The sequence below is a fragment of the Camelus dromedarius genome, chromosome 28 (assembly GCF_036321535.1).
Source record: "Camelus dromedarius isolate mCamDro1 chromosome 28, mCamDro1.pat, whole genome shotgun sequence".
In the NCBI taxonomy this organism is placed as follows: Eukaryota; Metazoa; Chordata; class Mammalia; order Artiodactyla; family Camelidae; genus Camelus; species Camelus dromedarius.
Window position 1 is genome coordinate 24,124,068 of NC_087463.1, and position 72,089 is coordinate 24,196,156.

A 72,089-nucleotide genomic window follows, 5' to 3' on the forward strand; every position below is an offset into this window, starting at 1 on the left:
ACATCATCATTAATGTGGGGGAAATAACACTAATAGTAATGTTTTGTCTTTGGTGTCACCATAAAATTGTCCAAAGAAAACAGGTGGCATAGAAATTATTGTTCCACTTCTTTTATTTTCATTTTGGCAAAAACAGGAAGACTCTGGTGATTCCAAAGTATATTCCTCTATTACCAAATTTTATTTACATTGACATCATCAGAACATTTATTGGCTACAAAAGCACTAGTTTCCTTGAAAATGTAAGCAGCAAATGCAACATGATACCTCTTGGTGCTGTCTGCATCTTAAAGGAGAGGCTGGAAGGGGTTGCAGTCCGTACTGGGGAGGAGTCCCACGTGCACCGAGTCCTCAAGCAGAAGGAGGAGCTCAGGTGCAGGGGCGAGAGGGGAGAAAGGCGCACTTGGGCTATCTTCCCATTCCTACCCGAGCCAGTCTTTCTGTGGCTGTTGGGCTGCGTGTGTAGACGGCAAGGTGAGTTCTCGGCACCATGGTGCTCCGTGAGAGAGCAAACCCATCTGAAGCAAGCGCTGGATGGAGAGGCCCACTGAAACCACGTTAGTGGGGCGACCCCGCGCCCTCACGACATTCCTAGGGCAGTCTGAAGACTTCACCCCACTTTGTCAGAGCTTTACGTGGTTCTGCGGTGGGTAGCCAGCAAAGTTCTCAGAATTTGTATCATATGAGCCTGTTGAGCAGGTCTTGTGAACAACAGAACTGAGAAAAATAAAGAATTTTTAAGAAATAAAGATGTGGGTTACAAAATGGATCACCCGCAATGTTCTTTCTGAGATATGAATACAATACTGTGACTCCTCTTCTTAATACTTCAGGTTTCTGGAGTGTGTGTGTGTGTGTGTGTGTGTGTGTGTGTGTTTGTGCGCGCGCATGCATGTGGGTTAATGGAATTCTTGAAGACACGGGGCCAATGGTCCCAAGTATATATTAGAGTTACATCTGAAAGTGACATCCCTGCAACATCAAAGGCTCTTGTTTAGACGCTACAGAGCAGCCAGAACTAGAGAAAGAAAATAAAAGCTAGGGCACTTCGATTTTGTTTTCCTAAAGCCTGAAGAACCTAACATAAGACCCTAAAATGTTATTTTCTATAGGAAAGATAATGAGTATAATTTTCACTCATTAGTCTTTAAGGTGTGTGAGTTTTAAAAATACATTTTCTAACTAATATCTGTCTAATATAATTAATGAAATACACATTTTCTACATTTAAGTTGTATTAGTTTGAATGTGTTAATAAAGACAGCCTTACTGTTAGAAAATGTAGATATATACTGCTACAAATCTAACTGCGGATAGAAAAAAGCTTAAACAAAGATAGTTATTTGGTCATAAAGACATTTCTTAGTTTCTCACCATTGGCTGTCAGTGCTAACATCCTCTGAGACGTGCCACGCTTAAACTATTGCAGCAATTTTTAAAGTGCAAACAAACAGGACTTTAGTTAAAGAAAATGAGTAGACGTTTTACCAAAGAAGATTTACAAATGGCCAACAAATATGGGAAAAGGTGTTCAACATCGCTAACCACCTGGAAAATGCAAATCAAAACCAAAACGAGGTATCAGCTCAGACCTCTTAGAATGGATATCGTCAAAAAGACACAAGATAACAAGTGTCAGTGAGGATGTGGAGAAAAGGGAACCCTTGTACACTGTTGGTGGGAATGTAAATTGGTGCAGCCACTATGGACACAGCATGGAGGTTCCCAAAAAAACTAAAAACAGAACTACCATATGATCCGGCAATCCCACTTTGGGGGAGACCTTCCAAGGACATGATGAAATCAAGATCTTGAAGAGCTATCTGCACACTCATGTTCATTGCAGCTTTAGTCACAATAGCCAAGACACGAAAGCAAGCTAAATCTTTACTGATAGATGGCTAGATAAAGAAAATGTGATACACAATGTAAATACTGGGAAAATAATGGAATATTATTCAGCCTTTTAAAAAGAAGGAAATCCTGCCATTTGTAACAACATTAAGTGAATCTGGAGGGCCTGAAGTCAAGTGAAGTAAGCCAGACAGAGAAAGACAAAGGATGCATGATCTCATTTATATAGGGGTCTAAAAATAGATTCATAGAAGCTGAGAGTAGAATGGTGGTTGCCAGGGGCGGGGGGTGGGAAGAATGGGGAGATGTTGGTCAAAGGGTACACAATTTCAGTTGTGCAGGATAAATGAATTCTGGTGATCTTGTATACATCATGATAACAATACTGTATTGTATTCTTGAGATTTACTTAAAAGGCTGGATCTGAAGTGTTCTCACAAGAAAGAAAGGAAGAAATAGAAAGGAAGGAAGGAAGGGAGAAAGAGAGGAAGAAAAGAAAAGAAAAGAAGAAAGGAAAGGAAAGAAAAGAAAAGGAAGAAAGGAAGAAAGAAATGGAGAAGAAAAGGAAAGCAAAAGGAAAAAAAGAAAAGAAAAGAAAGGGCGGGAGAAAGGAGGGTGGGAGGGAAACGGTAAGTAACTCCTTGCAGGGATGGGTGTGTTAATTAGCTTTACGGTGGTAATTACCTCACAAGGCATACATATTTCAAAACATCATGTTGCACACCTTAAATATATACAACTTTTATTTGTCAATTACAACTCAATAAAGCTGGAAAAAAAGATAAATGTTCTGAGTTTTGAGGATCTATTTGCATTTAAATAGATTCAATAATATCAAATGTTGGGATGAGAGCAGTTTGTCAGAAACGTATTACTAGGTATGAAACTATATCTTGTTAATTTGTTACATAAAATATAAGACGTACGTAATCAGTTGTCACCTTGTCTATTCTAATTAGACTGTAGAACTACACAGAACAGGACACTGAGTGCACTTCTGTGTTCACAGGGAGATATTTATAGCAGTTATTTAATCTTTGGATAATTATTCCTTCCACTTTTGAAGTAACTAATTAGGTAAATTTTTAGTAACATATCACTTTTCACTTTACAGGCAAACAATTATGGGTTCCAACTGAGAATATCCTTTGAAAATAAATTATATCTACAAGACACTGGAATCCACCTTATATGAGGTAGAGAATCTTCAGCAGTGTATTTATGGGAAAATAATTATGGCACATCCACAGATAGACACATCCATAGTTATTCTTTTATTTAAAAAATGCTCTTTATGTTTTAAAAAAAAAACTAGCTAATGAGAGATGAATATTTCTTTACAAAGAAGTATAATTTTTAAAATATTATAAAAATAGGGGATGTTAACGTCATATCTAGTGGAAAAGTCAATGTGGAAGTTGCAGGACTTTGCCCTTTTGCATAAGAAATAGAGCAGCAAGGATATTTCCTCCAGAAACCACAGATTTTATTCAGAGCATCAAGTTCAGGGATATTTGAGCCTTCTGCAAATGAAAAATGTACAGCAAGTCTCAAAAGTGAGAATCTTTTGGTTAACAATCATTCATGCTGAATTTCTGTCTGCTTCCTATTTTTAAAGTAGAGTGGTATTGTCTTTTTTCCCCATTTCCATCCCACCCTGACCCATTTATTACTAGATTATTTCTGAGAAACTCAATTTCCCTTTTTTACCATCTTATCACAGCCTTGGTTAGTAGGATTAAATAAAAACTGCTCCTTTTTTTTCCTATTCCCCCAGCAAAGGGCTCTGCGTTAGTAGATCATGTGGTAACTGACAACTCATGTCACTGGGGAGGACTTCACTCCACTACAGCAGTATTTTGTAATAAACTTTACAGGAAAAAAATGCGTCTCTAAGTATAGTACAGTAACCTCTTGACTGCTTTTTTTTTTTTTTTACTTATTTCAGTATATTTTTGTTTTTAATTAAAGAGAATTATATATGACTACATAATCTGAGAAAAAAATCATCCAAAAACAGATAAGATTTTGAAAAAATTATTGAAAAATTCTAAATATACGTTGGGTTTAGCAGGAAATATTTCATAACAGTTTGTCACATTTTAAATGATTTTTAGAGCATCTGCTGAAAGCGAACATCCCAAATTGAAAACTGAACATGATTGCATTTCTAATCCTCCATTACATCTTCTATTCTCTAAGACTCTACAAGTATTATGTGCAGCATTTCAGTGCAGTCAACCACCAGTTTGCTACTTAGCTAGGATTTCATAACCAACGTAACTCTATTAAAGATAAAGCAGGGTACCCCTCATCAGACAGTGGCGGAAAGGGGGCTGTAAGACAGCAAACTCAGGAGGGTGGTGTTGGCTCCGATGCCTGGGCTGAGGCTGTAATTCAGAAACAGTTTTATCCAAATGCACATCAAACGCATAGATTTAATTAGGGGTTTTCAGCCCTGCACAATGTCTGTCACACAACAGAGAGTTAGTAACTATAAATGATGAATGAATAATTGAATAAACATGACAAACTATTAATACCTGTATGTTTTGCATGTAAAATTCAGGGATCATGTTAATGCATTCATTAAATTAACTTGTGTTGAATTCTGACTTTGAACAAATCATAGTCCTTGGCAGCAAAACATTTATATTATATTAAGTCAAATACATTGCTTCCGAAACTGTGTGTTATCTGGGAACTGTGGCCCCCAGCTCACTTTTTTTGTTTCAATTCGCATATTTTAGCATAGATTAGCCAAACTGTTGATAAGTGAGATTAAATGATTTTCCTTTGAGTGGCACGCAATTGCTGACTGTTTCCCTTTTTCTCAGGCCTTGCTAATTGGGCACCACTAGTATAAAGATCAGAGAATGTGTTTGACTGGATGAGGCTGAAATCAGAAGTTCTGGGCAGAAACAGCCGTTCTTCCCTCCCCTGGACCCCTCAGCTGATTTTATAGAGGCGGAGGGAGTAATGAATTCGCCATCGGGTGGGGACGTTACATGTGTTTTGTGCATCCTCTGCAGGCCCCTCAGTACTGCCACAAGGCACCATAACCCATGAAGGCCTCTTGGCCCCCAGATTATACTTACCATGTGTATTTACGAGATTAAAACCATCATCATTATTTTTCCAATAAAATTGAGTTTAAACCTGGACAGAATAGTTATTTAAAACATACACTATACTAATAATGACTTTTCAATAATAGTTAGAAACAATGGTTATGCTTATTTACATAACTATTGAGGTTGTGTTTTAATAGTTGGCAATTATGCCATAATTTATGCTTTACTTTATTCATAATAATGTCACCTTAATTCTGAACCTCACGAATCCCAATGTCTAGTTTAATGAAGTGTGAAATGCATTTTTATCTTTGAGATGGTTATAGAAAAGAAGAAATGGGTATGTGAAACAAAGTTGTTTGAAAAGTCAAAAATAAAATTCACAATTTAATATAACAAGTGATCTAAGCTCTTCAGCTAACTAGATCTAAATTTATGTCCACGGTGAGATGGATATTATAGTAGATATTTTAAGCTCTGACCTGGGGTGCTCACCGCTACATGGCTCAGCTATCGCTCAGGTGAGTCTGTGGAAGGGACGTGCAAGGGGGAGCTACTGGGCAGCCGATAAACTCAGGAAAAGTGTGGCTCATTGGGATAAATGTGATTTATTTTAAGTCAAAATACACTTTAGTTTCAAGGAGATGGATTTTGTCTGTGTCATTCTTATATTTACCTTAATTTTTTCGTGTATTCTAATCCATATAGAACACAAAATTCTCATCCTAAAGTTTGTCAACTCTATTCTTAAGATTCATGGATTTGGAACATGGCGATGTTCAACATCATTTATCTGGCGTTTGGCTCTTCCAAATACATAGCCTTGAGGCTGTTTCCTCCAAGGACCGACAGAGACAGAGCATCTCTCTGACCTTAATAGTAAGAAGTCATAATCTTTCTTGATTCTATCAGAAAGCTGAGTTAGAGCAACCATGTGAGCTGCACGTCAGGAGACGAGAGCTCCCAGAGAGGAGAGGTGGGACTCGTGAACCAGATCGCGTGTGCACCCGGGCCTGGGCGAAGAGGAGAGGACCACACGAGTGTGAATTACACACCTGAATCTGCATGGACTGGTACAGGCTGCGTGCAGGTAAAGTAACGCGGAGAAACCACGGGGACCCCCGATACGAGGGCGAAGCACACCCCTTGAGCCTCCGTGGAGCACACGGGGGGGTGTCCCGGGCAGGGCGGCCGGCTGTACAGGGCCTCCCGGGTCAGTGCAGGCCTGGAGGTGCTGATGGCGACAGAACAGAGCCTCGGCTCCCGGCTCCCGAACGAGATGAGCAGCAGCTGAGAAGGGGAGAGAGGGCCGGTGCAGGGCCTGACCACTTTCAACCTTCTCTTCTTTAAGTCAGAGTGTGAGGGGGCCACAGAGCCCCTTTCCTGGCGATCCCAGGGTCCTCCTGGGGAGGAGCCGGAAACGACCTTGGCGCTGGGGTAAGGGACAAACGAAACAAAGCACAGCAAACCCCCTCCCCTGCAGGAGGATCGGGTACACTGAGGTGCCCGGGAGTCCACTTCAGGGCAGCAGGGAGTGAGCGACCATGGGGAGGGGGAAGCTCTGCCCCAGAAAGAGACCCAGCAGAGACACACACAGTCTGGCCGCCAAAGCAAGAGGGGCAGGCAAGGGGAGAAAACCACAGACAGGACCCCGGCTGCAGCGGGGTCAGGCCCACAGCCAGCTCCATCACGTCCCCGCGCCAGCCCAGAAGTCTGCAGACGCGAGCACTGGAGACGGAGACGGGGAAGACCATGGAGAAAAGAAGCCCCTCCTTCTAGGCATGCGGAAGACGCCAGAGGCTGCGGGAGGAGCAGAGACCCTCAGATTCTCAGGCACCACAGCCGCTAAAAAGGAAATAACAGCAACTCACGAGGAGAGGAATTTGAAGATTCGGATGCATTGAGCATCACCGAGCAACTCTGAACCCTAAATCTGGCTCAGAGTCTGACCACTTTCAATGCCAATGGCCTTAAGAAAGGAGGCACACGCATCTCTAGGCATACAAACTGTTTACCTCAGTCTCTGATGTTCTTTGCATGATATTCAGTATTCAGCCAAAAATTACGAGACGTCGAAAAAGCAAGGAAAAGCAGCCCATCATCAAAACAAAGCGCTGAGCAGACCCCGATGCAGAAACGGCCCAGATGTTGAAACTATCAGACTGAGAAGTTAAAATTAATATGGTAAACATGTGACTTAACCTAGTGGAATGGAGGGTCGTCGTACAGGAGCAGATGATGGATGTCAGCAGAGACGCAGACGTGAGAAAAAGCGGAGTGCAAACGTCAGAGATGGCAGATTTCTCCGACAGCTTCATCAGCAGGCTTGACCTGGCTGAGGTGAGTCAGTGAAGTGAGCTTGCAACCAAATCGATAAAAATACCCAAACTAAGACCCAAAGAGGGAAAAAAAAAAAAAGCACAGCAAAGAAAAGACAAGCCAGGGTGGGGGGACGATATCCAAAGGTCTAATATGTGCGTAAGTTTAGGTTCCAAAATGAGAGGAGAGAGAGAATGGGCAGGAAAAAAGATAGTGAAAAGATAATGGCAGAGAAATTTCAAATTAATGAAACATGTCAAGCCACAAATCAAAAGGAGCTCAGAAACCTGCTCAAGCAGGAGAAATAGCACACAGATAAACAAAAACTAAGAACCAAAGCTAAAAAGCAATGAAGAAAAAAATCTTCTGATTCTGTTTCTCTGGAGAACTTTGATAATATAACACTTAAATCAGAAACAACTCAAGTCTCAAAGCACATGTTTTGGAACAATTAGAAAATGTCAAATATACACCATGGTCTGGGTATTTCTGCATTCGATTTCTGAATTAATATATAGGAAGTGGCATTCATCTCAGTTTGTGAGCGGGAGACTATCACGGTCGATAGATACACAGGCCCTAAAACAGCTTTACTGCATTTAAATCGCAGCTCCAAAATGTCCAGCTGTGTGTCCACAAGTGAGTTATGTGATTTATCTGTACCTTGTTTTCTTCTTCTGTAAAATGGGATAATATGAAAATCACCCCATATGGTTGTTACATTAAATGAGCTAAGATATAAAGTCCTTCAAATAGTACACACATAGAAAACACTAGAAATCGTTAGCTAGATATTAATTATTATCACAAAGTGTCATATGTGTTTAGCAGGGACCATTAAATTGCCTTTTCCTTTATTTAAATACATTTACCTAACATAGCCTCTTTCAGGGAATTATTATATAGTGTTTGATCAATACGGTCCAGTACATTAAAAACAGCGATGCTCCAGTTTATAGCAGCTTCTAAGATGGGGGGAAAACACGTCTCTAGATGACAAATCCCCTGTAAGAGTATTTATATCTTCCTACAGATAGTTTACTAATGTAAACTTGAGCATAAAGTAATAAAGTTGACTCTTTTTGCTTTTTAACTTCAGAAGTAATTACTTTCAACAATTACTCTGATTTGATCCCATCTCACTAAAAATTTTCAGGGTCGTTTTAAAATTGTGGATAATTCCAATTTTACAGAGTTTTACAGTGTGCTGAGAAATGGACTTCATCTTAAGAAGTCACCGTGTTCTTTAAAGGGTGCCCAGTTACAACTGTAAATCTACCGTGCAAAGCAAATCTTCAAAGAATAACTCTGCTGGCATTTTGAGGCATGGGATGATGCCCTAGATAAAACAGGAGACTACTTCCAGATACCGATGTCTGTGCCTGGATCTCACACATCGAGCTACCTGTCCTTCAATGAGAAATTCTCTTTAATCCCACATTCTAATATATAAAATGACCTTGCTAATTTTTGCTAACTTCTTCTTTACAGCATTGTGATGAGCCAAAGCACTTAAGGGCATTTTGTAACTTATAAACCGTGATTCAAAGACAACCTCTTCTTTTGAATCACTCCATAAAACAAAGAAGCATTTATTTCTGATGTGGTTTAAGCTTATGGGATGACGGAAAATTCCAGATTGCAAAGCCCCCTGAAGGCAGAGTACTGAGTTTTAGCTTTAAAGCTTCAGAGAATTTCAAGCTTGGACATTATTTCATTAAAGCAGAAGTTCTAGGCGTGCCAGTTCTGAAGTTCTTACTTTGTCTTTGTGAAGAAAACTGATCGGTTTAGCCCCAGTTGTAACATGAAAAGTCCTAAATTCATTCATTTTTACCAAGTGAGTGGTAGTTTCATTTAAAGTGGTTTACAGTCGTCAGTCTTGTGCTGGGCACACTCTCTGACTTAGGTCCCCGCCCGCATTTGTTCTGTGGTGGGTAATAGACTGGGAGAGAGATTGATTACAAAGTTGTAATTCAATCTGCAGATAGTGATGATGTTTATGGTATTATCAGTACCTCGAGATTCAATTACAACTTGCAATCCATCTTCCCTCTCTTTTGCCCATTTGTTTTCCTAGTATACGAGAAGAAAAACTCAAAGTTCTGTGAGCACGCAGTAAAATAAAAAGGAAGAAATGTGCCCGACAGTTTCTGAAACGATGTAGCATTGTTAGGGGAAATTAAACCACTTTTTCTTTTAAGGAAACAAACTGATAAATTAGTGGAACATAAAATAAAAACACTAGAGCCATCATTAGAGTGATTTATCTCATTAAAATTTCAAGCTCTAATGGAACGGTACTAAGACATAGAGCAGCAATAGCTTTTAACAACTCAGGGAGGGTGTCTCTGCAAATGCGGGTAACTGATGGCAACTAACACTTGGCAGTGCGTGGCTCTCTGTCTGCACCCTGAGCATCTAGAATCCTTGAGATTCTGTAAGGCTCCCCTTGGTCCTTCACTGGCCACTTGCATATGAGGAAGCTGAGAACAAGTGCCGTTCATCCATTTGTCCAAGATGATCTTAAATTTTCCAGCCGTTTTGTTACTGTGTGTGGAGACCAGCCTGGCTGATTTCTATTTAACAGTCTCTGGTAGAACATCGTTCCTCAAATTTTATTGTGCATAAGAATTGCCAGAAGTACTTTTTCAAATTGTACCCCACCTCCAGAGAGGGGCTCAGGTGCCTACGTATTCAAGCAGCATGTTAACAAGTGATTCCAAAGTACCACATTTTGAGAAATATGGCCTGAGGGGTGGAGCACTTAATCAGCATATTACAAAGAAGGGTTGAGTTAATTCTCAAATTTCTTCCCACTGGTAACTGGAAAAATATGATATGATCTGTCTTCTGAATTCAAATATTGTTTTTGAAGTACTCATGTTGTTCCTAAAGATGAAAAATTGTTTCCCTTTTGTTGAATCAAATACATTGAAATAAACTGCTTTATTTTCCACACTCTTTGGAAATGTTTCTGTACATTCCCTTTTGATATTACCACTGCTTTAATACGTGTCTTCATTTGAATTTCAGTCAAATATAGATAGGAGATACTGATTTTGTAGTAATATACCTCTGAGACCATGTAAATGAAGGAAGGAAAAGTTCCCCAAAATCTGGGTGTTGGGGAAAGGAATAATCAGAAAACTCCATTTCTACCTATATTCTCATACACACAAACACACACACACACACACACACTCACACAGTCCCAAATAGACAAAAATGCTCTCATATAGTTATTATCCAAACATACTCATAGCTTCAAAGAGAGGCAATGCAAAGGCACATTCAATGACTTTGTCCAGAGGAAATTTAAGTCCAAATAAATCTCCAGGTATATTTCCAATGAGGAAATCCTCATTGTATTTCCTTATGAATCTATGGAATATATGACAGCCTTAAGCACTTCAAACACACGTGGTAAATAATGGTAGAAGGAAAATAGTGTAAATGTAATGAAATTTCCAATTTAAAGAAGGGGTAATCTAGAAAATCCTGCAGCTACTGTAAGGGTTTAAGATAGACACGCTTAAGCAGTTGGTAGTTCAGGTTTGGCAGAGAGTCACACTAATTATTCCACAAAATCTGTTCTTTATTTCTCTCTAAACTGGGAGTGGATCCTGACTTCTAGCTGAACACATCACTGGTCAGAATAAACCCTCTATCTGCTAGCTTCTTGTGCAGCTAAATGAACATTCCATGTAGCCACGTAATGAAGTTCCGACCAATTGAATATGATCAAAAAAGTGACGTGCAGGACTTCTTGGAAGGGTGGCCTTGTTGGTAGCCTTCCATCTCCATGACAGCCAGAATGGAGGCACGTGGTGAACCTTCTTGAGTGGCTCCTTTAAGAACAACACGGTAGGATGAACAAGAGAGAAGGAGCCTAGGTCCCTGATTGCGGACAACGTCACAAAGCTGAGCCACCACACCAGCCTGAGACATAACCAACTTTCTTTCTTTACAAGATAATTATTTCTGGCCTCCATCATATTCAGGCAAATGTATGTCCTGGATATAAATGCACATCATCAGTGGTTTTAATAAAACTTTTGCCCTTCTGCTTGTCATTTTAGCTACTAAACACGGATCTGGTGCTGCAGTTTGCCAGCCTTATGTGACTACTTTCTCTTTACTAACTACACCCTGATTATCTTCTGCCAAGACTAAGATTAGATGGTGATTTTTCTTAAGAGTGCAGACACAGTGGGTTGAATAGTGTTCCCCCAAAATTCATGTCCACCCAGAACCTCACACGGTGACATTGCCTGGAAAGAGCATCTTTGCAGATGTACTTAAAGATGTCAAGATGAAATCATCCTAGATTTTGGGTGGTTACTAAAGCCAGTAACTGTCTTTATTAGAGAAAGAAGAAGGTGATTTACACACACAGACACACAAGGAAGGCCGTGTGAAGACAGAGGCAGAGACTGGAATAATGCAGCCGCAAGCCTGATAGCCACGAGGAGGCGCCCAAGCTGGGAGAGGCAAGGAGGGACCCTCCCTTGGACTCTCCGGAGGAAGTGTGGCCCTGCCACTGCCTGGATTTGGGACTTTCGCCCTACAGAACTGTGAGAGAATAAATGTCTGTTGTTTTAAGCCACAAAATTTGGGGTAATTTGTGATGATCTACTCAGGAAACTCATATAGAGGATAAACTAGATTTTTTGAAAGGACTCCTTTAGCCCCAGATTTCTGGTTTGTCAGAGGGTCTAAGCACACCCAAAGGGTTTAACTGAAAAAAGTGAAGTTTAAGAGAATCTACCAGGGCCGCGATGCTCCAGCAGCAGGGAAAGCATCTCAGCCCCAGGACTGCAGACATCGGGAGAAGGGGTATTTCTGGAGAAACTCTCAGGGAGATCATACAGCAGTCAGCCTCCGACACACGGAGCAGGGCAGAAGGGGCGGGCGCAGGGATCTGGGCGTGGATGCAAAGGGAGAATAATCAGCAGACATTAGATGACTTGATTTGGCAGAATATGCAACCATTCAAAAGGGTAAATTAGATAGTGAGCTCCTCAAGGGGGAATATATTTAGTCATTTTTGCAAACCCAGCATCTACTACAATGCTCGGCAAACAAGAGGCATCATGAATCTACTTACACAGATGACCCAGCTCTGGCGGTAAACGCTATTTACACCAATTAGAATTACTTGAAGTCAGAATATATGTCATCTGAAATGTTGTATATCCAACATAACAGTAGGATGTTAGGCGCATGGTGTATGAAATGTGACTGCCAAGTTAGTACATTTACTATGCGTGTGAGGAATACTTGATAGTCCCAGATTGGACACTGGGTAAAAGTGTTTGGATGCACGGCTGAATGAATGCAGATTTCTCATAGTTGTGCTATAAATTCCTGCAGGTATTAGGAAAACCCCAGGTCCAGCATGTTCCTGGCCAATCTGAGCTGCTTGAGGAATGTTCTGTATTTTCTTTGAAGAACTGTTTTCAAAGCATGGAGAGGCATTACATGTGCACAATTCTTAGAGACTCAGACTTTGAGTTTTGCAACGAAATAAAATGAAATAGGCATGAGCCCAGTCAAAGGGGATCCCTTATCATGCAAAGCCTTTCACCTCAGAAATAAGTCAGCTCCATTTCCAAGCAACGTCTCCCTCCAGATGATCAGTGAAGCGATATGTGCTCTGCAGGTTTAAAGAGACAGAATGCTGATAGCAGGTATCATACATAGAATCGGAGTGGAAATTAGCTTGTGAAGAGAAATTTAGGGGGAAATGAATTACAAAATTGGTCAAATGTTGAAAGGAAGAAAGAAGGCAGCACATTCACTTATTTCTCCAAACTGAAACAAAATACCAAAACAAACAAACAACAAAAAACGAAGTCTTTAGAGGGGTTCAGCCTTGACCCCTTAGGTCATCCCGTCCTAGAGAATGAGGAAGGAATGGGAGTGGTTAAGGGTCGCAGCGCCCCTCCCTCTCCCCAGGGGGTTCATCCTGAGGAGTCCAGGACAGTTAGATCAGAAAGTGCAGCACTCCTCCACTCGATAGTTTACGGGGCAGCCCTGCAGTTTGCGAAAGAACACTCACTACCTTCTTGTGACCAGGTCATTCACTGAGTTGGCAAACATGTACTGAGTACCCACTGGATGCTAAGCACTGCGTGAGGTGGAAAGAGAGAAACTGAATGCCCAGTTCCTACTCTGCAGGATCTGTAGTCTGTGAATTTAAAAGGTAAGTAGAACATCAATTAAATGCAGTTTACATGTTATGGTTACATCTTCAGGGTGACAGAGAAACAGAGAGGCCTGACTCGGCCTCAGGAAGCCTGGAGATGCTTCCGAGAAGCAGTGTCACTGCAGGTGAGATGCATGAACTCATGGAGGTCGAGCAAATAAATGGATGCAGGATGGAGAACACACAGGTGGAGAAATCAGTATGAACAAAGGCAAGGAGGGACAAGGGGGTGTGGTGCCTGCAGGCAGCTCAGATAGGTGTGTAGGGCTGCGGTGTGTGTTGTGGCTGTGGCCGGGGCATGGTTGTGGGAGGGGCGTGGTTGTGGGGAGGGGTGTGGCTGTGATGGGGTTTTTGGCTGTGGTGAGGGGTGTGGCTTGGTGGGGTGTGGCCATGGGAGGGGTGTGGCTGTGGGGAGGGGCGTGGCTTGGGGAAAGGTGAGGCGGTAGTGGGGAATGGCTGCGGGTGGGACGTGGCTTGGTGGAGTTGGGTGGGTGTGCTAATAATGAGGGGCATGGCTGTAGTGGCCAGGAGAGGCCATAGAGAAAAGTGTTCTGAGAGGATAAAAGAACATGAAGTTAAAAGTAGATGTGGTAAGAAATAGGTAATGGAATGTGTGAAATAGATAAATGTTTAGCTACAGAGGTGAAGCCATTCTAAAGGTAATGGAGTGAGACTGGAAAGTCTATTAGAGGAATCTCTCTGGCCACAGAAAAACAGATGAACTGAAACAGAGAAGGATTGGAGGGAAGGAACGAAACTGAGAAACTATTGAGTAAGCTACAAAAGGAATGTAACAGCATGAACTGAAACAGGAGCAGTGGGAGTGGGGTGGTGACGGATCATCCTGAAAGATGGACCCTGACCTCAGTGAGCAGAGTCATTCAACATCACTCAAGCCCGGCCCGGTCTGTGCCTCGGGAACCCACTCACGCCACAGCTGCTCCCCTGTCATCTCTCAGGAGTCCCACTTCTGGAATCTTTAGCTCCATTAATCTGCCTCTTGCACAAACCATTAATCCTCAAAATCTCTCCCATTACATCTCTTGTTCAAATTCATCAAGACCACCTCCCCCTTTGCTTTTTCTTCAGACCCCTCCCTCGTGGTTCATTTAATTCTGCATCCGAGTGCATGCACGGTGGGCCTCTCCTCCGGCCTTCCTAGCAGCCTTCCAGCTGAGGCCTCACCTCGTCCCAGTGGGCCATCAGCTTTCTCTCTTCCAACACCAAAGGTGATGTGTGTTGGAGAAAACCATCACCACACCCATCTCCTGACTTCCGAGGCCTGCACCAACAGCTCTCTCCTGGAGACCCCACCTCCAATCTGCTGTACCCCAGAACTAACCCAGCTGTTCCATCCACACCCATCCCAAAGCCTGGCTGTCATCTTGGTGAGTAGGCCTCCAAGTCAGGAGGCAGGACCCAAAGTCTTCCTTTTCCCTCACCTCTTATCCTTGCTTGGCAACCAGATCCTATTGAAGAGTGGAAATTAAAGGAATTTGTGCCTTATTTTGGCTTTAGTTTGTCTGTGAAAGTAGGTTTCACAATCAGCTTCTAGGAGAAGAGGAGCGGGCATTAATGTAATTGGGCGGTTCATTTACAACCAAAAGATTGTTCTTTAGCTATAAAACAAGAGGCTGGAAGTAAAATAATCTCTGACGTTCCCTTCAGGTTGGATGTGTTATAATTAATGATCTCCGAGTGCAATCATTTCAAACATATTTTTTCAGGAACATTTTCCAAAAATACATATCTTCAGAGTTTCCAATGATGGATGCCTCATTATTAAAATCTCTCCACACTTAAAATTCAATCCTATTCTCCATCATAAAGAGATTATGTTTTGATAAAAGTTTCCAGATCCATAAATGTAAGTAGAAAATACAGGAGAGCACCAGAAGTATAAATCTAACTCCCAGGCTAATGGCCATGCAAATAAAGGAAGCAAAACTGGAATAACCTGACTGAATTAAGACAAATGGATGGGAATTAGTGCATTTGCATACCATAAAATGCAGTAACACAAAGTATTCCGAAAGGTATTTTGTAACTAAATAGAATGAAGCACATAAACCCTTTCATAATCAGTTTTCAGTGACTCAATTGTACTGAGATGTGGCTCACACATTGGAGGGTTTAAAGGTTAATCAAAAAGCCTTGTTATTTTCTATACAACGATTTCTCAGGGTTCAATTATCTGCTCATTAAATAATCTGCTTTTCCAGCAATGATATTCAAATGTATTTTATATTAAAGAAAAGCTGTGTTTTTGGAGGCAGAATGCAATTGGCATTAGATGTGCACATACACATATGCAATAAGAAAGCATGTGGTGAAAATCAAGCTCTCCAGTATATTCTTATTTCTCCTTACCATCTCTCACAGGTATTTTTTTTCTCAATTTTCAAGTCGGCTGCAAAACCTTAGAAATTGGAAGTCTGGTGGCAGGGGTGGTGGAGGGATAAATTGGGAGTTTGGGCTTTGCAGATACTAACTACTATATATAAACTAGATAAACAGCAATGTCCTACTGTGCAGCACAAGGAATTCTATTTGATACCTTGTAATAGCCTATTGTCAAAAAGAATATAAAAGGAATGTATACATACATATATAAGTATAAATGAATCACTATGCTGTACACTAGAAAGTAACACAACATTGTAAACCGACTATATTTCAATTAAAAAAAACTCACAACAACAACAACAACAAAAGAAATTGTGAGTCCTGAAACACGGACTGCTCGTCTGTGGAACACTGATACAAAATCCTTAGCTCTCAAGAATTATTTTGAAGACTAAACAACTTAGCAATGTACCAAGTTCTCACCCCTGGCCTAGAATATTACAACTAACTAAATTCAGTGTAATTATGGTGATGGGGAGGTGGAGGTGGAGGCTGTGGTGACTTTGAACCAGATGGTGGCACCCATGGCAATAAAGAAAGGAATGACACAGGAGGAAGAGGAGGGAGAGAGGAGGAGGGGCTTGAAGGGGAGGAGAAAGGGCCAAGATGTGATTATATACATATATACATATATGCATGTATAATATATACAGATACATATATAATGTGTATATGCATGTACAAAATATAAATATATAATAAAACTTTTATATATCATATAAAATTATATAAAAATTATGATTTGTGTATGGTATGTAGGTATATATTACACTATAGTTAAAGGGGATTCACACAAAATGATGAAAAGCAGAGACAAGAATTGAAAAACACATTGTTTTTTGAAATAAAAATGAGGTTATTCTAATGAACAACTATCAAATAGATTTTCTTTTTTCATTTTTATGTGGCATAATGTTATATACTTCTAAAGGCTTAGAACTGAAAATTATTTTTTATGTTAGATTAACTTGATGATGGAGTTTAAAAAGAAATTACTTTCTCCAAAGAGATTTTTTTTTTCTAGAAAAGCCCTCTGTTATGTCATGGAAAAACAAAGTAATGGGAAGATCAGGGAGCATCTGAGGCTCAGGGGTTCATCTTGCACTGACTGTGAGTCCTTCCAAGTCAAAGTTCCTCCTTCAGTTTTTCACCTTCATAGCCTAACAGGACACCTGTCAGAGAAGATTAAAACCTATTTGTTGAAAACAGTGGAAATAAACATTCATAAAAACAATTATCTAATCAACATGTACCCCAATGTTCACAGCAGCAGTATATACAATAGCCAAGACATAGAAGCAACTTAACTGTCCATCAATAGAGGACTGGATAAAGATGTTGTGGTATATTTATACGATGGAATACTACTCAGCCATAAAAAAGAACAAAATAATGCCATTTGCAGCAACATGGATGGACCTAGAGATCATCATTCTAAGTGAAGTGAGCCAGAAAGAGAAAGAAAAATACCATATGATATCACTCATATATGGAATCTAAAAAAAAGGAAAAAAAGGACACTATGAACTCATCTATAAAACAGAAACAGACTCGCAGACATAGTAAACAGTCTTATGGTTACTGGGGAAAGGGGGCGGGAGGGGATAAATTTGGGAGTTTAAGATTTACAAATGTTAGCCACTATATATAGAAATAGATCTTTTTTTAATTTCTTCTGTATAGCACAGGGAACTATGTTCAATATCTTGTAATAACCTTAATGAAAAAGAATATGAAAACAAATTTATGTATGTATATGCATGACTGGGACTTTGTGCTGTTCACCAGAAACTGACACATTGTAACTGACTATACTTCATAAAAAAATTTTTTTGAACCATTATCTAATCAAATACAACGGAAAAAAGTGATGATGGTCACTATTTTCCTTTAACTTCCTGATAAATGTGTATTGACATGGGACCCCCTAAGACTTCAATCATCTTTATTTTTCCATAATATTCTGTTTCCTTTTCTTTTTCTTCTCTTATTTTTTTCACTTCTCCAGTTTCACTTTTCTTGTCTTTCTTTACCATCTGTTTTTGCTTTAAGAAGACTCCTGAGATATATTCTCTTCTGCTTCAAAAATTGTCCAATTCAATAATTCTAAAGTTTTCTAAATGATCCAAGTATGCATAATTATTTGAGTAAATCCACATTCTTGGTATTTAGAGAGGGCACAAAAAAAGTCTGATGATTTTAAAGATGTTTGAACCTCTCAGTTAATTTTCTTCAAACTCTCCCATTTCTCCTAATTCCCTAATTAATTTCTTCACCTATTTCTCCTAATTCCTTTCACCCTGGATTATTTTTCATGTTTAGTTCCTGTAATAACCACAGAACAAGCCTGCAGAACAACATATTTTTGATCCTCATGTGATCACAGTGTCAACCATAACCTCTTTTCAGCTGTCTAGGGAACAGCGGGATGTGTCTAAGAGTCCCTGTGGGATTTTCTATCTTCCTTTTTCACTTCCTGTAAGCATTTTTGGTAACCTTGGAGATGCGACACTTGTCAGTAATGGCCGAATGCCAGGTCTCTATTAGAAATAACATTTCGTGAAACTATAATCTCGGATGAAACACTTAACAGGAGAATAAACACAAATGAAAAAATCAAAGTTAATGGTTCAGAAGATGCTGTGATATATTCATTCTCAGACAATGATTAAAATCCTGGGGTAAATAAACTCTTTTTACTAGAAACAGCAGTCCTTAACCTATGGCATGTAGGATGTAACTCTAAAAGCTCTGCATAAACCCTCTTGTCCACTCTTTTACCTGCTGTCAGAAGAAGTAAACAGAATAGAGACTGATAACTTAATCACAAAGCTAGAATAAATAAGAAAGCATTTTATTCGATGGTGAATAGTCTGCAGGAAGAAAGACAACCAGATGAATGCATAAACTTTCTTAGTAGGGAGGTGCTGACAGTCACCACAGATAAATCACCAGTGTTTGCTTTTAACAGAACCTCATTGGAAAAAATGTCCCTTTATCCACTTCTGAATAGGCAGGTACAAATACAAAGAGGAATCAATTTCAGTTTTTACTAGGAAATTAGACTAAAGAAATGATTTCTTTTCTCTCCCTTGTTTTCAGCTATCTCTTTCCAACTGTCACGTCTCCTCACTCTGTAAACATATTCAAGTCTCACTTAATCCTAAAATTAAAAAGTCCTCCTTTATCTCTTGTTCTTTCATTTATTCATTCAAGAAATAGTTATTAAGCTCCTTCTCTGTCCCAGACACTGTCACAGCTTTACTGAAATATAATTCACATACTACAACTTCACCCATTTAAAGTGTACAATTCAAGGGTTTTTAATATATTCACAGAGCTGTGCAACCATCACCACAATTGATCATGGAATCCACATCACTAACTGGGTGTTTGCAGAGAACAGATTAGAGAAGACAAGAGAAGAGATGGAAAAACCAGTCCTGAGGCCTGACCCCAGGAAAGATGCTCAGGGAGTGCACATGGCAGTGTCAGAGGGACTGGAGAGATGCATTCTGGATTTGAGAGAATTAGGAGGTGGAATTAACAGTTTGTTGCCAAAACCCATGGGCTTCCTGAGAGCATTCACACTGCTCCAGAATTAATCTCCTCTTCCTCTTTAATATCTTCTTCCTGCACTTCAAGATTCTACTTTAATGGTCCTTTCTCACCTTCCTGATCATTTTTCTTCATGGATTCTTCACCAGGTGGATTCTGCCTTCAACCCACTGCTCCTCTCCCAGTCAATCTGGTTAATCATCCAGATGCGAACGACTATTAAATTTTGTCTCCATATGTATCGTGCAAAAGAAAGGTGACTTCTTGGGGAAAAAAACAAGAAACGTTTGGGGACTGGAGGATTTCTCTTTCTCTCCAGATGTTCTCATCATCACATCAGCTTCCATTTTGGAAGTCAGTTTCCTAGGTCCATGCTTGGTAACAAATTCTTTATCATTCATGGACCCAAAAGAAAAATGGCTAACTCAAAGGGGAACAATTCAGCAAGAGATGAGCTACAAAGTGATGAAAGGGTTAGAGGAACCGAGAAAGAATAATGAAGCAGTCAGGGACTAGCAACTATAGGAAGCCATTGTCTCTGCAGAACCCAGAGAGAAATACAGCCATGATCCAACACGACCTGTGGCCACAGGGAGCGAAGAGGTGAGAAAAATGAATACTCTGACCTCATTCTCTTTCCACCTTCTCAAATTCTTCTGTTAACCTTCCCTTGACCAGACTTGACTAGAACCCGGAAGGTAAGGGGGCCGGGGTGATGTAAATAATAGAAGCCATCATCTCAGAGGACAAAGCAGGTGAGAAGAAGAAGGAACAGTGGATCTGGAGGAACGAATGTAAAATAACCATCATGTGATTTAAGCTGCTCACCAAACCTCTGCAGTTAGTGATCACTTGTAAACTACGCTATAATGGAGAATGCTGTTTCCTCACTTGATGGAAGTCACTCCAGATCCACATTCCTCAATGACGACAATAAACTGAGAACAAATAAGCCATTTATCCTCCATCATAGAGCTTTTCAGATGGTAGCTGTAGCTCTGAATGTCAAGTGGGGCAAAGAGATACAGGGATGAGGGGTTTGGGTTGTTGTTCAATTTTTTTCTCCTCATTTCCCACTCAGTCCAGAGTACAAATAGCAAGTTTAAAATAAACACAAGAAAATTCATACCTGGGCAAAAATATTCCTCAGAACTGTATCATTATTTATGAGTTCTTCATAACAGGTATGGGCATTACCTAAGCCATCAAGGTACACAAGGCTAATACCCTTGAAATTGGTCAGTTCTCAACTTGTATGGGAACTGGGAGAATTAAAATGCATTTCTCATAAAGTATTTGTGCCCTCTTCCCTAGCATTTTAAAAATGTGCATTCCCTATAAGGAACGAGGAAGTTTCTAAATTGTGTCTGCAGAACCAGCAACACATGTGTCCTGGACGAGGGGCTCCTCCTGCCACAGGGCCATTCCCCCTCCTCCATCCACCCCCAAGCCCTTCCCCGTACATTAAACCATTATGAAACCATCCTGAGAGAGAAATAAGGCTGAAATATCAAAAAGCCCGTTTGATCTAGAGCATACGTTTGTAGCATGACACGTTACATGTATAATTGCCTAAAGGAATGAAAGGAAAGCAAAGACTAAGCAGAAGGACTTAAAAATGCTCGTAGTCTAGTTAAAGGAACGTTAGGTTGCAATTTCTTCTTTTCTGGTGCTAAAACCAGAGGGCAAGCTGCAGTGTTCAGAATCCCTAAGAGCTACAGATAACAAAGGCACAGTAACATCATTTTTGGCTGCCAACTTCTATTGGGGTTTAATAAACAGGGCTGGCCCCAGGCAAAATCAAGATGGCAAATTTTGGTTTTGATTTCTTCACTGTTTTCAGAATCCCGTCTTTTTCAGCATTGACTCTCCAGAAGTTCCTGACTTCTTTCCTTGTACGGATATCCAGGTCTCTCTGTTGCCTTTGATCTTTACAATCTTCCTAACCTTAAATTTGTTCAAAATGTATGAGCACCTAATTCATGTTGGGTATCCTGTTGGCTGCAGCCCCCTGACTTGCAGGGTGACATAGTAGGAAAGGCAGATGAAAATCAAGAAAACTGGAAGTGATAAGAACAGTGAAAGCTATGTACAGAGAGAATTACCAGCACAGAGAAGAGGAGAAAACAGGAAACGCTTACAAAGTAGGTGATGCATGAATATGGTCTTGAAAAATAAGTAATAGTCACATCTCCACCATTCTTTTTTGAGTAACAAGATACTATTGAATTTATTTAGCATTCATGATCATTTGTTCTTTACAACAATACTATGTGATAGATACTGATATATTTATTTTATAAATGAGGAAATGGAGGTTCAAAAAATTCATTAAGCATCCTGCCCGAAGTCATAAAACCACAATTTAGAGTTGAGGGGGTATGCTGAGGGTAGAGTGTGTTTAAAAACAAACAAAAGGGGTTGTGATGGTAACAGGGGCAGAAAGGAGAACTCTGTATGCTCCCAAGACCTAGAACTTAATAATGAATAAAGAGAAAAACCTAGAATCAGAACTCAGTGAAGTTTTCAGCAGAGTCTGAATTGGATTTTAGAACCATTTGTCCTGGGACGTGTGAGCTCGTCAAGAAGGGAGACGAGATGGGGAAATGTGCTTTTACCTGGCAGTCCTTAAACCACACCTTTAGGATCGTCTCAGTGTTCCTAATCAAAGGAAGATATTCTTTGAGCTCTCAATATATTTCAGGCACTCTACTAGGTATTAAATACAAAAGTGACACCAAGATGAAGAAAGCACTAAGATGTTACACTAACTCGTACGAAACTATATTCATTTGTGAGTTGACTCTACCTCCTCTTCTCTCTAAAACACGTTTAAACACTGGCTCCCTGAAGACAGACCCTGTCAGTTTTGTCTCGCCCATAAAAGTGATTTTGATGATGAGAATTAAAGATCAGGTAAGGACAAGAGCGACAACTTTATCATAAATAGCCATGATGAGGTTCTTTAAGGCAGGGGAGGCCAAGTGGTGACCTGGGGTCACATCTTAGATGCACTGCCTTCTCTGTTTGTCATTAAATTGGTTTCCTAGGACTGCTGTAACAAACTGTCAAAACTAGGTGGCTGGAAACAACAGAAAGCTATTGTTCTGCAGTTTTCCAGCCAAAGCACAGGCCAAAGTGCCACAGGGCCATTCTCCCTCCAAAGGCTCTAGGGGAGACCACTTTTTTGCCTTTTCCAGTTTCTGGTGATTCCCAGCAATTCTTGGTCGTCCTTGACTTGTAGATGCACCACTTCAATCTCTGCCTCTGCCACTACGTGGCATCTCTCTGTGTGCTCCTGCCTTCATATGTTTGTCTTGTCATAAGGACTGCCGTCCTATTGGGTTAGTGGCCCTCCCTCAGACAACATGACCTCACCTTTTTTTTTTTTTTTTTTTGGAGACCCATTTGTTTTTTGGCTTTTTTTGAGATATAGTCATTTTACAATGTTGTGTCAATTTCCAGTGTAGAGCACAATTTTTCAGTTCTACACGAACATATTTACATTCGTTGTCACATTCTTTTTCGCTGTGAGCTACCACAAGATCTCATATGTATTTTCCTGTGCTGTACAGTATCATCTTGTTTATCCATTCTAAATATACCTGTCAGTATCTACAAATTTTGAAACCCCAGTCTGTCCCTTCCCATCCCCACCCCCTTGGCAACCATAAGTTTGTATTCTATGTCTATGAGTCTGCTTCGTATTTATGGTTTGTTTTTTTTTTAAGATTCCGCATATGAGCGATCTCATATGGTACTTTTTTTCTCTTTTTGGCTTACTTCACTTAGAATGACATTCTCCAGGGACATCCATGCAAATGACATTATGGTGTCATTTTTTATGGCTGAATAGTATTCCATTGTATAAATAAGATATGACCTCATCTTAACCAATTACATCTGTAATAACTCTACTTCTAAATAAGGTCACATTCTGAGTACTAGGCTTTAGGACTTCAACATGTCAGCCTTTACTAGTTACTTGATAAATGTTTGTTAATTGACTAAGTGAGGTAAGCTAGAATCATCAGTTTCCTTAAGAAGAGAAAGCGTTCTTTCTTCTTTGAAAGTGTTCTTTTTTTAACCTCAATACTTTCCAATCTCATATTTGGCATAGTAATTACAACAACTAACACTATTTTAGGACAAAAAAAGAGCCCTATAAATAATTAAGTGTAAATGGTTTGAAAGCATTTTCTTCAGCCACTTTGAATGAACTGCACATTTTTTAGTGAATTGCAAAATCTATTGTGTGTGTGTAAAATATGCATTACACAACCAAAATATGAAAAGTTAAATAATGGAGGATATAGAAATAAAAAAATCCCTGTACCAAAATGTAATGATTTATACATTTGTTTTTAGGCTTTTCCTACATGTGTGTATTTTATTTTTTCTCAAGAGAATGCTATCTGCTTTATTTCTCTTTCATGGTTGTATTCAGGAAACAAACAAAAAGCTAACAAAGCAAAAACACTTCCATGCTTTGGATGAAACTTAACTTGAAACTTCTTTGTGGAAGAACGACTGTTTGTCTTCATTCTAGGCCCTTCAGTCAAATGCAATGTATGAATTACATAGGCTGGAAAAGACAGTATCTCAGGGGTAGGAAGCGCAGTATTTTTGATATTGAATACGGGACTCTTTACAAACATATCAAATCAAACATACATCTTATGGGATTAGCAGATAAGTGATAACATTTTCAGTCTCAGGAACTGGTGATCTCAGGATTCTACTTAAAATTTACTCAGCAGTCCAATAAAGGGAAAAGGCTGTAATAAAATTATGGCTGGGAATATGTATGAAAAAATTTACAAATGATGGTCCTAACACACCTTTTAGAGCACTGAAAAGGAGTGGTTTAAAACATTTTCCGTGTGTTATGCTAAGTGGCTTCTCGAACTGCACAGTACGGGTGCCCCGCATACCTGAGACCACCTCCTAAAACCATTCCACGGCCACCGCGCGCGTTAACTAAAACAGAAGACTATCAAAAGAAAGAGCCAGGAGTCCACCTCTGAGTTTAAAATGTTATGACCCTGACTGAAACTCTGAAACTAATACATTAGATGTAATAAAGTAAGTGATCAAAAAGTGCAGCAAAATCAAATAAAGGTTAAAGTGTTAACTCCAGGGTCAATACTCTAAAAAATGAAAAACAACACAGAAGGACACTGGACTGTGGAAATGCTTGCGAACTTGCTGATAGAAGCATTGTTACTAATATAATGACTTCCATGGAAGGCCGCCTTTGTTTATGGGAGCTATCACTTCATTATTTAATGGACAGTGATGTGATTATTACATGAAGTCTGCATCAGTTATAATCATATTTTCAAATTTACCAACTTTCTTTTTCAGTCTGGCTTTTTTTCCCTCTAAGTTCCCATTTGAACCTATCTAAACACTTCTGAAAGTCACCTTTACTCTCAGTTTAGTGATACCTTAGTTAGCTAGCAGGGCTAAAGTATCAGATACCTGGTTAGTGGATTTTTTTTGGCATAGCTGCCTGCATCACATGATCCCAGGCTTTCTGGTTGATCGCTCATTTACTTAACGCTGAGATATTTAGCAGCTTAATTATAGCAAATTTCTGATCTAGAAGCTAATTACTAACAAAATAGTAAAACTTTGGAGATGCTTATCAAATAATAAGGGTGATTTTTCTTTCATATAAATGTATAGGAAACGCCCATGAAGCATTTTTATCACCTAATTAGATATTTTGCTTTTGATTGGTTGTGTTGCAAAAAGAATATTGATTTCTCAACATCATTTTTTCTAGTTCCTCACCTGCAGACTTCAAGAATTGTATTAGGTGCTGGCTGTATAGTAACAATCTGCTTGAGAGCATCTGAGGTTCACACTGGAATTGTATCTAGAATCAGATATCGTTCTTTTATCTGCTTTAAGCAAAAATAAACCTTGCTAGGATTCCTGCATTGGGTATTAGTATAAATAAATGATATTCCTTCTCCAGGAACCCTTCTTGATTATCAAGCAGCAAGGTAAACAGCGATGACTCCAGCTGACACATCAGTCACTTTATTTATACGTGGAGAGGAAATCAAGTGCACTGCCTTCAACAGCCCATGTCAAAATGTGATCTGTTCTGCCTCCAGCTGAAGACTCCGTATCAGCTAAGTCATGTAACTGAGTGTTTACATTAGAAGAGGTTATCTGAACAAACTCGCGTGCTAGAACTGGTGAAGATGCATGTATTGCATCTGGAAAGGGAAAATGCAAGACATTTTTATTGCAAACAAAGGACATTTTGATTCTTTGGGGTTGTTTGAGATTGAAAGCTTCATCATGATAACGGCATTCTAAATTCCTATAATCATGGTGAATTAAAAATAAACTCCTTCCACCTCCTGCTGTGAAGAAGTGAGGTCTGCTCCCCCCTCCCTTGTCTGTGGGCTGATCCTGTGACATATTCTGACAGAGAGAACGCGGCAGAAGGGACACTGTGTGGCTTCCAAGCGTGGGCGTCAGGCGGCCTTTCGGCTCACGCTCTCACCTCTTGCACGGCTGCCTCTTTGTGGACGAGTCCAGGATAGCTGCAATGAGGGTGCGACACCACGTGGGGGAGAGGTCCCACAGTCCCAGACACTCTGGACGTGGATGAGAGGGACCAGCCATCCTCTGGTGTAGACACCCCAGCTGACTACAAATGCAGGAGTGAGCTAGGCCAATGCCACCCAGAGCAGTAAATATACACACTTGACCAGACCATCAGCTCAGAACCTTGGACAACCAAATGGCGGTGGTAAGTCAGGTTTTGGAGTGGTTGGTCCCACAGTTACAGATAACTAATAGAACATGTTTCTAATTTCAATGTAAACAGGCTTGTAAAGTGCTTCAAATATCCAGATAAATATTTGTGATCTTAAATAAAGTTCAACCAAGCCAATAATTATACACAAACACACACACACACACACACACCACCACCACCACCACCGTCACCACCGTCACCACCAACAACAACAGTCTGGAATTTAATAGTGATTCGTGCCTTTAATGTGCAGTCAGCATCCCTTAGTTTAGTTTAGAGTCCAAACTTAACAAATTCAAGGGTCAGAAACCTCTACTTACAAGTGGCAAGCTTATAAAGAATGATCCGGATGCAGTAAAATTACCTTTAAAATGAATCTGTTACTTCCTAAGCAGATCTGTGAAAGGGAATGACCGTGTGTGATGAAAAGTCTCCGACTTTGGAATAAAATAAGTCCCGCTCAAACTCCAGCATCGCCTGTGAGAGCCTGCTTCTGGTAGGTTTGCTACTTACTGTCTCTGTCCCATCATTTGTGAAAATGAAGATTAAAGTGTCTACTTTAGAGAGTGAGGGTAAGATTTAAAGATGCAATATACAGACTGTGCCTAGCACTGCACTGCACGATGTAACAGTTTCCTTCCCTGGTCCTGCCATTAATCTGCAGCACTCAGAAGGCCTGGAAGCTCTCTCCACACAATCCATTATAAACATGCCCTTCAAAGATCTGAGTAAAGAAAGTGAAAATATGTAAGAAATATGTAAAACCAATGCATAATATAACACAAGACATAGAAATATATTAGATACATATTTGATATATAAATAAATGAATATAAATAAGTGAAAATATAAAATATATAAGCATAAAAATTGATTATATGATAGGTTGCCAGGTTTTAGCAGTGCCCCCTAAATAATAAGTATAATAGAATAATTAAAGTTGTTGAGGTTAACAACAGCTCAGGAGCAGCAGGTGGGAGGGCGGAAGTTTGCGTGGCCATCCCAGACCTTTCAAACCCCTGGAGGAATCAGGTAAACTGATGAAGAAGATGTACAAGAAGATGGGAGACTGTGGATGTCCCACTCTACAAGTGTGAAGTCGAGACCAGCTGACTGATCTACCTGCGCTTCTCATTCGTGTTCTTATAGTTACCTCTTTGTAAATCTCAGGAATCCCTTGGTCATCTCTCCAAGGTAAAAACAGTACCCCTGCAGTAAAAGTGAGCCCTTGAGAGTAATGAGACTGCCTTAAACACCAAACACCCCGGAAGCATGTACAAATCCTGGATAAATACGGTAAGGATGCCTCTTGGCCAGCATGCCCTGTGCTCCCAAGCAGTTTTGTCAAACAGCTGTTCTTGAACATCATTCATTCATTTTAAAATCTAACCAAGTCTCTTCTTCACAGAATTAAGCACACGTGAAGGTCTAGATTTTTTATATTGTTTTATGCCCACATAAGGGAGCACAATTATAGAGAAATACACATTAGTTTACAGAAGAACCAAAATTGGAGCTATTTTTTAGTTTTACTTTTTAATCTGTTTCTTCAGATTATTAATAAACACCGTTAATAATCTGCAAATAATTGCAGCCAACAGTTTATTGAACCAACATTATTTATATAAAAAAATCTTATTACAGAAATGATATATTTACAAATATTAAACAGTTCCTTTTATCTCACACTAAACTCTGCAGATTTTTGGTAGCTTTTAAAGCATTTTCACATATAGTCTAGACATATAGGCAGATCTTTATGCTAATTTATGCATATTGTGGAAATGCAAAAATACTAATTAGCAAGAAAATTGCCATGAATGGAGATGGGAAATATGTTTTACAAAAGGAATTTAGATGTATCACAAGTTGATAAATGTGTTACCTATTTAAACATCCCACTTGAGTGCAGAAAGGCATGCATACATATTGCATGACTTACATCATTGAAACAACTTATCCAAAATATTGGTTTGTGATTTATAAATTATCATTTCCAAAGAAAGTTTATATTTTTCCCTACTGAGTTATCAACATACTTACACTAAATACTTCATTAACAGTCAGATAGTCATTTATTTCATCTTCTCCATGAGAATACTCCTTTTTACTATTTTTTGTTGCCTCTGACATCTGAGAGAAAATTAAGTAGAACTTACTGCCTTATTCTTACGGGAATATTATATTTTAGGGTTTGCTCACTGTAGGAAGCTGCGCAATAGCATTTGAAGCAGCAATCAAAGTTTATTCACAGGGTTTATGTTTTGTTTTGTCTTTTGTAGCTCTAATAAAACATCTGTCTTGTTCTTTTTAAAATAGTAGTTCCCTACTTAACATAAAGTACTTACAACATTTGAGACATATGTAAGTTAACAAAAAACAACGCAGCATCATCCTCATTCAAGATGCTTGATAAGTAGGTTGCAGATTTTTAATTTAAATGCATGTCATTTCCCTGTTCCAAGCTGTCTAAAGACATGACGTTGAATTTCTTATGGCGGAAATACAGAAGAAAGAAAGTTTCCAACTTTTCCTTGCTTGCCTTGGATGTGGTTTCAATCATTAGCTCTCTAGCTCTCTCAGATATCCCCATGAAACACTTTCTTTCTATGCCTGACACCCACTCTCTTCCTAGTTTCAAAACAGTGAAATTGATTTGACTGATCCAGTTTACCTCCAAGGCATGGTGGTCTCCAAAGTGTGAAGGCTATTTATGCAGTTCAGGGAGCCCAAAGTGACCCCCTGAGATACTGGATGAAAATGTTAAGCCTCTACTTACATGATTTCATCTGAAATATGAGATGCACATTGGACTTCACAACTACCTGATACGTAGGTTGACACTGGCACACCCACCTGGTTCAAGTGTCAGGTGAGCTCATTCCACTGGGGGCTCAAGATTCTTCCCCAGTGGGAGGGCTGACCATGGGCTCAGCTGCCACACAAGCCCGTTTCCTGAAAGTTTAGTTCAGGTGCAACCACTTAAGAGGATTTAAGAGGCTGTATGACCTCATGTTAACTAAATTCATCCCTACAAAACGATGTTTAGTTTTAGAAGATTCTTGAAAAGAAACCACAAAAGAGGAGACTGAAAGTGGAAACCTAGGCGAGGCTGAAGCTCCACTGGGAAGTCCAGAGTCTTCCTCGTAACCTGACATCCATTCTGCAAAGTTGCACGTCATTTTGATTGATCACTAGAGAGGCTACAGCATGAAAAAGGCAAAGTTTGACCCAATACATTTGATGAGAACCTTCAGCAGCTCCATGGTGAGGTTAAGCTAAGTGACAAGCCAGTCTTTAACAGATCTGATGATGAATCCAGCAAAAGATTATTATCACTAATAGAAACATGGGTTTACATCCAAGATTATTAGCAACGAGAGGGCCCTAAGTCTACTTTATGTTGTGAGCTATTATTACCCTATGATGTACGAGTCATCACAATTAGAGCACAGAAAGAAGATAAAACTCTACGGGTTTTTCCAGCAATGTTAGCAAAATTCTGTGAATCTTAATGTTAAATACTTGCAAGCGCCTATTATGATTTTTTTAAACTAAATTATTACAGTCCTACATGCATATCACTTGGAAATAACAAAAGGATACTCTCACAGGGAACCGAAAAGAACATACGGTAAGTTTCAGGATGCTGTCCCAATCCACTGACTCTCAAATTTTGGTGTAAACAAGGTGACCTTGTGAGAAATAAAGTGGAAGACCCCACTCCGATTTTTTTTTCTTTGAAAAACCTAATTGGTCCCCTTACAGCATGTTTGCTTTCAGGAACGCTAGCAATGTTTCTGTTGCCATTCGTCTGCTGAAAGTCATCAAAATAAGAATGGAGTATATTTAAAGTCAGAAGAAGAAGGGAGTTCTGGCAGAGATCTAACCAGGGTGACAGAAACAGCAGAAACACACACAAGGTTCTGAAAGGACTCTCGCTGTTAGGGAAGCAGGCTGATCTCCCCCAAGACTCCAGCTGCTCTGTAGACCATTTCACACACGAGTGCAGGATACCCCATGGGTAGATAACAGATCATCTCCAAATGGCAGAAAGCCATCGCTCCCATGAGCCGATAAAATAACCCATTTAGCTGCTTTCCGTTGGAAGATGTTTTGAAAATGACAGCTTCTTTTCCGTGCAGTAGAAAGTACTTAAATGCCAGGCATGGTTTTTAAAGATATTGATTTTTTAAAATTTTACAGAGAACCATTACTATGACATCTAAGAGTTTGATTTTATGCCCATGCTTACTTTTAATAAAACCTCATTGAAAAAAAATGTCCTTTTATCCACTTCTGACTTAAACACATCTTGTTACCAGGGTTACTGTGAAGGATACAATGTAAAGACGAACACCCATCTCCCAGCAGTAACAGTAACACACAACGAGCGCTCAGCACAGTCACAGGAGAGACAAGCCACCTAGTCCTGCCTCCACCGCCAAAGCGCTTTGTCACCGCTCACCACAGGAGGCAAAGAGTATCTGACATCAAGTCATTTATCACAACTGAGAAGGAGGCCACTGCCGAGGGGCGTTGGAACTTAAACTCCTGCTTGTCACGTTGTTTCCTCTTCAGTTTGTTTTTTAAATTATGTCCTGTAGTGATGGCAATCCCCTTTTTGTTTGAATCTGTACATTTTTAGACATTTCCATTTACTGAGTGTATATTTAAATGATGCATACGTATCAGAGCTTTGCATTCCCATTTTCAGTAACAGAATTTGTCTGGCAAAATAGATTGTCTTTTGCTTCGTATATTTTATTTATGGTCCAGAAAACCCTTTTGATGAGTTGTAGCAGCTTCCAATTTATAAACTGCATTAGCGCTGGTTCAAAAAGAGAACTGCTGTTTCAGAGGCCAACATTCTATGATGCTAAAATTAGTTAGTATCATTTGCGGGTGGAAAAAAAAGGATATTGTGAAACATCCTTGCATCATAAATAATGCATATTACAATCAGCTCACTACACACACAAGCCAGGCGAGAGAAAAATCAGGATGTTGGTGCCAAAAAAGGATCCTGCAGGGGTTGGGGGGAAAAAATCTTTAATTACAGTAGCATTAAGGTTAATAACTTCTCTGTGGACCAATAACTAGAGAAGGAAGAAAATCACAAAAAATCTGAGTTGGGCCTAATGGGTCGTCCAGGAAGCAGCTGTGCTGGTCTCCGTACAGCTCAGGATGGAAGTGCATTCAATGTCCTGAGATTAGCAATGACTTCCGTTCATTCATATCAAATAAATGGGAAGCCCCAAATAAAGTCAAATTGCTACAGTGAGTAAGCCATTGTTCTGGGTCTGAGGGTTGAGATAAAATTTCTTTTATTCTCCCCAATCACCCAGCATTTGTTTTCTCCAAACCAGGAGCACCACTGCTCAGCGTATTTATTTTAGGTTTTGCTAAACCAGTGGCCCGGCGCTTCCTCTGTCATGAAAGCCGAAACCTGACGCCCATCGGTGGCTCCTGCTGCGTCCCCCTGCGTGAAGCCAGATGTTGCCGGGCTCCAGGCAGCGGGGGGTCTGGGGGGCTTTCCCCCCAGGCTCCTGGGTGATGCTTCTCCTCCCTGCACGTTCGTGGATCCCAACCATCCACATGTCAACGCGGCAGCCCGAAACCCCGCTCTAAACCACCCCAAGGCCTCTCCCGTGTCCCTTTTGTAGCAGGTGTGCGACATTAACCACTCAGTGTCTCAGGTGCACATCTGTCTGGTGCGGAACCCAGACCTCACCCCGACACACTCTCACTGCCGTCTTTGCTCACCCCCAGGCCCCCCACCTAGCTGTGCTGTTTGAGCCACAACACATTTCGATGCTGAAACGACTGCACGCTTTCATCCTCTGTTTCCTTAATAGCTTCACTGCGCCTTCTTCTCGGCACCAGCTTCCTTCTTCTCTATTTATTAGCACATCGATCAGGCACTTGGACGACACACCTACAGCTTTCATCACCTTTTCCTGCCCGGGATGTGAACCCCCTAGAAGTCCCTGGGTATCATGCCAATATTTACATGACTGGTGCCACCGCAAGGGAGCCTTTCTGTTTCTCCTTACGACATTTTCAGACTGGAGGAAAATTCCTCCACCTCCCTTTCGGAGTGACTCCATCCAGTGAGCGGCTTCGGTGCCGCTGTCTCACCTTCAGGCGCCTAAACAGGTGGGATAAAGAAGGACAGCGTGCAGGGTTATCACTGTGCTTGTCGTGGAGACAGAAGGCGCCAACAGGTCCGCTTCCCAGGAGCCCTGCGCGGCACTCTTTGGACCACATTCAGTTGGTCAGAACTTCACTATGTGGCCCCGATACTGACACAAGAAGTTAGAAAATAGAGGGTTTATTCTGACCGGTGATGTGTTCAGCTAAACGTCAGGAGTGAGCATGAGGTCCTAGGTTCCACCTCCAGTGCCTCCGTTAAGAAAAAAAAAGTATGTGTGTATGTGTGTGTGTGTGTATATATATATATATATACATATATATATGTCTGTTTTGATATAGGAAATAGAAGAACAAAATTTCTCCTTTGAGTATATTTTATACATATATGTATATAATATATGTATCTGTTCAAATATATATTTGATTTTTTTGGATAAATTCATGGAAAAAAATCAGTATAATACCCTCTGGTAATCAAGAAACACGCCATTGGAGGGCGTCTGCCTTTTTCTTTTCATTTAGTTTTACACAACTTCCATTTCGAGAGTTCATCACTGTTTTTAAAAAAAAGATCTCATTTTAAACCAGAAAAAAGCTATTCCTCTTTTCTGCATAAGTTACACATATGTCAACCTGTTTTCACCACAAGCTATGGCAGAAGAGCTGACTATATTAGCAAACGTGTGAATCTAATATTACTTGTTTTCAGGTAGAAATGCAGCCACCAGACTGATTACCTTTATTTCTTCCACCCTCTGCTAAGCCTCATACTCAGCACTCAAAGCAGAAGCACCAGGAGCCAGAAAAAGCACGGGCCAGGCTGCTTCCTCTCCATTCACGTCTTTCTTTTAAACAACCCAGAGGATGTCACCGTTGGATCCACCGGCTTCCTACAGAATGCCATCGATCTCCCAAGCATTAGCGAGGAGGCGACAACACTGAATACGTCTAAATCTTTAGATTCCAGATGAAAAGAATATGATCAGAAGTACGTGTGCAAGACACACGGCACATGACTTTTGACAGGCAGACACCCAATGAACACTCACGCGTGAGGAAGTATACAAACGTAAGAACTTCAGATACCCTCAGCTTAGTTTAAACAGTCGTTGGAACAGCTGATTCTGAAAACATCTCAGTGGATGAGAAATGCGGAATCCGCTCTTCCTGGCAGAAACTGTGTTTGCAACAGCTCTTTAAGAACAGAGTCTAGGATTTTAACAGTCTGTGCATTGGTAGGTCAGCTACCACTATGGGGTCAGCAAAGAGCTGGTATTCTGAATATATTGGCTTAATTTGAAAGAAAGGTCATATATGCATTTTCTCTAAGGGGTTTCGTAGGTTTAGCTTGGGAAGTCTGTACTCAGTTTTGTCCAGCAATGGAAATGGGGTTACAGTGGAGAAGTACAAACTGCAGTACATTATTAAAGCCAATGTTTTATATTTAGAATAACATTTTCCAAATTATAATAATGTTCTAAGGCACCATTTATTCATTCCTCAGATAATGATTGACTTCCCCGCTGTCTGGTGAGTGGCATGGCAGAAATGGGTAAAATGTGGCCACTGGCTCTCAAAGAACTCAGATTCTAGTGGCAAAACCACACTGAGCGGATAACGCAACAGCCGTGGTGGAGCCCAGGCAACGCAGAGCGCTGTGCGTGGAGGAGAGTTGGGGAATGTGCACATAACATCCCTCGGAACGCTATCAGTCAAGGGGTGGAAAGCTGGGGTGGCGCCCTGAAAATCAAGAAGAGGTATTTGGAAATTAAAACAACATTGTAAGTAGACTATACTTCAATAAAAAATAATTAAAGAAAATATTATGCAAAAAAAAAAAAAAAGAGGCATCTGGGGCTGGAGTAGCTTCAGCACAGCTGCAGGCAGAGAAGTAAATAAAAGATGAAAAAGAGCGAGCGAGCCTGGCGGGGGGGGGTGGGGGGTGGGGGGGGGGGCAGTAACCGCTGCAGGGACATCGCAGGCAGGAAGGGAGCCGAGAAGCCAGGGAAGGCGTCGAGGTGGAAAGACCCCCGCGGATGCGCGGGAGCTTGGGGTGGGCGGGAGAGTAGCGGGGGCAGTTCGAGCCCCCCTTTCCGTTTCTTCCGAAAGAAGGCAGCCGGGACCACCGTCACGGGGGAGGGGAAACAGCCGAGAGCAAGGAGACCGGTAGAAGGGACAGAGGTTCAGAAAAGTGAGTCCGGGTAGTGGGTGAGAACGGCAACCCCATGGCACGTGAGGTGGCTGAGAAGCCCTGAGAAGTCGTCTCGTATGAAGAAAAAATAGGAAGTCAGACTGCTTATAGGAAGACAATCAGTGACGCCCGTTTTGCTCTGTTCAGTGGACATGACCCATCCCTTTGTGACACGCCAGTAGCATTCAACATTTTTGACTACTTCTTTTTCAAAATACTTCTTTCTTCCATGAAACCCTACTCTCTTACCTAATGGCCCACTCTTTCTCAACCGGTTACTCCACTGCACAATCTCTGAACTATTAAAGCTCCTTTGAACAGGGTGCCGCAAGCTTCTGGAATCCACTTTCATCCTGGGAGAATCCACCCGCCCCGACAACTTCACACCCCATCCAAATGCTGATGACCCCCCACATCTGCATCTCCCTGGGAACTCCAGACCCACTTGCCCAGGCACCTGGCTGGCGTCACCCTTTGTGATGGCCTCACAGCGTTCTCAAATACAACACGTGCCCTTGGTATTTTTTTTCTCAAAATCTGATTCTCTCCCAATCTTCTCCATCTCTGTAAATGTAATTCCATCAACCTTGTTGGCAACGTCAGAAGTCTTACAGCTACCCCTGAGCTGTTTATCTCCCTTCTTTCTGATCCAATTCAGGTACTGTCCATCTGTCCATCTGAATCCCAGTGTATATCAGCACCTAGCCATTTCTTCCCCCTTTTCCACAGTTACCACCCTGCTCCACTTGTAATTCTCCAGAACCTAAAGTTTCAGGCAGTGGCTCTCTGAATGGCCTTCCCGACTTGCCTCATTCTAACCAAATTATGTCGCTCCTCTGCTGGATGAGGAAACCAGCACCCATGGCTTCCCAGTACATATAGAATCCTGAAGATTTTACTTGTTTCCTTCCGCATCCTGCATCACCATCTTCTCAGGCTCATCTCACAAAAATCCCACCACCACCCTCACTGTCCTTTGACCTCATGGGTCTTTAAGCTCTTTCAAAGTACCATTTTATTTGCCACCCAAGAGCCTTTTCACACCTGAGCTTTCTGCCTACGATGCTCTTCTCTCTCCTCGCCTGGCTCACTCCTGTGTATCCTTCAGCTCTCAGCTCACAGTTCCCCCCTGACAGTTGTCTTCTGTAATAGGCACCACATCAATTAAAGCTTTCCTTTATTCTGTCTGCTATTATCTCTCCTTTGGCTGACGGTGTGCTTCTCCCTCGTGCTAGACTGTCAGAAATGTACGCGTTTTGCTCACCACTGTGGCTCCAGTCCCCGCCCATGATTCCTGGCACAGAATGGGTGCCCAGGGGTGTTTTAAAGGAAGAAGAAAAGAAGGAAAAGGAGAGAAAGAGAGGAGGGAAAAGGAGAGATGAGAAGAAAGAATCAGACAAATATTTTAGGTCAGATAATAATTTTGGTTCCAATCAAATAAGACAAGGGGTGAGGTAGAAGTAAGGAGTCAAAGCTGGAAGGGGGTTACAGTAAGCACAAGGGAGGATGAGGGGGTGTCCAGGGGCAGGAACTAATTTCCCACATAGGTTAGAGGTCCTTCATTATTCACTAGACCTGATTATTCCATGATCTTCCAGAATCCCAGGAGAAACTGGTAAAGAATTGACTTCAAACAAGAGTATGGGACTAAAGTTAAATTATGTGCATACTCTATTTATTCTTATTTATAGGGAGCTGGATAATTTTTTTATATTTCACTGGGGAGGTATCACTAAGTCACCATCAGTTGCCATGGTTGGATTGTAGAGACAGAACGTGTACGATGTGATGGGGAAGTGTGTGGCCCAGAAAGGGCTGTTACAGTTCATTTGCTTAGGACTCCTCAGAAGCCGTGAGTTGTCTGGATCCAGGATGACTGTTACACCCTGCAACCCAAACACAGACAGCATCGCCTTTTGGAATGATTGTCTAAGTTTACCTGCCTTCTGACCTGACAGTTTATTAAAGATGGAGTTTCAGAGACCTCAACAGGTCTGAAGACAAGAGAAAGGAGTGAGTAGGGCCAGTTAAAGGCTTTAACTACGTCTCATTTCTGCTTCACCACGAAAACAATTGAAAAGCAAGATTTGACACACTGTGAAGAGAGACAGCGGATCATACTTGGCCTAAAGTTTCTGATATTTCTATGAGATAAAAAGTCTGACTTCTCACTTTATCTGTCTCTTCTTTCCGTCACGGACTGTATCCTCCGACACGATCTTCCCCCTTATTGACTCACCTATGGGAGAGCTGCCACTCAGAGTGACAGCTACAAAGCACACTGTTCCACTGCAATTCTAATGTCGTATTAGCATTTGGCTATTATTAATGCAGTCACATCTATTTTCTCCCTCCCACTTACAGGAAGTCTGAGAATCAGGTAAAAGCTGACATTTCAGGCAGATGTGTTGCCCAAAATAAAATTCACTTCTCTGAGAGTCAAATTATCAGATCTGGGTTCCTTAGGACCTTTCTATTACCATGATTGAGGGAAAGAATAAGGGAGACTTGGCAGTGCTTCATGCAATTTCTTCTCAGAGTTGGAAGTTTGGGAGCAGGAGGCTCCTGTCATTTTAAGTAGAAAATATCTTCAAGTCAAAAAGAAAAAACAGAGAAAAAAAGATGGAATAATTTTGGAATCAAGCTTATCTTCACATTTTTAATAAGCCTTTAAACTATCTGGCACAACACAGTATACACCCACTGACATGTCACTGCCCACATCTCTCTGCATTTTTATCTTTAAGAACATATTTAAGAAGCCACGTCTTACAAAAGTAGCAACTAAAGGGTTTATTACTTCTCTAATTCCATGTCGGTTATAAATAAGATAATGTTTTACTTTTAAGACCAATAAATAATTTAAAATAAACTATTGTAAAAATAGAAACTTAGATATCCAGAAGGAAACTTAATTCAAAAAGATACATGCACCCCCATATTCACAGCAGCACTATTTACAAGAGCCAAGACATGGAGACAACCCAACTTTCCATCAACAGCTGACTGGATAAAGAAGCTGTGGTATATTTATACAATGGAATACTACTCAGCCATAAAAAAGAATAAAATAATGTCATTTGCAGCAACATGGATGGACCTGGAGATTGTCATTATAAGTGAAGTAAACCAGAGAGAGAAGGAAAAATACCCTATGAAATCACTTACATGTGGAATCTTAAAAAAAAAAAAGACAAATGAACTTATTTATAAAACAGAAACAGACTCACAGACATAGAGAACAAACATGGTTACCAGGTGGGGAAGAGGGTGGGAAGGGATAAATTGGGAGTTCGAGATTTGCAGATACTAATATATATAAAATAGATAAACAACAAGTTTACACTGCATAGCACAGGGAACTATATTCAATATCAAATTCATAAATACATTCACAAACAAAAACAAAATCGTGGTAGACACTGCTAATATACATCTCTCGTCTTCCTTAGTAATGTGATTCTGTCCAAAGGCAAGATTACTATTGTACTTTTTATGTGTCTGATAAATAAATGTTTATTTGGTTAAGGACTTGTATTAGTCAGGGTCTAAACAGGAAAAGAGAACTCGTTCTTCATTTTCAACGAAGAGAATTTAACAGAAAAGACCATGAGGAGATGAGTCTGATAGCACCCTGAGGGGACAGAGAGAAGGGAGGACCACGCGTTGCAGAAGTGAGAACCAAAATGGGCCTCCTCAGGGGGACCTGGAGCCACAGATCACATGCAGCCAAGCCTGGAATTTACACAAGAGACTGAGCGATGGGGGAATTACTCTCTCACACCTCAGTCACCCTCCAGTGCCTCTCATTGGATGAAACCAGCCAGAACCAGCTCAGAGGGAGCAGGAAGGAGTCAGTCTTCCAGTCTACAACACCAAGCAGGCATATTTTATTGGTTATGAACACATTTGTCAAAGAGGTGCTACTGGTAACAAAGTAGTTTTGAAATGATGGAAGAAATGTTCACATAAGAGGGGAAGTCATTCTGGCTTATACATGATTTGGCTTGAACTTTATGCTAACTAGAACAGCCTGCCTTGTGGTCTATCAAACATGCATCCGCTATAACCATTAAGGAAAAGAATGCATTTAAAAATCAAAATGGAGTAACCGTGGTCTGGGCATCCAGGATGAAGCCAGGTGGCTATTGTGGATGTGGTTTTAGGCACATTTCTGCATCACTGAGAACTTAAGTTTTCTGAACTGTATCAGACTCAAAGACATCGACCATTTTCAAAACAATATCTGCCAGCAGTTGCAACCTATGGTTTCTCCCTTTGTAACTATGCAACCACTTTGGAACCCAACCAATCCCTGCTTAACAAGCACCCTTACTTCTCAGAAATCAGCATAGCAACTGGAAAACTTCAGGGAAAACATAAAGGCTTGAGTAGCCTACTTTGTTTTAATAAATGTATTCATAAAACTATACGCACTGAGCTGAATATACCCATAGTTTCCAAATATTCATAAAATATGCAAGCAAATTAAACATTTGTTAAGCCATGAAAAAGATTATTAAATTCCAAACAGTATAAAGCAAATCATTCACATTCATAGTTTATATTCTGTGATCACCATGTAGAGGAGACAGAAAAGAAGTTTTTAAATATCTTTTTAAATAATTCCTGGATTAAAAAAATCAAAATAGAAGTCTTAGTCTACTTTGAGTTAAATAACAATGATGACAGAATTTATCTTCTGCAGTGCAGAGCAGTATTCCAGAGAACATTTGTAACCCAGAGCACACTAGAAAACAAATCCTGAAAATTATGAGTCATCCACGCCTGGATTTCTTTCATTAAAAAAATCGGTTATTAAGAAGGATGAAAAGTTATAGAAGATTATGTTATAAAGTATTGGAAATTTTTAAAACATCAGTGTTCATTAAAAACTGGTCTTTGAAACAACCAGTAAAATAAATACTCAATTCTGATGAGAGAAAGTGAGAGAAGGTGAGAAAAAACACTAGAGCGGCGAAAAGAATCCAGAACTAAAGACACAGGAGTTTTTAAAAAGAAAAATATAAGCTATCATTAAAACATTAAAAAAGCAAATTGATGGTTTCCTATAAGAGTACGTATTACAAAGGTTGCCACAATTTGGCAAGCTTGATTAGATCAATTTTCATAAAATAAACTGAAAACATAATTTTCAGTTTTTATACATATTTCCTTGAAAACTTGACAAATCCATTTTTCCCTAACAAGTCTACAAAATCGTTAAGGAAGAAATACTTCGTATATTATCTAAAGTATCCTACAGCACACTGTCTTAGTCTGCTCAGGACGCCATGACAAACACCATCTGCTGTGATAATTACCATAGCCTGGGTGGCGTAAACAACGTAACTTTATTTTCTCACAGCCATAGAGGCAGGAACTCCAAGGTCAATATACTAGCTGGTTTTGTTCCTGGTCAGGACACTCTTCCTGACTTGCAGATTCAGGCTTCTCACTATGTCCTCGCATGGCCTTTCCTAAGTGCTTGTGGGGAGAGAGAGAGAAACAGAGAGCGCACGAGCTCTCTGGTGTCTCTCCTTAGAAGGACGCTAATCTTAGGGGATCAAGGCACCACCCTTATGACCTCATTTAGCCTCTGTTACTCCCCCAGAGGTCTCTTCTTCAATTACAGGCACACTGGGGGTTAAAGCTTCAACATATGAATTTTGGGGAGACCCAAAATTTCAGAACAAAACACATGTAAAGGAAGAGCAGTTTTTCCCAACTAACTTACATTTAACTTAGAAATTCAACTGCAAAAATCAGCCAATTAAATATTAGCACATTAACTCCAGGTTTACAGTAAAAGATTAATGCAGGTAGGATTTATCTCAGGATTCATTAACATTAAGAAATTCACAGTTCCAGACTGCGATAAAATTATGCTTCGTATTTCTCCAAAATAGAAAGTGTCTTAGTCTTTAGACAATGACAGAGGTAAGAATTTGTAGATAAACAAGGGGAGTGGGAAGGCTTCCTGCCACCTTGACGGCCATGCACCACATTTGCCTTGGCATTTGCCTGGTTGTTTATGGCGAGTGTCTTAGGTAATTTGTGCTTCACTGCAGGCTTTTGTCCCTTCATTTCTGCTGACATTACTTTAATCTGTTATCAGCGCTCGGAGGATATTGTTCCCCTTAAATGCTTAAATTGCCCTTATTCATATAAGTAATGGATTTAGTAGGTTGGCATATTAGCTATTAAGCAAGAATCCATAATTTCTAATAAAAGAAGGTTAAAGACAGTTAATTGCAGATTAAGTAACCTAGCGACAACTCACGTTACATGGAATTTGGGATTCCAGAGTTAAAATGGAACTTAGTATTATATAGAGTCATTCTCAAGGTGACTGGATTTTTTTTATACAGTTTTATTTTTTTCTATTAAAGATCAAAGATCTTCATTTATTCTTTATCCCTGCAGGCAAACCCCTGATCCAGGCATTAGTCATCTTCATCCTGGATTACTTTTATACCTTCTGTACTACAAAACTAGCACTCTCCCTCACATTTTTTATCCCTGTTAAATGCTGCCTGTTTATTTATTTTTTCATTTAAGTAGATTATTCAACTTTAAAACCAGCATCCCTTTTCCATGACAAACCCTATCTAAATCTAGTTGCTCGCACCAATGTTTTTTTCTAAAAAGTGAGCAACAATTTTAATCTACCAAAAAAACTTTCAATTTTTCTTCCTTTACGCCTTCCTTCCTTTACTGAAATAAAATAGCGTTGGAAAACTAGAGAACACACAGATTCCTTCATCTGTCTGTTAATTCATCCACTCAATACATTTTTATTAAGAGCCCGCTGGGCTTTGGCACAGTGTTCTCGGAAGGAAGAGCAAAGGCTGAACAAGACAGACGTGAATCTCGTGAAATGTACAGTCTACTGGAGAAGGACAACACCTCACAATTCACTGCAGGCATATTGAGTGTGTAATCAAACTGTTATGGGCGTTGCGGGAGGATATTATAGACAGATCTAACCTTCTTTAACTTCTCTAAGGTTTAAGAGCTCAAAGAATCTTCTTTAAGTTTTAAGGGCTCAAAGAATCTCAGCTTGTGACCTAATTTGTATGAGTTGTGGTGAATTATTTTCATTTTTTGGTGTTTAATTTCCTAATCTATAAATCACCTAAGAGTATTTGATATATGGTAATATAAATAACTAATATGTATTAAGTGAGCACTATATATATATATATATGCCTGGCATAATTTTACATGTAGTAAGTCATTTAATCCTTAAAACAACTCTACGAGTTTGGATTAGATACCATCCTTTCCCCCTCTATAAATCTATAAATTCAGAGATGAATAAACTGAGACACAGAGAGTTAAGGAGTTTGTCTAAATTCTCAGATATAGAAAGAGAAGGATCTGGGAATCCAAGGTAGGCAGTGTGGCTCCTGATCCACACTCACAACCCTGCTTTGTACCAGCAGCAGCTCTTTGACTTTAGGGGAAGCTGACTGCTCTCCCCAGCCCAGCTTTACCCAAGGAGTTGGAGAAACTCAGTGCTGGTCAAGGTCAACATGGGGTCCTCAATGGTCCCCAGTTGTCTGGTGGCAAACAGTGCACTAATCTGGTTGTCTGTCTTTTAAAAGGTACTCTTATCGAGCTTTAAGTTTTTGATCCCTTAATTACTGGAAGCCAAGACACTAAATTTATGTTTCTGTGTTTTAATACTTGTTTGTTTTTCTCTGGCTTCCCTCCCTTTTCTCCCCTCGGAGAAGACTCCTGGGCCCATTACAGTGCCACGTTTTCATGTATGCATTGGCAGATATTCTAAGTCTTCCTTCAATAAGGCCAGACCTTTTTTTTTTTTTTTTTCCCAAGAATAGAGTGAAACTGTTGCCTGAAAGAAGCAAATGGAACCATAAACCTGGCTCATTAAAATGTATAAAACCCCACCTAAATGGGCAGCAGGGAAAGAAATACAGGCCATGTGAAGAGATAAACCACAGCTATGAAGACAGGGAAGCGACTCTTTGCCTGCACTAGTCTGCTACAAATTCAAACGGATTGGCCATATCCTATCAAGAGAATGAATGAACAAATCAATAAATTATGAGTAGAGCTGATTCAGCTGGCATCGTAATTAAGGCGCGGCGCATCACAGAAGCTTGCAAATGCTTGGGCTTCACGACACAGCTGCCAGCGGGGTCCTGGATCATGTCTCTGCCGATCGCGCTTTCTGGACACAGGAGTCTGGCTAAACCGTATCCAAAAGGCAGATAATTCAGTTCAGGCTAATAAGAGGCTAATGGTCATTTCCATTAAGACATAGCTAGATTAATTAGTAAATGAATCATTTTCAACCTTATAATAATTTAAACCATCAAAACAACAGGAAATATGTGCTTAGTAACACACACAAACAAAATCACTCATGGCTGGATTCTCCAGATGTTGACAGATTCACCCACTGTCCTTGCAGCACAGAGTTCATACGTCTCTCATTTAGATGAAAGTTGCTGAAGAACTCAAACAGCACTTTGGGAACCAGGCAGCCACATTTCTAAACAGACTTAAAGAGGGCGAGTTTTTCGAGTTAAGATCCACAGGAGCCATGCCCAGCTAGAGAACTGAATACACAGGTAAAAACCATGCTGTTGGGAAAAGGGAGAGCTTGATTTGGGGAGGGACCACGAGCCAGTTCCCTCCAGGGCATGTCACTGGCTGGCTTTCCTTGGACTCAGAGCTGCATCTGATGTAGCCATAATGAAGACCAAGTGATACTTCACTCAAAGTTATCTGCACATCAGCTCTCCGACATTTTTAAACGGATGCACTAAGAAGTCATGCCAAGTCTACGGTTTTTTTCCAACTACAATAGCCATTCTTTTTATTTGCAAAATTTTCCTAAATTTAGAAAATTTAACTTTGTTGAAGTGTTCTGGAGAGCGCTAAAAAAAAATCGTACAACCGTGTTTGTAAATTAATTCAAAGAACATAATGAGTCATTGAGAATGCCTTTCTCCCAACATTTGGGAAATGCCCCGCATCCAAGGAGTACAATAGGTTTTGCCCAGTCTCAGGAGTGGAGATGGGGGAAAACATTGGTTATTTGTACTTAAGTTATTTATTTGGGAGGAAGAAACCTAGATAAAGTATAAACAAAGTGAACTATTTGAAGGGACCCTTTAAACACTGTTTTATACTAAGACAGGCTGGTTAAAGAACAATCTCACACACAGCCCAAAATAAGCCAAAACACGATTCAGCAAGTTTGATGCCAAGACTATAAGTGACTTTACATAATTTGATAAAATGTAAATACAGTGAAAGGGTAAAGCGTTGTTTCTCAAATGCCTATTTCAACATTTTGAGCTACTGAGTAAGGAAAAAAGTCCACAATGACCTTGCTTAGGTACTAATCTTGAGTCTTCTATTAAATTAATGGGTGACTGTTATTTATTCGCATTGGTAACACAAATCCAACTCTGGAAGGGAGTCGGCATTTTCAAGCTTTCCTCAGTGAATGTAAAGGAAAAGTACATTATAAACAAAACACAAATCGCTGATGCTCCCCAATCTGAACATTGCAGTCTGTTCTCATCGCTTCTGTCGCCCGTCTCAACGTCTGCCTACGTGAAGAGAGAGGGGGAAACAACGAGCTGTCGTCTTTTAAAATAATAATAACAACAGACAAACCACAGTGATAGAAATTTCCTTCGCTAAGAACCTTGGCTGGTGTGCTGTCCCTGGAAAGAACTGGGGAGAGGGAAGGGATGGATAAGGTCTTCCGTTCGGCAACATATAACGGGGTTATTTTAAAACATCTATTCAGCTAACATCTTATTTTTAAAATATCATGTGTTTATTGTTTAAAAAATAAAAGATATACAAAGAGAGTAATAGCAGGGGAAGGAAGAGGAAACCACTCATTATTCACCTATCCAGAGAAAGCCACTTCCATAGATGAAAGCAAAAAGAACCCAAAAAACAAAAAACAAAAACACTGTCCATTCTTGTTAATGACTTATATTCCTATTTAACAGTATATTGTGAATATCTGGCCAAGCCAGAAGATTTATTTCCATCCCCACATTTTAATGGGCACATTGTACAACTGTGCTGTGATTTTCTTCAACTATCCATCTATTGTTAAACACTGGGATTGCTCCCATTTGGGGCTACCAAGAAAACACTGCAATGCTTTCTTTGTCACTGCTTTATTGTATGAACATCTTCAATTATTTCCTTGGGATAGATTCCTAAAAGTAGAATTGTGAGTCAAGGGGTAGAGTCTTTTGGCAAATATTGACAAATTGCTTTCAGAAAGTGTGTGCAAACTACATGCCTACCAGGAGCATGAGAGTCCTGCATCCCCATACCTTTGTTGACATGATATGTGTTCTCATTAATCTTCCCCATTTTGTGAGTAAAATGTATCTCTTACATTTTCATTTCTTAAAGGTCAGCTGGAACAGTCATATGTATTTATTAGCCATTGAGTTTAAAAGAATCCTGTAACACAGATCTGAATGGCTGCCCTCTAACAGTAGGCAAACACACTGTGGCTCTATTTCCCACCAAAGAAGAAGAGAATAAAGAAGGTACAATTTTATTGGGTGACAAAATGAGGCTAAAATACATTTCATTTTGGCAACAAAAACATCAACACCCTCTACGTACGGTTAGCAGTTTAAAGAATACACGAGCAGATGAGCAAAATACAATTATTCTTCCTAATAATGGATTTATAAACTGAAAGCAAGTGAAATGCTGTCAATGAATGGAAACCCCTCTCAGAGAGCTCCTGGAAGAGTGGGTCATTCCAGCCTCGTAATGCTTGTAGGTACATCTGCTGGACATTTGGAGATGCTTAACTATTCTCTTGGCACCTTCTTCCAAGATGCTTCATCAATTCTTAACCAAGTGACAAAGACTAGCAGACTGAGATCAAACGACCACATCAGCTATGCTGTGGAATGTGAAAAAGGGTGCAGCTGGCAGGACTCAAGGCCTGACATGCCCGCGTCGCAAGGGAGTAAACCAGAGAGCAGGGGACAGGCCGAGGAAGGTCTCACACCATCAGCTCGTGAGGGAAGAGCACCAAGGGGCACCCCAGCCCCTCAAGGCGGGGCAGGGACAGGGACTCCCCAGCCAGCATGAAGTCAGATTAACAGAAAGAACAGACTAAGTGCATTGTCTCAAAAGAAAAAGGAGCTAAAGCTATACTGTCCCTCCAAAGTTTGTTTCATTAGTAACCACTTTGTCCTGGACAACCTTTATACATCCAGAAAATATTCAGCTGGGGGGAAACAGACACATTCTTCCCTAAGCCCCTCCTGCCAGATGTTTGACATCCTTGTATGAAGCGAAATTAGAAGAATCAAAGAGTGGAAGTCAGATGACAAATGAAAATAAATATGTGTCTTGGAATGGACTTCGGTGGAGAGGCCACAGGAGAACCACAGAAGGGCCGGGCTGCCTTTGTGAAAGGTGTGTTCGCCTTGGCTGGTGCTGTCAGCGGCCCAGGGAGTCCAGGACTTGTGGTCACTCTCTGGATTCCCCAGGATACACAGCTGGAAGGTTTCTCACGTCAAGAAGCTTTAAAAACGTTAAGCTTGAGCGGAGCTAAATCTGATTATCTGATGGCCTGGAAATCTATGGACTTTTAAAAAGAACGGTAGCTTATAATTTTATAACACAGCAATGACAAAATACTTCCGCAGGCATGAATTGTCAGCAGGGAATCTGATCATCAACTTTGAGTTGGAGAAACTGAGTCACAGCATTGCTACGTGATTCAGCAGAGCCATGGTTTTATGAAAGAGTTAGGACTCAAATTCACACATTTTGGTTCCCTCCATCCAAGTTTATTTTCATTACATCTTAGCCAATTCACGTTCAAGTTGAAATAAATTGTGTAATAAATTTCCACTTTTTTCCTTACCCTTTCCTCCTACCCACAGCCATTTTAAAAGTCTATCAAGACATTTGTTGAACAGCCCAATTTTCTGACTGCCTCAAAGCAAGAATTAGCTTTTACCTAACCCCAATTGTTTGGAGGCAAAAAAATGAAATTTGACTTCAGGAATTTTGGAAGATGACAAGCATAAAAGCCCCAAGCTGCTACCTTTTTTCCTCTTTTCCTGTTTTTTTGGTGGCATCCTTCTCAGAGTAGAGGGCTGGAGGTGAAATTAAGGTAACTGTTGGTTATATTAGGTGGATAATGGAAGAAATCAAAGTAAGATTTATATTATGACGAATCCCAAAGATAAGAACACAGTCTTTCATAAGCAATATTAGCTGGGCACAATGTGTCATTTTGTGAATAACAAAAATTGCATTTGATTGGACTGAAATAAAATTCCCGTCATTTATCACTGCAGTAAAACGTAAGGACAGCCAGACTTGAAGATGGAGAGAGGTTTCTGTTTTAAGAGGAAAAGAATTCAGTTTCCACTTTTATAGCCATTTCCTGGGACTTTCATAAGAACATAATAATTACTGTGAATGAATCTAAAGTGAACTATTTTAGCTAATTAAGACAATTTGATGGATGATGAATAAAGGGAAAAGTTTTGGAGGGTCTTAAGCATGTTGGGTAAGAGCCTGAGTTTAGTTTTAAGATCCTGAGATGGAGATGCTTCTAAGACATTCGTGGGAAATACTACCTATGTCCTGAAAATACTGACCCAGCATTCCAAATAAGAATCTCAGCAGGAGAACAAAGCAGGACATACTCTGGATTTTAGTAACTGAGGCTACAGGTGTATATGAAATTGCCCAAGAAGAGGGTGAAATTAAGAAGAGGCAGCCTAGAACCAAATCTGGAAAAACAGCAATGCTTAGAGAATGGACAGAGGCAGCCTGGTGATGGGGGTGAGGACTACTGGTGGGAGAGGGAGGGAGAGCGTGGTGAGAACCAAGTCCCAAACCTGCGCGAGGAGACGGGAGCGCTCACCTGTGCTGAAGACGCCTGACCGAACAGAGTGCAGTGTGTGAGCCTCGCCCTCTGGCTCTATGGAAGTTGGTACTATTGGTTCCCCTAGAAATGTCAGAACCAGCTGTGGAGTGGGGCAGAACCAGAAGAGATGACACTGAAAAGTGAGTGGGAAGTGAAGGAAATCAGCTGGTGTATAAAGCTGTGTCTTTTGGAAAGTTCAGCTATGATTAGGTAGGAATAATGGAACCTTATGACATCCAGGAAGAGTTATTCTTGTCTCATTTTAACTTTTTTTGGTTTGTTTTTTAAATTTTTATTTATTTTTGGGTGTCTTTTGGGGGGGTAATTAGGTTTTTAATTAATTCATTTATTTTTAAAATGGAGGTCCTGGGGACTGAACTCAGGACCTGTGCACGCTAAGCATGCGCTCTACCACTGAGCTGTACCCTCCCTCTTGGTTTGATTCTTTTTTTGGGGGGAGGGGTAATTAAGTTTACTTATTTATTTGTTTTCTTTTTTATGTATTTCTTTTTTATCGAAGTATAGTCAGTTATAATGTGTTAATTTCTGATGTACAACATAATGTCCTGGTCATGCATACATATATATATTTGTTTTCATGTTCTTTTTCATTAAAGGTTATGATAAGATATTGAATATAGTTCCCTGTGCTACACAGAAGAAATCTGCTTTTTATCTATTTATTTTAATTATTTTATTTATTTTTTTAATCAAGGGACTGGGGATTGAACCCTGAACCTCGTGCATGCTAAGCATGCGCTCTAACACTTGAGCTATACCCTCCCCCCTCATTTTGTTTTTTAAACAGAAACTAAGTTATATTTCAGTACTGATGGGAGGACCAAAGAGAAAAAAAGCTGAAAACCTAGAGGAAAGATAATCAATAAGATAAGTTTATTTAAAAAGCATGAAAGGAGTTGTCTCTTGAGGAGGCACACCTTCCATTGTTTACCCATGGGAGAGGGAGAGTAAGGGAGAAGGTGGGTGCTCAATATTTATTTACAGACACAGGGAAGTCGATGGAGTTCTTAGCTAACAAGTTCTATTTTCATGCTTAAGTCGCAAGAGACTCAGGGTGAAGTAGGGAGGACTGGAGGGTTGGAATAGAGTTTATAAAGGTTGAAATGACTATTTCAGAGAGAGGGAGCAAGCAGGCCAACCAGGGGAAGGGAGGAGTAAAGTCCTGAGAGAATCGGCTGGGTGCAGTGACTGTGACTTACAGCGGGGTCAGTTTGCCAGGCAGTGTGAGTACAGAGCCAATGTTCCTTCCGTGAAGGATTTTGATTACTAAGGAACGTTGAAGTTAGCAAAAGTTCATGACCTGGTGTTCGAGAAGGGATTTCAGCATTTGACAAAAAGTTGGCCAAAAAAAACCCCAGAACATCTGACAAATTGAAATAGGTTCAAAGTTAAATCATTTTTGCATTACTGACAAAATAACACGAGCGAAAATAAATGTCAGTGCTCAAGTTGAAAGAAAAATTGGGGACAAAAAAAACAGTAGTTTCTCAGACCACAGGGGGCCAAATTCAAAAGATAGGATGAAAGAAGAACGCTCATTAAATGGACAGATAGGAATAGAAAGGAAGATTTCTATATCCAAATGAAAGTGGAGACACTGTTTTCCTTCATTTCACATTAACCTGGACTCCTTCTCCACCACCTGATTCCTCCAGGAGTGACCTTTAAGAGCTCTGGCTGGGCAGGAGTGGACGGCTGTCTGTACAACCTGCTACCCAACGAAACACGCCTCCCACCTACTCTGCCTCTCTCCCAGATTACTCAGAACATAATTTCAGACATCCTATCATTTCATCCTTAAATACTACAGTTGCATCTTCCAAAGATAAGGAATCAAAAATAACTGCAATATTATGATCTTCTTAGAATTAAAATTAATTAACTCCATTCTCTCCTAAAATATCCATGCAGTATTCAAAAATTCTCAACTGCAGAAAATGTAATTTTATACAGTTTAATATTCAAATAATGTTTGTTGTTTTGACAGGTCTACTTTCAATCTGTGTATCTCCCTTCTCTTTTGTGTTGTTTTATTCTGTTTGGTTTTGCTTTTGTTCACAATTTATTTGTTGAAGAAGCCAGATTGTTTGTTCTATAGAATTTCCCGCAGCCAAATTCTCTACAAGTTTTATCACCGTGGTTTTATTTAACATATTCTTCTCCTCTGTATTTTCACTAAATTCATAGATTAGCTTAGACGGTTGGTCACACTAGGTGTGATTTTCTTTGGCAGTAATATTCCACTTACAGCACAGTGTACATTCATCAGGGTCACAGAATGTGTGTGTGTGTGTGTGTGTGTGTGTGTGTGTGTGTCTGTGTGTGTGTTTTATGAGATTTATAGCCACTGACGATGATTATGTAGATTCAGTACTAGGTAATCATTGCCAAAAATGTCATTCTGTCATTTCTTCTTCCTTTATTATGTGGAATAATTTCATAAAGAAAAACCCTTGCTCATCAACCAATTATTTGCTTGCCCTGAGATACAGTTCATAAAGAAAAAAAAATATTTGATGTTCTTCAATCCACTGCAACAATAGTCCATATTCATGGTCAAGTCCAACTGACACAAGCCTGGTGTCTTTCACAACTACCTTGATTTCTGGTGTAACAAGCCGTTCCAGGCTCCTCTGTACATTGGACCTAGAATCAGTCTTCTCTCTAAGAACTTCTTTCTTGAAATGGGTAATGGTAGAGGCTACGATCTGGGAGTCAGGAGTTAATAAATATTGACCACTGGTCCAGCTTAATGGATTCTTCTCTAAACGTTTTAACCACATTTGATTTTTTCCTTCCTTTTGCCCTTGATTGTGACAGTGTGAAAGCTCTTCCAAAAAGACACAGACCTTTCCTCCCCTCGAGAACAGCAATGCAGTCAGAATGACCCCACTGAGAACGTTCAGGGAAAATGCTGCAGAGAGAGGGGTCATAGATTTTCACGATAAACTTCTCCAGCTGTGCTCTGAAGTAGGCTCTCCTTTTCAGTCACCCTCTGCCTTTGGGGTGGTTACGATATCTGGTTACTATTATTTTTCTTGTGCCACTCATCCACCTCCTTACAAAACTGGTGTCTACTCTCCAAACGTGCAGGAAGCCCCACTCTGGGAATCTGTTTCAACAGCTCCCAAGGGGGCCCTGAGCCCAGTTGCTTAATGCAATGGTAAAGAGTCACCCCAGTCAAGGATTTCAAAGCTACTTAACAGGTTTTGACTTGCTGTTCCTTAGGCTAGATTCACCTCTAGCATCTAAACCATCCTGACTTGAATGAGACTCTGGTCGTCCCAGGAACATTAATCTTTGTGTCCCTGAGGACAAGAAAGAAACACTTTCTCTCTCTAGAGCTTTGCACAGATACAGAAGACAATGGACGGGTTTAAAATAATAATAACCATTTCAGCAATGACTGGCTAGCCCCTTTGGGCAAATACAAACGAGCTTTCCTTATTTATTTCCCGGACGCTCTCTCATGCTTCTGATGAATCTTTGGTATATTTCTTGACAATAGGTTAGTACAGAAGTCCGTTTGAGAGATAAAAGACTGATTGACTCACAACAGTTATTTAACTATAATCTAAAGTTAAAACATCTAAATTAGAAGACAGGCTGCATTACCTGCCCTTACCAAGAACTTATTTCTCAACCATCAAACCCCCAGAGACCTTCCATCCCTAATGAGCCTTCTCCAGGCACTTCTGACGTACAGATTCCCAACCCACTGGATACCCTTGGTCTTTATTTTACTCAATCTCTCTGTGGCTTCGACACTTTTAAACCTTCACCCTTCCCGAAACTCCTTTAGAATTAGTAACACCACAGTTTTCTGAGTCTCTTTGTGTATCATCTACACAGTAATTTCCTTCGTCAAGCATGCTTTCCATGACTGTCCCTCAAATATCAGTGTTCGCCCAGGCCTCCATCTTGGTCTTTCTTTTCCTCTTTGTCTCAACGATAATGAATCATACAGTCTGTGTCTCAAGATAGTGATATTTGCACTTAACCGTTTATTAATTCCACAAATATTTATGGAGCATTGCTAAGGACTGTACAACACTAAGTATAAAACAATTAAAAACTTCTTTCGTATGTTTATACTCCAGGTGTTCAGTAAGTGTTTGTTGACTGAGTAAGTAATCCTGACTATGATCCTGGAGGAACAATAACATGTCATTTAACTGACACATTTTTTGGTATATATTTGGCAGTATGGTCATAAATAGACCATTTGATTATCTAAACTATAAGTTTACCAGATAGAGATTTCTTTGCATTCATTCTATGAAAGAACAGGTTTTAGGGTGCATGGTCACCCAATTGACTATAATCTTCAGAGGTGCAGAGTCTCTCTTTTGCTCAAAATTTATCCTATGCCTGGTCAAAAATATAGCAAGTCCTCAATAAACATTTGTTGGGTAAATGTTAAGAGAACACAGGTATTGATTAGTTTCCTGAGTTCTTTCACCATAAACCAAAAATATTCTTGAAAATGTCCTCTCCTAACACAAGGCAAATATCTTAAAAGCTCTACTTTGGGAATTAAAATCGTGTTTTAAATATTTAAAAGACACAAAGAACTTTTGGAAAAAGTTACAAGAGACATTGTATAATAATGAAGTAAAAAGAAAACGCACTTTTGTTAACTATTTTAGAATCACTATGCTGGAAAAAGTGCCAACTGCATTATCCATTTCATTAAATTAGGGAGTTTTCACCATAAGAGTCTTTTGTTATGTATCCCCAGAGAGGAGCGCAAAGTATAAGGGTACAGATATTGCAATAGCGCCAGTAAAGATGCATGGAGCAGCCAGCGTTGAGCAATGCTTGCTTTGAGAACAATCTGAGACACATGTGTCGTATCATCAATTGAGAAGGTTTCAAGGGATGAAAATATGATAGAAGATTATGGATCAAGTGTCCTGTACCATTGCTTTCAGTAGTAATTCTCATAAAACAGTTGAAAGCATATGCTTTAAATGGAGAAGCATGGCTGGCCACCACCGGCAGTCTAAACCTAAGTATGTCGTTTGAATGTCGGCGCTAGTTTGCGGAGACATCCAGAACTCAGTTTTTGCTGTGGAACTTACGAACTTCAAATCATTATGTAATTATTTGAAATAAAACAATCTAAAAATAAACGCTCTTCCACTGACTAGACTAAGAAATTCATTATGCTACATATCATACGGCATGTTATTTATCAACCACAAGGGACACCAGAATCTGTCCAAAAGTGACTGATGTGACAAGCTCGAAATGATAGTGGAATGTGAGAGACTCTTATGTGACTGAAACTCATCTACAGCCTCTATAAGATCTCAACTTTTCTTATTTTTCTATACTTCATCACTTTCAAATGATTAAATTCTTACTTACTTTCTATCGTCTGTTTAACATTTAGACCAAAGGCTATTTCTTTGGCAACTTTCACAGTGTTTTGAAATCCGTAAACCAGGTGAGTCAACAAGAATGTGACAAATTTATCACCATTTGGCCTTTATCCAAACTCCTTCATTGCCTTCCATTTAGGTACAGCAGGCTGTATTAGCAAACAATGAACTCAGAAAAAAGCTTCACAGACCATATGGCGTCGATTGGCTTTGCTCCAAAACAGTGTCTTTGTATTTTTATTAAAATAAAAAAGATATTATAGAATGTGAGCTCAGGAAAATTCCCTTTTTAAATTAAATGAAGGAAAATCTAACAAAAGGAAACAGAATCTGTTGCTTGGTTCTATGTATGGTCACCCAAGTCTATAATGAATTTGCTTTTAGTCAAACATACACACAAAGATATAGGTACACTTAATGCACACACACACACACACACATTTTAATTAATGTTTACGGCATCAGGAAGATCAAAATATATTTGTGTCTGCTTCTCAAACTGGCTTTCCTATCATCTTGGATATACAGTACTGCATCATTTCATGTTATTTAAATTAATGTACTATATTTTATTTATATCACTACAAAGTTATGAAGTAGACAAAATTTGCACACACTTCCTAGCACTCAGAAATTATCGAACAAACATAAGGAGTTAACTAATCAGTGAATTAGGTTTTGAGGTAAAGCCTTCTGAACTTGCTGCAAGCCATATTACACCTGAGACATCCAGACATTAATTCTCACCTGTCTTTAAAAAGTTTTAAGATAATATAAGAGAGGTTCACAGTACAAGAGATTTGGCACCAAATTAAAATCCCACATATCAGAATAATAGCAAGTTCACATATATCGGCAGAGTTACAGATGGAAATGTTAGCGTATCACACGAAGAGGGACAGCTCCGTATCACCAGCAAACCACACTGCTCTCGCAGTTGTCCAAAAAGGGACGAGAAGGATAAATATAACTCAAGTGAATTCATTACGTAAAAAGAAAAACATGACAAGGCAAAGCGAAACAAAAGCTCAGTGTTCAGGGTAAGTGAATAAATTATTCATGAAAATTCAAGGTAGGTCAATTGCTACTCAAATGCTGGGCGGAATTTAATAACTAACCTTTATATCGTGATCACCATGTGCTAGCCCTCTTCTAATTACTTGCACACATCAACTTATCGACTTACTTCATTCTCACGACTTGGTTCTTTCACTTACAGACCATTATTATCCCATTTTACAGAGAAGAGAAGTTAGGTCCAAAAAGGTAAAGTAAACTTTGTAAAGATTCACAGCTGAGCTGGGATATAAACCCCATAAGTGCAGGTCCAGAGTCTGGGTCTCCAGTCTTTATACTATTCATCCTCACTGTGTATCAGCAAGAAAAACCTACCACTGTAAGAAAATATACCGTTAACCCAGGGGGGATGTCACAGATATTTGTTCAAACTGGTTTATAATTACACTTGAATTCATATTCTTTTCAGTGTGCCAGTGGGGTTATGTTTATCCGTGTGCGAACCCTCTGTTAAATAGTGTCATATAAAATCAATAGTGATTTACGATTCGACTTCTATGCATAAGGAAACGAAGACACAAACACAACTGTATGACCTGACTAAGGTCATGTTCAAACGGCACTGGAAAGGCAGCTGAAATCTCCTTGCAAGTTTTTCTCTGTCAGCAGTTAAGAGAGGCCTTCAATCTCCCTCTGATATTCAGCTGGCTGATTTGGGGGCACTTCTCCATCCCACAAGGCTGGTAAAAATAAATTGAGATGCTGTGTGTGGGTATAAAATCAGTGTGACTGTGAGGAGCGCCGCGATTTTCTTCATTATTGTGAAGAAAGAAAGCAGGACAATTTACAAAAAGGAAGAGAGTCTCTCCCTCATCTTAATCTGCACTGATGCTACAGTGTCAAGAACAGGGTATTTCCCTGAACATTTAAATGTTAGGAAATAGTGTTGTTAACAATCTACAAAAACGTTTTGGCTCGGTGCCTGCGACAAGCCCGTGTTCCCAGCTCAGCAGAGTTCAGTGTACACACGTCAGTACCTTCTGATCCACTCCTCTCAGTAGACTTCACCACCTTAAAACAAAACTGTTTTGTGTCTTTGTGAATATCCTTAATTCTACCCGTCTGGTCAAAAGTGAAATTTAGTGAAGTATCAACAATGTGAGTTTGTCTTGACATGAGCAATCACACTGGCTGGAAGACAACCTCAAAACCACACGGGATGAGGTGTCTGGGCTCCACCCAGCCACATCTTCCCGTAAAATGGGGAAAGAAACATGAATATTTTACTCCTCACCGGCCGCTTCAACAAAGAGCTCATACATCGTCTCTTAGCCCCAGCATTTGATCATTCATCCTTTTGGGATCACTGCTGACTAACTTTTGAGTAAACCTACACCTGGTTGCAATGAGGCATTTACTAGGGAAAGCATTCAATCAAATTATACACATACTTGTTGGAGTCTTGCACCATTAATCGAATTCCAAAATGAAAAAACACAACTTCATATTTCCGCCAGATAATGACCCACTATGCGCAACAGCCCTGTCCATTTCTCCTGTGACTTGTTTTCCTGCCTCTCTCCCCTATGGGCCAGGTGTCAAGACGCTGCTCTCTCACAGGGAGTCAGATTTCCTTTGCTGAGTTGCGTCTGATGGAGTTTGTCTTTGCCCACAGCATGCTTTGTTTTACACATGAAAGCAGTGCAGACACTCTGAGCGCTCAGTGACTCCACAGCAGAGTCTTAGCTGATGCAAATGAACCTCTGAAAATCTACACAAACCTGATAAATTAATAGTGTGACACTTGCTTCGGAGATTGAAACACTTAAGGAAACAAATCATCTCATGGTAATACAGAATAAAGCACAGCTTTAACTCATTTATCATTAATTATGAATTGTCAATACAATTCAGTGAATAAAAATGTTCATTATTGATGAAAATTGCCAATGGAATTGACCCTCTAGTTCAGCTTTGCTGATCACAAACCCGAAGTCTCTACAAATTAACTTTCCATTATCACATAAGTGCTTAGGGTCAACATGAACTGTACAATAAATATAGCTCTCTCTCTTTTATAAATCAATTTTCGTCTTACTCCAAGGACCCCATTTGAATGTTGGGTGGAGGGTGGATTAAAACATCAAGGTTATCCTAGTGTCTTCTGGTTTCAGTATCTTTCATGTATTACAGTCATTTCTGAAATGATAATCAAATTCAATGTCCAGCATTCATCACCAAGGCTGTTCCTTTCTTCTCAAATGCGTGCTGTCCCGCTGTGTCCCTCCTGCCCCAGCCACGGCACCTCACTGCAGGGACAAGTTCGTGTGTTCGGGGGGGAAAGAGGTGGAGGGGCTGTTCTTCCTGAGGGTCTTGTACTGCCCTGTGGGTGTTCATCACCCGCACACCAACACTCCCTGTATTGCTCTGGTTCTCAATTGTAAGAAGTCGCCTTACACTCAGGGTAATAAAACAACTCTTGTGTTACACCCAAAGATTCGATGGGTTCAAAATTTAGAAGTTTGTCTCTCCTGCAGGATGTCTGAGTCTTCACGAGGCTCATGATTTTAGGATCACTTGGGGAACATTCAAAGCACGTGACTCATCAGGAAGACTTCTCCGTCCAGTGCCTGGTTCCCTGGCTGGGGTGAGGTGAAGGCTGGGCTCCGCTGGGATACCCAACCAGAGTGCCTGCCCCACGTGGTCTTCCAGGTCAGCTGGACCCTGAGGGGTGTCTGCAAAGTCAGATGTTCCAAAAGAACCCGGTGGAAGCTGCAGGGTCTCTTCCGAGCCAGCCTGGGAGGTCACGGAGCCTCACTTCTGACACATTTCTGATACAAGTGTCACGCCAGCTGTCAGGGTCAGGGGGAGAACTCCCACTGCCCGTGTGGAGTCGCAGAGTCCAGGTGCACAAGAACACATGGAATGGAAGACGTCATTGCATTATTCTCACATTAGGAAAACACAACCCATAGCGACCCACGTGGGTGCGTTTTCCATCTCGGAAGCCTGAGGCTAATGATGGCCTTGGTCTGTTTTCTTGGTTGAGTCAAAGCCAGAGGTCTGCAGCCACTCAGCCCTTGGACATTAGATCAGAAACTATGTCAGTGTTTATATTTTGAATGTTGATTTTTAGACATATAAGTTTCTTAGGTGATCTTTACTGCCTACAAGTAGAGATTCAATTCATTCTTCTTCCACTTTTATCTTACGTGTGCCTCCACCCGGGGCCATTTTATTCTGGAAGACACCGTCTTAGAATGTGAGAGTGATGAAGGAGATGTCCCTACTAGAGCAAATGAATGAGGCTAGACTGTCTGAGTCTCAGACACAGGCTCTCTCCGGTCCCTGGCAGAGATGACCCGACTGTGGTCTCTGCTACGGGGCCAGCCCTTCCCCCCCACCAAAATAACTCCCCTGTGGGCCCACAGGCTCAGGCCAGCTGACTTTCCCAGTCCTTTCTGGGGGCATGTGGAGATTCCTGGATCCTTCCTACCACTGGGAGCAGCAGGAGCGTCCCTGAGGCCTGGCAGTGCTGTAGACACCAACTTTGAAATCACTCCTCTCGGCCTCATCTAAACGGATGCTTAAAAGTTTGATATGTTCAACACGTTGGACTATTACATATTTTTAATGTTACATACACGTACAGAATGTAAGCCATCTTTATATTATATATGCCAGGAGCTTCATGTTTTTCATTGTTCTTGTCCTCAGCAGCTCAGATGTTCTCACATGTGCTTCTCAGACTCTCCCTGGGCTCCACGGCTCCCCGAATGTACCACTTTTCCAGATGCAGCCGCCACCTTCTCAGGACACATCACGAGTTGATTTGACTTTTGCCAACCAACTAGAAACCTCCCAGCTCCCAATCGAGTCCAGGAGACAAGAGGGACATTTGATTCTGTTAAGGGAACTCAAAACAGATTTCACTAAATCTATCATGAATGTGCAGGAACATCTGGAAAATGGAATGTTTTCTTCTACATCTTAATGGCTTGTCATTACACACAAGCACAGTGCTTTCTGCGATATTTAAAATCAAGCTTAGTTGTATAGGTTCAAGAGTGACAGGGCTCAAGCCAGAAAAACTAAGGCTAACTTTCTTTCCCTTCTTGTGACTTTAATAGATGTTTCAGAAGAAGAGGATTGGCTTTGCAGTATTTAATTAGGATTCACACTAATTGCTTATATTGAGTTTTGTGAACTAAGACTTCAGATACTTAAAAAAAAAATCTCTCCACCTAATTTGAGTAATATGAAGTTTCTTAAGGGTAGGTAAGAATGAGGTTGCAAGTAAACTTATGAAATCAATGTCATGGAGAAATTAACAGGATTTATTATTCCGCAGGAATTTTTTGAACATATTAATGATGCGTTCACTGGAGGATTGATTTTTAGTTCTTGGCTTATAAACACTTTAACATGAAAGAACAAGCAGAAATGGTGTTGATTCTTTCACGAGGTAAATACGGCCAGTGAATAAGTCTATGAATCACCCTGAAAGCCTTGTTAAAAAAAAGATTTCTTTTCTTCTTTGCTTTAAATATTGAGATGCTTAATGAACTCGTAGTTCATTTTCAGAAAGCGTGTAAAAACTTCCGAATTGTGCTCTCCGATCAAGTACAATTCTGCAAACAGGCCAGTTAACAGCAAGCTTTACTACAACTTGATACTGAGAGGTTAAGAGGAAAGGAGGTTGGAGAATGATTCATTGGATTTAGGGTATTTTACTAAAATGCTCTATCTTCTTTTCTCTAAGAGAAGGGCATCCCCTTTCACAAATAGTTGCTAAGTTACATTGTCCTTAACAGTTAGTGTCTCGAGAAAAGAAAAGGAAGATTAAAAGTTGGTTAGTACCCAAAATCCACTAATTAATATTATCAGGCGTGTAATTTTTCCCCAAGCACTTTGCAATCAGTGGTGCTGTGAATCCTCTTGCTGTTACCGGCACTGCTATTAGTATTATCATCATTATTTCCTTTTATTAGACAGCAAATCAATGCTATGACATAGAATTTTAAACCCTCAAACAATGAAAATGTACTTAATTATTTGCACCGTATTGAATTCATTCCCCAGAGGAGACATAGCACGGCCTTAAAACAGCCATTGTAAACAACAAAAGATAAAAATAAAGAATGAGAGAAAATGTGTTTGGTAACAGGGTGCATTCACAGTCTTGTTTATGCTCCCAAAGAGTGGAAGATGAAATTTCCGTGTTGTGTTTACTGACCTCGAGGTGCCTGGGATGGGGAAACAGTCCTGCAGAACTCTGCAGAGGGAGGCAGCCTTCAGGCCACCATTACTCACAAAATTAGCTGGGGTAGGAAGGAGAAATTACCAAGACTTGCAATGACAAAAGTGAATGCTGATACAAGGAAATCTAGGCAGCCACTGAGTCCTAAAATTAAGTCTAGAAGAGCTTCATTAGTTCTTAATAAGACGTGACAGGATGGAACATTATCCATATACATTAATGAAGTAAAGTTTGAGAGTTGAATAAAGGTGATAAAATGTGTGCAGATGCTGGAAACAACTAGAAATTTTCAGACTCAGACACTCAAAGTAAAGGGTTATCAAATGGGATTCTGAAGTATTTGGAGTAACACAAGTCAAGCTTGATCCAGTGGTCAACCGATTTTGAGAACCACTTTATTATCAGCCTGCTGAACGGTCTAAAACCATTTAAAATCCTCTTTCACTGTGCTCGCAACAATATGGAGCATTTCTACCTATAATGCATGGAGCGTGAAATTTTCTAAAGTTGGGTGTTGGTGTTTTAATTGAGCAAATTCCTATTTACTATTATTTACCAAATATAAGACTCTGATTTATAGGTTTAATACCAATACAGTGATACTCTGTACTCCTTTTATTTTTATACAATTTGCACTGTGTCCCTGTGTTTTGCATCTGCTTTCCATAGTAAACTGATCCCAAAGTGAGAGCCCACACGTATAGTATCTGTTATCTCCAGCCCTCTTTCCCTTGTTTGCACACAGTACGAGTTAGCGAATGTTTACTAAACAAAAGATGGAAAAAATACTTGTAAAAATCCATGAATACTGATATTGTGACAGAGGCTGCACATGCATATTTTTGACTTAAGAAAACTGTCACCATGTACCACCACCAGACCCGCCTGTTGGGAGCAGTAGCTTGTTAACTGTAAGTGTGATGATACATGAAACAGAAAGGAGTTTGGAGAGACCGTGCCTGCCAGCACTTGCCCAGCCCTCCCCCTCCCTACCAGCCTCCTCTGACCCCACACACAGACTACTTACCAGCCTCCCGTAAAACTGGATTACAGCTTATCATGGCATAAGCTTGTTCACACAACTGGTGGCCTTTTTAGAGGTGAATATGTTCCCAGTTAACCCTATCACACTCTTTTCCTTCATTTGGCAAAGAACTACATGCTTCTTGGGTGTCAGCTTCTCCAGAAAGCCACCTCTACATGGCGTGCACCCAGATCTGGGCCAAGGTCCCTTCTTAAATGTCTCTGCCGCTCTCTGTGCCCATCCCGTTGGCCTCATTTATCACACTGAATGCAATTTCCTGCTTACTGATGTATCTCCTTCCCTAGCTCCTAAGCTCTTTGAGGCACATAATATTTTGTTCTGAAGTATATTCCCAGAAAGAAATGCAGTGCCTGGCAGCAAGGGTTAGATGCTTTTCATTGCTTTTCCCCCTCCTCCCTGCAATGGTACCTGTCTCCAACCCCAGAGACCAAGGAAGCCAGACATGTCCAATGAGGGTGAGGGTCTATGGCTCAGTCTTACTTGAAGGGCCCTAAGGTGGCTACAGGTGAAATATTTCCTTATTCATCACAAGTCTCAAAAGGATAAAAACATCCCTCCTCCCCTTCATGGAGTGTCATCCTGTCTGCCCTGCACAGCGGTATTCCTCTTGCAATCAGACCAGAGACTGATAGAGTTAGTGTGGCAGAGACAGAAAGGCAAACAAAACAAAACAATAACAAAGAAAGAAACGAAGAGGACACCTCACTCCCTAACAGCATTGCTGAACTGCTGCCCCAACTCTGAGACCACCCTGTTTCAGCACCATGGATAACGCAAGACCACAAAGTCAGTGTCGGTTAAGCCCCTAACTGATCCACTGCAGCAGCCTCAGGCACAGAACCCAGAGCCCGGCTCAACGCACAACTTGGAGCTGGGAGGACAGATTTATAGGTTTCAGGTCCAGGCTAATGACAAGGGCTGAGGACAACACGCCATGACTTTGGGTGTGAAATCCATCCACCACACAAAGTTTTATCAGAACTGCTCTTGAAGCCACGGGCACCTGTCAGCATCCACACCAGGTCAAGTCCTAGTGAACCCTGATGATTTACTCCACTCAGAATGCAGCAGCCCCTCACTGAGCCAGCGTGAGAGCATGGCCAGAGGTAAAGCTGAATACATAAAACTCAGAATAGTGATCATTTAATGTTTATAACCTGGCTTTGCTTCTAACATCTCAAGAGTAAATTATACAAATTGATATTTTTGTGTGTAGAGTTTGATGTTAATATGCTAAACCCTATGGAACTATAAAAGACACTCATGATGAAAAATAATAATAGGCAATGCCTATTTCTATAAGTAGGTGATATTCTAAACCTATCAGGGTTATTAATGCCTCTGAGTATTTATTGTTATTGGGATTTTATTTCCATTTATAGATGCAAAATTGAGTTACAGAGAGGTTAAGTAACTTGACCAAGGTCACACAGCTAGAGCTAGTAATAGGCCACATGATGGTTCAAATCCAGATCATCTGGACCTAGAGCATATATGATTAACTGCTTTGCCACCTCTTCTCAAAAATCTGAAGAATACAAGAACAGTATATGATGGAACAGCATAAGGAATATTCTAGAAAAATGAATGACATAAATTCCACTTCTGGGCATCTGTAAATGGTTGTTCGGTTATCTTATGCTGATTATATAAGTCAGAAATGTGCCTGAGTGTAATTATGATGAGAAATGCAATGGATAGTACTAAAGGGAATTCCTAATGTCCATGAAAGAGCTTTGTAACTTCACTGTGTTAGTAAAGCATCTCCTACTGACAGTTCTACACAGAGGAGAGACCTCCCCCCACCCCCCGTAAGACACTCCTTAGCAGGTGCCTGGCTCTGTGCCTGACAGAGGTGGAATCTGATGTGTTGCTGTCGTGCAGATGTAGTCTCGGGACCAATTCCTAAAATGCACTTTTGAGTTCAGGACTCCAAAAGAACCCTGAAGCCACTGAGGAGCAAACTCTCCTTATAAATATGCTGAAAATAGCAGCTGGAAATGCTCACCTGTCAAAGCTCAGCATTGGTTTTCCAGCAGTGCCGTGAGGAGAAGCCCAGGCTGTGATGGCACTTGCTGTTGACCTAATGCTTTGTTATCGTGAGGTCTGTCTCTGCCATTTAGAACAGCAAACCCTTTTGCACAACAAAGGAAAGTATAAACAAAACAAAAAGACTACAGACTGGGAAAAACATATTTGCAAATGATGTGACTGACAAGGGCTTAATCTCCAGAATACACAAACTGATCATACAACTTAATAACAAAAACAAAAACAAAAACCCAGTCCAAGAATGGGCAGAAGCCCTAAACAAGCAATTCTCCAGTGAAGACATACAAATGGCCAATAGGCACATGAAAAAAATGCTCATATCGCTAATTATCAGAGAAATGCAAATCAAAACTACAATGAGGTATCACCTCACAACAGTCAGAATGGCCATCATTCAAAAGTCCACAAACTATAAATGCTGAAGAGGGTGTGGAGAAAAGGGAACCCTCCTACACCACTGAGAAGAATGTAGTTTGGTGCAGCTGCCATGGAAAACAGTATGGAGATACCTCAAAAGACTAAAAATAGACTTACCACATGATCTAGCAATCCCACTCCTGGGCATATATTAAGAGGGAACTCTAATTTGAAAAGACACATGTACCCCAATGTTCACTGCAGGACTATATACAATAGCCGAGACATGGAAACAACCTAACTGTCCATTGACAGATGATCAGATAAAAAAGCTGTGGTATATTTATACAATGAAATACTACTCAGCCATAAAAAAAGAATAAAATAATGCCATCTGAAATAACATGGATGGACCTGGAGATTGCTATTCTAAGTGAAGTAAGCCAGAAAAAGAAATAAAAATACCATATGATACCACTTATATGTGGACTCTAAAAGAAAAAAGACATAAGGAAATTATTTACACAACAGAAACAGACTCCACAGACATAGACAGCAAACTTATGGTTGCCAGGTGGAAGGGCATGGGAAGGGATAAATTGAGAGTTTCAGATTTGCAGATACTAACTACTATATAAAAAATAGATAAACAACAAGTTTCTTCCATATAGCACAGGGAACCATATTCAATATCTTGTAGTAACCTATAATGAAAAACAATATGGAAAGGAATATATGGCATGACTGAAACATGATGCTGTACACCAGAAATTGATACAGCATTGTAAACTGACTGTACTTCAATAAAGTTTAAAAAGTGGAAGAAAAAAAAACCGAGGAAATCGAGGCTCCAAGAGAGTTGTGTCTCGTCCATGGAAATTCACAGAGTCAGAGAAACAGAGTATAGAGTCAGAGACCCAGAATTTGTTGCTATTTTTTCTCCATAATACTTTGCCTCCTTGATGTCTACCTGTAACCAAGTTATGTGCAACAACATCAAATGTCAAATAGGAACATTTTCTTTAAATGTCCACATTCCTACAATTATTTGAGATTTTACCCATGGTGGTAGGTTGAGCTGATGAGAAACGAAAGTATGGCCAAAAACGCACTTGAAGATTTACTCTACAATAAGAATAATGAAATGGTTTGAAATAAGAAGATTTAACCAAGTTGACAAAAATAAATTCCATGTGGCCAGGCTAACAAGGTTATATTGAAACATTCCACTTTAACTCATTTCTTTCCATTTCTTCCCACAGACATGAAATCATCTGTCTGGGGCATGCCCCCTCCCTCCCCTCCCCTCAGCCTGCAGCCTCCACTGGACCCACTTCTGCTCAAGGTCGGCCAGTCCCACCTCAGTGGTCACTCCATGCTTTAGTCCCCTCTTCCTTTTCATACTACCTCCAGCATCTACCGCGGTCCCTACCACCAAGAAAGAAATGCAATAAGGATTTTTTGTAATTAATGTCATTGCTCTGAATTCATCAAAAACACAAAGATCTAAGCAGTCAACCTACTGAGACAGAGGTAGAAATTGCTACAGTATTGTAAAGAACCAAAAGAAATAATTGAGGAAATAAAAATTAGAGAAGAATTTAATAAATCTCCAGAATTAAGATTATAAGAATTTAATGACTCTTACAATTAAGAAAGAAAGAAGCCTTTATTTCTGGTGCTATAGATGTCTAGATATATTTTGACCATCCTTTGGCTAAAAACAACCAAAACTGTTGAATAAAATAGAAAAATCTATTTAAATACCCTTAACTTTCTGTCAAGAATTTAAAGAATAGTCAGAACCCCTGAACAAAGTGAGAGGATGACTCCTTAGAGAGACACAAATGGAAACCAAGCTTTCCCTTGAAGACACTTACAGTACTCGGTACATTTAAACTTTGGGTTTGGCAGCCTGCGGGTTGCGGGGTCAGGAGACAAGATGGGGTTGGGGGTATGATATGCAAGTAAACCCAAGATCTGAAGGGGACAGTCTTGATTGTGAGGAGACTGTAAGAACTATGGTCTTGAAACTTGAACCTTGAACCTTGAACCTTGGCACCCAGTGGAGAGCTGGAAGACTCAAAAAGAATTCAAAATCCCAGATAGTCCCGTGACCACTGTCGAACCTTTATCAGTAGGTAAACCCCTTCCCCTGACAAAAATACCAGTCGAGAGTCACAGAGTCACAAAAAGTCCTATCAAATATTCAAGGATCAAATGCACCTTGCAAAAACCATTTCAGGGTATAGGAGAAGACTCCCTAGTGTGGTCGGTGTAAGCTTATGACACTCACTAGGACAGACTCAAGACGTGACCGGACCGTGTACACAGCTCCCCTTAAACTGAAAGTACCGGCAGTGAAAACCAGCTAGTGCAAGGCTTCTTCAGACTTTTCACAATCTCCTCATCTAAACCTGTTCTATCTAAGACAGTGGTGACTGGGGAGAAGGAGAGAGAAACCTTCAGCAGCCTGATTTTTTCCAACAAGTCTAGGTGACCGATTTAGTTCATCCACAGAGGGAAATGCAACCGGCCTTCCTTCTCTAGAATGACATTATCAGCAGAGAAGTGCCAGGGGCCCAGGAGAGAAAATACACGGACCAGTGACAAACATAGAAAACATTCAAAGATTCGACAATGGAAGAAAATCATCTCTGGATACACAGATTCAAAGTAGTTAGCCTCATTTGCTTTTCTCAGTCATACCTTTAAGCAAATTCACTTGACCACGGCTTGATGCCGTATCCCCCACCACGTGTGTTCATTCATTCCCTCATCCATTCAATACGCATTTAGTCTCTAATCTTTCCATCTGGAAGAAATTCTTGTCTCACTGCAGAGTAAGCTCTTTTTGAGAACTAATTACCCTATTTGTCGATAACTCAGGAAGTATGATCTTAAACTATGACTTTCAGTAATTGGTTTTGAAAATTCATGTCAATAAGGAAAGTCTGAAGAAAGGCTTAAGAAGAGCCTGTGGTTGCAAGGCAGCATTTCAACCAGCTTGGATTGTGCTTTTTATACAGGAAAAGCTCAGTTTTTCCCTCTAGCCCCAGTCACTGGGGCTCTGAGCACTTGCCCCTACCTCGTCGCTAAGGTCAGACGGGCCAAGCAGCCAGGCAGGCTTTGTTTCCCTGCAGCAGTGGAGACTGTCTGGGGAAGAACACTCAATTTGGAATCAGAATACCTGGGATTCAAGTCATGCTGTCTTGCTTACTAGCTTAGAAAATTACCCAGAATTTCCATTTCCTTACTTGTAAGTGGGGGATAAAAATACCTGACAAGGTTTCCTAAGACTTAAGTGACACGTTTTACCCGAGTGCCCGCTGCAACTGCAAAGCTCTACAGGAAATGTAAGGCGTTATCAGAGCAAGGTGGTAGCCCAGGTGGGTGAAAGGAGAAAACTGAAAGGCATTCCCTCTGACCTACACAGTGGTCAAGAAACTGAAGTTCCAAACATGGGCACATCAAGAAACCGTAGCCATGCAGAGTGACAGACACGCAGGATTTGCACGGGTACTAAAACAGGCAAGGAAATCCAGGCACCAACAGCCAACTTGCACGAAAGAAAGAGCACTCAGTGTTATCCTGAGAAAATAACGAGGTGGAAACCCTCGTTTACCCAGCCGAATTCTGCTGCTTTGCACCATGGCTGCAGGAGAGATTTAGGCTAGAGATTCTTTCAAAGACAATCTCCAGAAAGAATAATAACGCTATGTTGATTTAGGTCCACACAAAATGTGCGTTTAAAAAATTATACAAAGTTTAAAATCTCTAGATTTCACAACAGCAGGGGGGACTGGCCCGGTGCAGTAGCTGTTTATAAGTGGCAAGGCCACTTTTCTAGTTTTGGAGGGAGCGAAACAAGGCAGAGAGTTGCCAATGGGATTGCTAATGTTTGTGCATGACACGCTCAGATTCTGATGGGAAAGAAAAAGGCAGCCTCTCTATACATTCAGGTGATTAGAAGGAAATTAATTTTTCTCAATTGAAAATTTTACTGGGACCATTGTGTATTTATTTATTTATATGCAGTAATAAGAAATCACACAAAGCAGATTCTGTGCACATTTTATCCCGTTTCCCCCAATATTAACTCCTTATAAAAAACTAGGATATTACCATGACCAAGATATTTACATGGATAAAATTTACCACCTCTGTTCAGATTTCCCCAGTTCTGCTTGTACTCATGATGTATGTGTGTGTTTTAGTCCTATTTGATCTTAGCACCTGTTTCCATGTAGGTGTCTATGTCCACCAGCACAATCGAGATACAGAATATTCCGTCACAGCAAGGATCCTTCCTGGTGCTTTTTTATAACTCTACCTACCACCCACCCTCAGTCTAATTCCCGGCAGCCACTAATTTTACCACCATTTCTAAAATTTTGTCATTTCAAGAATGTCGTTTAAATGGAATCACAGTATGCAACTTTTGGGATTGGATTTTTTCCACTCAACATGATTACCTGGAGATTCATCCAACTTGTTCTTTTTTTTTTTTTTTTTTTGTAGTAGCCATTGTTAAAATGACACCTCATTTCAGTTTTGATGTGTATTTCCCTGATGGTTAGTGATGTTGGCCACCTTTTCCCAGACTGTTGACCATCTGTACGTCTTCTCTGGGAAAATGTCTATTCAGATCCTCTGCCCATTTTTTAATTGGATCATTTGGTTTTGGTTATTGAGTTTTATAAGTTCTTTGCATGTTTTGGCTATTAACCCCTTAACAGATCAATGATTTGCAAATATTTTCTCCCATTTGGTAGGTTGCATTTTCATTTATTGATGCTTTCCTTGAGATACTGTGTTTTAATTTTGATTTTCACATGTTCATTGTTAATATAGAGAACTATAGCTGATTTTTTTTATCTCTTTATAACCTGCAGCCTGATTCTAGGTTCTCAAAAAAATTCAGATTTTTGTAGAATCCTTGGCATTTTCTACATAGACAATGATGTCCTACATAAATAGAGATTTGTCTCTTTCAAGCAATTGATTATGTGAAAGTAGATGGAGTAAGAAAAAGTGGGAAACTTTTACACTGAGTAAAGCCTGATCAGGTGACAGAATAAGAAAAACATCAACAGTTCTCAAGAACAGGCATTCTGTAAAATTCTGTAATTTTTATATGTCCTAAATAAATCAGAGAGACACAGAGAGAGAGAGAGAACAACTTTTACTACTTTTAATAACAGTGTATCTCTAAGTGAATAAGGGAAGACCCAGGATTTAATTCTTGCTGTACACAGAACCATATGCTACTGATGATAATAACTATTTTAATAATTCTGATCATTTAGCGCTGAGTGGACGCCAAGAGCCTGCAAACACATCTCAACCAGTTTAATGAACGATCAGATCGTACTTGCTGCCTCGAAGCCTCACTCTCCTCCTTACTGGGATCCAGCTTCCACCCTTGCCACGTGCTGTGACGCCTCTGGCAGCAGTTAGCTCTGATGACACGATCACAAGATTCAAGGCACCCTCCTCTAGGGCCGCGCCGCTCTGCCGCATTGGATGCTGATGTCTGTCTGAATGTTCCTACTTCCTGGTTCCCGGTCTCCTCCTAGCCGGTGTCTATGCCTCGGTCTCTGGTGTAGGTTCTTTGAGGTTCTTGCTCCTTTGCTGGTGGTGTTCTTGCTCAGCTGCCCCTGTCTACACGCCAGACTCCATGGACCAGCCCACGTTAGTCTCACCATTGACCCTGTCACCAGGATAGGCCTGTGATGCGACCAAGTTCTGCCTCCTCCAGCCACTGTGCGTGCAAAATGCAGTCCCCTCCCTGCTTCTAATCATGTACCCTCCTCTACACTCAAACCCGAAGGTCATTCCATGTTGCCATCAGGATGAACTGTCGAGGGCCTGTGACAGTCATTTACCCCTCGGAGATCCTTTTAGTTTTCCTACTTCCAAGTTCTTGACCATGTTCTAGTCACAGCTGGGTCTGACTTCTAGGAGAATGGGACTGACGCTGATGAAAAATGTGTGGTTGAGAATCAGAAATACCTTGAAGAGAAAATTACTTTGTTTCCCAATGTGGACAAAATAAGCTTAATGGTCTCTGAAAACACCAAATAAAGAGGGAAATAATTGCTTCATCTTGTTGAGGGTAGTGAGCTCTGAAATTGGATAAAATAAAACAGAGGAATCAGCTTGTTTTACCGTCATCTTCGTGCTGAAAATGAACAAAAGATACTGACAAAGGACTGGGACACTCATAACCTATGGACGTCACCTCACTCATTTCAGACATAAACATTCTTTGCGTTTTCATTGATTAATAGTAATGTTACTGTTTTTAAAACTAAACTCTACTATATCTGTGAACTACCTAACATATCACATTGAACTATTAATTATAGCAATGACTAGGAGAACGTAGAGGTTTGTAATCATGTGAGCAAATAAAAACGAGAAAAAAAGTTTTTGGTAAACGTTGCTTTAATAACTGCAATTATATCCACAGAATGGATAGGTTTAATTATAGCGAACTTGGGATAAATTATTTGCAATATTACATTTCACTTGTGGGTCTGCTTGAAAGTAAATCAGTTTACTACTGACACTGACAGAGAAAACAATGCTTGGTTTATGCCATTGAGACAGTATCTTTGAGACTCTAATATCAGTACTTAATATATTGAGCAAATCATGGAAGTCAAAACTGGAAGAAATGACAGGCAATTTTCAAAAAAACAAAAAACAGCAAAATAACTTCCTAATCTTTACAGGGCAACAAGAAAAATTGGTCAACGCATCACACAGGATTACTATTTCATTGACAAAATGTAATGTTCTTTTCCTAAGCAGCAGAAGTTCAGGTTATATTATGTTCATTTGTTTTATACCCTAGTTTTCCAAACAAGCTTAAAAGCACTTTTGGGGAAGGAAGTATGTCTCCTTTTTATTTTAATAGCCCAACCATATTCACTACAATCATATCTAGTACAATGCTTCAGGCATTGAATAGTTCCGTCACTAGTAGAAACTGAAATTAGACTTTGCTTTGTATTTTGTGAATTTTATACCCAGAGAAACCCCATGCGTTTAGCTCAAATAAACCCGTAAAAATTTTAATGAGGACAAATTAGTTTTACAAATGCACCTACAGACTGAACATAAAATCCACTGTCTTTGGGGACATCATTTCCACAGACACATAATTAATTAGAGCCACGAAATACAATATAAATAATGCACATTCACATTTTTCACATTTTGAAATGAAAAGTACAGACGTATTTGATTCATTCTACCTGACAACCCAGAACCATCCCAATCAAATATAAGCCTTTTTATTGCAGAGCAATGAAGTCTCTAATTAGAAGTGGCATTTCACTCGTCATCCGCCTATCATTACCACTGCAGCTTGTGCTTCTGACAGCCTAAAAAAGAGCTGGGAGGAAAAAAATAATGGGAATAAAAATGAATTCTTTTTTTTAAAAAAAGAAGAACTTCTGTGGTAGAAGTACGATTAAAGCAAGAAGTTCTAAAACAATTAAATAACCTTCAAAAGACAAACAAACATATCTGGTTAATCATAAACAATTAGACTTTTTACAAAGGGAAATTTGCACTTCCCTCAACCCAAACGCAATGGTCATAGCCAGCCATCAGCTTTAATTACTGTTTTATGAAATAACAGCCCAACTTCTGTTTTCCCAGATTAGTCCTCTCTTCTCAACTTGGCCCTGAATCTCCAAATTTATGTGTTTTTTTGGCACCTGAAATTCAACATGCCAAAACCGAAATCATCCTGGTCTCTCTTCAGCCAAGAAATGGCACTACCTTGATTATTGATTTATATATGTACACATTATGGACAGGGCAGTCAGATTTATTTCAAAACAAAAGCTTTGCTGGGCTGCATCAAATGCGGGAGAAGAAGAACACTTGGGGAGTGGTTAATTACCAGTGTGCATAACAGTGACATATTCCTCAAATAAGCCTTTAAAATGTTAAAAACTGAAGTATAACATACCCATGCAGTGCTATTCCAGTGCTGATGAATTTTAAAAAAATTAAAGACTGCACTACAGATTCATAATATGGCAGAATATTCAGTTATATATATATATATACACACACACATATATAACTGAATCACTATGTTGTACACCAAGAACTAACACAACATTGTAAGTCAACTAAACTTCAATTTAGAAAAAAGAAAGAAAAAAAATGGCACTGCCTTCTTCCCACACAACTGCCCTTGAAACTTCCGTCTCAGCTGTAATCCGTCCACGCACTTGCCGACCTGGTGGTACCTCCCCTTTGCTCTCCTCCACTACCTCACTGCCCCTGCCCTTACACATCCTGATCATCCGTTCCCTGGACGGCGATGCCCCCCCTACCCGTGGACAAGCCCCGCCACCCCACCGCGATCTCAGCGGGAACACAACCAGTGAAGCTGCTCCCTCAGTACTGTCGACTCTTCCCCATGCCCTGAAGAAGCACTTTCAAAACTGTCCTGGGTGGAAAACTAAGCTAAGGGACACTTCATGGAAAGGAAAGGCCGTCATGACAAACATAAACAGTCCACTTTGTTACAGACATTTAGCGTCTTTAACGTGAGAAGGGCCCCAGCAGGCTCTTACAAGGGAAACAGGAGGCCCAACGTTGCCTAAACTTTATTTGACCACCAAAGCCTTTTTCTCCTTTTCTTTTTTTGAGTAGACTTACTAGTGTCTAGAGAAATAATTAATTACGGAATAAATAATTAAGCTCCTAAAGTTAAAGATTGGGATGGTTTGAAAAGAAAGAAAGAGAAGGATTTCAACAGAAAAATTCAAGGAGGAGAGCGTGACAGAGAAAAGAAAAGGACTTGCAGACCCGGAGACGCCTGCTTGAAGATGCCTGCTTGAAGGACCTACTGATTGTCAAAAAGGGTATTCAGTGTCTTTGTGCCTGATTTTTAGATTGTAGGGGTTTTTGTTTGTTTGTTTTTGTGTGGGGGGGTTGTTTGTTTTGATCACAGAAAATTGGAATTGAAGTTGGGAGGGAAGTAAGGATCGGGGCCAATTCTTCCAAACTGAACTGTGTATCAGCCCCTTTGAAGGAGTTCTTTACCAGTAGCACAGACTTCAAGATGATTTGAGGAAGGATGGGGTTTTAGTCTGAGGACGACTTGAAAATGTATTTCAGACATGATATAGGAATATAGTCATACTGCCACTTTGACACATCCGAACACAGAATAAATTTTTAATACCACACAGCACACATGACTGGCACCCCCAGCCTCCACTTCTGATCATCGCCTGTCTTCCTCCTGCCCCAACCCCAAGCCTAGGAGCACAGTTGGTGCCGGAGGTCAGGGACCGCTGAGCGTGTCTTCCTCATTACTTGGTACACGAGGCATTAAAATAGTCAAGTTCATAGAAACAGAGAGGAGAACGGTGGTTGCCAGGGGCTGGGGGGGAGGGGAGATGGAGAGGCATTCAACAGTTGTCCTGTCGACGCAAGA